This window comes from Arachis hypogaea, chromosome 20 (assembly GCF_003086295.3).
Source record: "Arachis hypogaea cultivar Tifrunner chromosome 20, arahy.Tifrunner.gnm2.J5K5, whole genome shotgun sequence".
NCBI lineage: Eukaryota > Viridiplantae > Streptophyta > Magnoliopsida > Fabales > Fabaceae > Arachis > Arachis hypogaea.
Genome location: NC_092055.1, coordinates 1,351,758 through 1,414,153, shown reverse-complemented (window position 1 = coordinate 1,414,153; position 62,396 = coordinate 1,351,758). Strand labels below are relative to the sequence as shown.

General features: G+C 31.5%; 4 protein-coding genes and 1 long non-coding RNA gene across 7 annotated transcripts; 2 read left to right on the top strand and 3 right to left on the bottom strand.

Annotated features, from left to right (window-relative positions):
- Positions 1–15,444: 15,444 nt before the first annotated feature.
- LOC112782292 (monothiol glutaredoxin-S10-like) lies at positions 15,445–16,758 on the bottom strand. The gene has a single exon (XM_025824635.3). It carries the CDS (start codon positions 16,579–16,581, stop codon positions 16,273–16,275), a length of 309 nt encoding a protein of 102 aa, XP_025680420.1. The 5' UTR covers positions 16,582–16,758; the 3' UTR covers positions 15,445–16,272.
- A 1,391-nt stretch (positions 16,759–18,149) lies between these two features.
- Positions 18,150–20,018, top strand: LOC140182678 (uncharacterized). 2 transcript variants are annotated; one of them, XR_011878697.1, is made up of 3 exons: positions 18,150–18,271; positions 18,497–18,712; positions 19,814–20,018. It is a non-coding gene; the product is annotated as an uncharacterized lncRNA (long non-coding RNA). The 2 variants fall into 2 exon arrangements; XR_011878696.1 differs by lacking the exon at positions 18,150–18,271 and having other exon boundaries at positions 18,475–18,712.
- A 12,898-nt stretch (positions 20,019–32,916) lies between these two features.
- Positions 32,917–34,922, bottom strand: LOC112783379 (F-box/kelch-repeat protein At3g23880). The gene is made up of 2 exons (XM_025826310.3): positions 34,641–34,922; positions 32,917–34,568 (listed from the first exon to the last, which is right to left on the bottom strand). The coding sequence occupies exon 2, from the start codon at positions 34,565–34,567 to the stop codon at positions 33,248–33,250; it is 1,320 nt and encodes a 439-aa protein (XP_025682095.1). The 5' UTR covers position 34,568; positions 34,641–34,922; the 3' UTR covers positions 32,917–33,247.
- Positions 34,923–42,457: 7,535 nt separating this feature from the next.
- On the top strand, positions 42,458–46,811 carry LOC112783434 (arginine-specific demethylase JMJ20). Of its 2 annotated transcripts, none has more exons than XM_025826382.2 (9): positions 42,458–42,880; positions 43,417–43,580; positions 44,266–44,428; positions 44,516–44,633; positions 44,789–44,858; positions 44,947–45,027; positions 45,503–45,559; positions 45,660–45,771; positions 45,912–46,811. In XM_025826382.2, exons 2-9 carry the CDS (start codon positions 43,470–43,472, stop codon positions 46,376–46,378), a joined length of 1,179 nt encoding a protein of 392 aa, XP_025682167.1. In that variant the 5' UTR covers positions 42,458–42,880; positions 43,417–43,469; the 3' UTR covers positions 46,379–46,811. The 2 variants fall into 2 exon arrangements, with proteins under 2 accessions (XP_025682167.1, XP_025682166.1); XM_025826381.3 differs by having other exon boundaries at positions 42,463–42,880; positions 43,422–43,580.
- Positions 46,812–48,830: 2,019 nt separating this feature from the next.
- On the bottom strand, positions 48,831–55,792 carry LOC112783436 (protein neprosin). The gene is made up of 7 exons (XM_025826383.3): positions 55,178–55,792; positions 54,988–55,074; positions 54,420–54,638; positions 53,084–53,248; positions 52,493–52,546; positions 52,217–52,363; positions 48,831–49,768 (listed from the first exon to the last, which is right to left on the bottom strand). The coding sequence occupies exons 1-7, from the start codon at positions 55,487–55,489 to the stop codon at positions 49,391–49,393; spliced, it is 1,362 nt and encodes a 453-aa protein (XP_025682168.1). The 5' UTR covers positions 55,490–55,792; the 3' UTR covers positions 48,831–49,390.
- Positions 55,793–62,396: the final 6,604 nt, after the last annotated feature.

Below are 62,396 nucleotides of genomic sequence, written 5' to 3'. Positions count from 1 at the left end.
GGTAGAGCTGAAGTACAGTATGCTGGAGAACCTGGCATATGCGCTCCTGACCTTCTCCCGCAGGCTACGACAATACTTCCAAGGGCACCAAATAATTGTCAGAACGGACCAAGCGATATGGCAAGTGCTGCAAAAACCTGACCTAGCGGGCATGAGGATGACCTGGGCAATCGAACTATCCCAGTATGATCTACAGTACGAGCCCATACATGCAATCAAGGCCCAAGCAATGGCTGATTTTCTGGTCAAAGTGACGGGAAACCCCTCCAGGACACCGAGCACTTGGTGGAAGCTCCATGTCGATGGAGCCTCCAACCAAACGTTCAGAGGAGCGGGGATGCTCCTGGAAATCCCAACCGGAGTTGTGTATGAGCAATCGGTCAAATTCTAGTTCCTGGTGTCCAATAACCAGGTGGAGTATGAGGCCCTTCTTGGCGGCCTACTCTTGGCAAGGGAAGTCGGGGCCACTAGAGTGGAAATATGCAGTGATTCTCAGGTCGTCACATCACAGATTAATGGAACATATCAAGCCAGGGACTCGCTGCTGCAAAAATACTTGGAGAAGTTTAAAAAGGTAAGCGAGGAGTTTGACGAGGTCACGGTACAGCACGTTCCGAGGGAGAGAAACACACGGGCTGACCTCCTATCAAAACTGGCGAGCACAAAACCAGGAACGGGTAACCGATCCCTCATTCAAGGCTTAGTGAAAGAGCCCTCAGTGACATTGCATATAACACGGGCGGATGACTTCCCCTTATGGATAGACCCGATCACCGACTTTCTGGAAGAAGACAAACTCCCTAATGACGAAAAGGCGGCTAAGGCACTGAGAAGAGAAGCGGCCAAGTTTACAATAATACAAGGCCAGCTGTTTAAGAAAGGGCTCAACCAGCCTCTATTGAAGTGTCTACGCCCCGACCAAATGGACTACGTATTAAGCGAAGTCCATGAGGGATGCTATGGCCACCACATCGGGGGGAAGGCCCTAGCCCGAAAACTCATCAAGACTGGTTACTACTGGCCCTCAATGATGGCAGATTCCAAAGAGTTTGTGAAGAGGTGTAGAAGATGCCAGGAGAGCGCCAACTTTCACAAAGGGTCGGCAGCTGAACTGAGCCTATTGATGGCCTCCCGACCATTCTCTTAATGGGGAGTCGACCTGTTAGGGCCTTTTCCGATTGGACCTGGACAGGTCAAGTACCTAATTGTCGCCATCGACTACTATACCAAGTGGGTAGAGACAGAGACGTTGGCCAGCATATCCTCGGCAAATTGCCGAAAGTTCATGTGAAGACAAGTAATCGCCAGATTCGGAATCCCAGAGGTTGTCATCTTGGACAACGAGACATAGTTTGGCGACAAAAAATTCGGGAAATTTCTCGCCGGGTTGGGCATAAAGCAGAAATTCTCGCCTGTTGAGCACCCCTAAACTAACGGCCAAGTCGAAGCAGCGAACAAGGTCATCCTACAAGGCCTCAAAAACCGACTTGACCAGAAGAAGGGGGCCTGGACAGATGAGCTAGTTTCGGTCCTCTGGTCCTATCGCACAACTCAGCATTCCTCTACCGGGGAGACGCCCTTTCGGCTCACTTACGGGGTTGACGCGATAATACCAGTAGAAATAGGGGAACCGAGTCCACGGCTACTCTTGGGAGGAGTTGAGGAAGCCGTGGAGAAGGACTTAGTGGACGAAACCAGGGAAATGGCCCACTTGTTGGAGACGCGCTAAAACAGAGAATGGCCTTGCGTTACAACGCTAGAGTATTAAAAAGAGATTTTGAGCCAAACGACCTAGTCTTGCGGCGCAACGATGTGGGGCTCCCGACGCCAGGGGAAGGAAAGTTGGCAGCGAATTGGCAAGGACCATACAGGGTAAAGGAAGTGCTCAGCAACGGTGCTTATAAACTGGAACAACTGGATGGCAGGGAAGTCCCCAAAACGTGGAACGCGAGAAACCTAAGAAGATTCTACTCATGGAGGCCGAAGTACACTCGGAGGGCAGAAGGTTTCCCGGTTTAGTAAGACTCGTTGTACTTTATGTTCAGATTATTCCCCGTTGGTTGTTTACACGAATTTACTTTACATTGAGATTATATCCCAGTGATTGTTTACACAAATGGCAATTTATTACTCTAATTGTCCTTTTCTCGTTTTATACCTTATTACGCTGCTCACATTGCTTAAATTGTTTGACCTGGAAAATTAACTGGTCCTATAACAAAACGGTATCCCGGGACTGATCACCCCGGGAACCACTAAAGTCGCAAGCACCACAACAGACGGCCACTTAGAAAAGCCAAATTTAAAGCGATTAAAATGAAAAATCCACCACTCGGCTTTGTTTTTGTCAACATCGTTTCAAAGTCAAAGTTACAAATAAAGACTGCAAAACGGTTACAAAAGTTATAACGGTAGCATGGCAGAAATTGTCTCACAAACTACCAAAACAAGATCCTAAGTACAAAGAGTTCATTTCTTTGGAATATCAACAATTTTGCCATCCTTGATGGTCTTGAAAACGCTAACAGCTGAGGTGTCAAAGTCGGGGGCCAGCAGCTTCACCTGAGCCTTGATCGCCTCTTCGGTTGCCATGATAGCATTCTTACCATGCTTCACGGTCTCTTTATACTTTTTCTTTAGCTCAGCAGTCTCGACCTTGGCTGCAGTTGCCGACGAGAAAGCCTCGTCGCGCTCTTTCTCCAGCTCCTTCACTCGACCCTGAGCAACGCTAAGTTGGCTCTCCAGAGTGAGCTCTCGCTCGGAGGAGGTCTTAACTTTCTCTTCGGAAGCAGCTAACTGAGCCTGCAGCGACTTTACCTCAACTTTGTACTTCTCATTGGCGCTGACGTATGATTGAAGCTTGTTTTTCCAGATTCCGAGCTCCCGCCAAGACGGGCTCTGCCTTCCTCGCTATAGCAGCGGCCCGGAGCAAGGTGCGATACACCCACTTGGCTTGAGAGGCAAGATCCCTGCCAAGGAAGAAGTCCTCTGTGCCAGGTAGGAGCTGGGAATCAATGAAGCTGCTGGCGTCAAAGTTCTTCTCCATCACTGTGAGGACCCCCTCAGGGCTGGAGGACGGTTTCCTTTTCCTCGAATTCTCGACGACGATAACCTCAAGTCCTCCACCCTCCGTTTCAACCTCTGGTCGGGGACTTAGACCAGAGCTGATCCCAGCCACCTCTCCTTGCGTGGGCTGGGACTGGGCGTTGGTACTCAACTTTTTTCTTGTAGTGTTAGGATCTCCAACCCTTTCGATCTCTCAAGCTTGTATCCTCAGCAAAAGTACGAACAAATACCAAATCTAGTCACAAAAGACAATGGTCAGTGGTGACAACAGTGAGTACAACCCAAAGCAACGTTAACGGAAACGACAACGTGAACTAGATTTGGAGTAACACAAGCTAGTGATGCAGAATAAAGGCAGCAGCGATGACAAACAAAATGAACGCAACGATGATGACGCAGAGTAAAAGCACCGACGACACATAATATTGGTGAACAGAGGCGGTGACAACTCAAAAAAGCGGCAAGCAATGAGAGCAGATCTGAGTGAGAAAATGGAAAAAGATGAGCAGCAAGCGGCAATGGGACGTGCATCCATAGTGGCGAGAGCTTGAGTGAGAGGTACTGTGCAGCAGATCAAAGATAGAGAACTAGCAAAAGGGGAGAGGGAACTATGTTAATGATGAAGAAGAAAAGTGGAGTGGCTCAACCATAGATTATAATCTTAATCCGTATTCTCAACTGGGCCGGACCGAGTTACCCGATCTGGACCCTAGCATAATTGAATTATGAGATCAAGTAACTTTTGTTGGTTTTGGGTCTGACCTGATGATTTTAGTTAAGTATGCTCAAAATTAGCCCAAATTAATTAGGTCCAAGTTAGTCTGCATCTTGTGTAGCCCTAACCTCTAATATATGTAACATGCTTTATCACATCAACAATTTAACTTACCATGTCACTTTTCAATTTGTCATGTCATTATTTAACAAAGTATACAAATCAACGTTCTGAAAATTAGTTCGAATCGGCCGGTCGAACTGTGAACCAATAGAAAAAGCAAATTGAGCAGATGTCAAAACCGAGAGTTTGAGAAACTGCCGTTGGACTGTCAATCAAGACCCAGCCAGTTTTCTATTTTTTCTCAAGATAGTGCTGTTTGGTTAGACTTAGAGGAACCCTAACCAACCCTCACTCCAAAATGCACAGCAGCACCCATTCACCTTCAACCTCGAGCCATTCTCCTTCTCCTTCCTCTCATCGAGCTCCTCCTTCACTCCCTCACTTCCGTCTAGCCACTCGCCTACTATCGCAGCCGTCGCAACTTCAAACTTTGAAGCCATCGTTGCAACTTCCTTCCCTTCCATCGTGCAACCACCGTGTGAAGTGTGAAGTGTGAACTTCGAATCACCGTCGCCACTGCAACTGGTCTCGTCTCCTGCCTCCGTCGTGCAGCCACTGTCCCGTCGATGCCAGCTCTGTTCCACTGCGTTAGCCCTTTGGCCGTGCCCTGTCCCCCCTTTCTCAGTCTGTTCTGTTCTAGATTTTAGGTATTAATTTTTTTTGTAACTAGAATTGACTAATTGTTGAATAATTATTGTTAGTTAATTTGTGAACCTTGATATTATTACTGGGTTCAATAATTGTTGAATAATTATTGTTAGTTAATCTATGAACCTTGTTGTTGCTCTCACACCTCTGTGCTCTTGAAAGTATTATTTTTAGGATTCTTAATATGTGGTTTATTGATATTCTGATCTTAATCTGTGATTGTCAATGATGTTCTTGAATTTTGATTATGATATTCTGTGATTCCATTGTCTTTAATTTTATTTTGATTCTGTTTTAGCACTCTATAATTTGACTATGTCAATTTTTTTATTCTGCTTCAATGCAATGTTTTGATTTTTCCTTAATTTTATTATTTTTGTTGTCTGCAGTGATTTTAAGGTGTAGCGGGTTTCACCCATGTGATCATCCTATTAAATTTGAGCTTGTGAGTTTATGCTAGTTTTATAAAAGGGCTTATTTGGTTTATGTTTATTTTGTTGAAATTTTTATGTTTATAAAGATCGAACTTCTTTGTGAAGATTTTATCATAGTATATATTACAGTTTATAAATGGAAATCAAATGAGCTCTAACTCTGTTGTATGCTTATTTCTTTCTGTTTGTTTGATTGAGGTGCTTGACTTATGTATTCTTAGGATAGAGTGAACCTATATCAAGATAAATTAAAATGTTTGCTTGATTTAATGCAAGGTATGTACTTTTTTTTAATAATGTGTTGAATGTGTGGGTTTAAAGAGGTCTTTTAGTGCAAGAATTCCAGTTTGTATTAGCATTGTTCTATCCTTCAATTATTTTGTGCATATGTTTCGAATTGATTTTTTCTCTATTTGTTCAATAAACCAAGTTATATAATCTGTAAGAAAATATAAACAATGAATTTAGCTATCAATAATATTTTGTTGATAAATATATATAAGTAAATTATAATTATATATTAATGTGTTCATTTATATTTTATTTATTATTTTATTATAAAACTATTATTTCGGTTGAACTACGATTAAATCAGTCGAATCAACAAATTAAAAATTAATAATTAGAACGGTTCAATAATCGGTTCAATTTTTAAAACCTTGATACTAACATGAGGGACTAAAACAACTAACATTTTAATTTATTAGACTAAAATCAGAAAATAAATTTTATAAGGACGAAAAAACAAATAATTAAAAAATTATCTAAGCCTTTAACATTTTAATTTTTCTTTAACACACAAGGTATATAAAACTTATGTTTTCTTAACAAAATAATAATAATAATAAAATTTTCTAATCAAATACAATCTATATATTTGGTGTACATGAAAGTAAACTATTTGGGAGCAGAAGATTACTATTTTAAGGTAATATTTTTAACGTAAATTAAACATTTTAGTTACTTTTATTTTTATTTTTGACGTTTACAAAAATATTTAGGAGGATAAATTATTAGATGATGATAGATAGATTATCACTAACCAAAGATAGAGGAAAATTTAAAAATTTTTAAATGAGGTAAGTAGATAAGAACCCAAGTATAAATTAAATGTACTTAGTGTTCTTGTCTGCGAAATAGGTCGGCTCCTAGTGGCAGATGACCATCGATCAGTTACGTTATCAATCATTTCAAAACCGACATTAATGCTCGAAACATAACTGACGAGAAACCCATCATATAAAAGCAAGGTAAGATATTTTCTTTACGGAATTTGAATTATACAATATACTGACTTAAGCATTGAAATGCCTTTGCAAGTACACTCCCCCACTCCACCGCTTATACTCTCATGCCACATCGGAAGGAAAAAGCTCGGATTCAAGGATCGGACATTCAGTCTCCAAGGTGATAGTTCGATAGTCATCTGCCACTAGGAGCCGACCTATTTCGCAGATAGTTGCCATTGAAAGTTTGTAATTTGCTAATAGAGTTGTTTCACTTTTGTTTATATAGTGTGTTTGAAATTGCTTTTGAGGTGTTTGAAAAAGCTTTTGCTTAATTGATTGGAATTTCTGTTTAGAATATTCCTTTTTGTTTGACTGATATGATTGCCGACCATGGGCAGATTGTAATTAGACGGAAGTGTTCGTCGTTTGAATGTATTTGAGATTGACAATAGATAAACTTGTATCTATGCTTTAATGGTAAAATTAATTATCAGAAAGATTGACGAATAGAGTTGGTATACACTTTAGTTGAAAAGATTGAGATAAATTTTATTGCTCATATACAGTAAATTGGTGAACCTTTGGATACAAAGGCGCAGGTAGGCTAGCCTCGTTAAAACTTCTCCAACTACCGCCCCTTTTTCACGATTTGACGAAGACACTTCCTTTTCCGAATTCTTACTTTTAAATCGAGACCTCAGAGATGCAGCTGAAAGCCCAGGGTATTTACTACCTACAAAACAAACACAACATCTGTCAGAAATTCCTAGGAAAATAATATACAAACAAAGAAAACCCCGAACTCACCCAAGTACTATAAGACAGCATCTTTATCTTCTTCCCACTTGAGTAACTCATACATGGAAATCAGATCCTTACGATCAATATTCTCAACCAATAATTCAATCAGGCACACATTTCTCGGAGATATAACCTCGGGACCGAGTATATTTGAGGTTCCGAACACTACCACAACGGAAACCTCTCCGCCAAATCCTCATCAACATAAAAGGAAAAGTCTTTTTCCAGATTCCTAACCTTAAGATACATTTCCTTAAAATCCTTAAAGGAGGGTTTATATAACTTGAATATACCAAATCCAGGGGTACTGTTGAAATTAATCCAACCCCCTTTCCATACACCCTTTGCCTGAAATAGGGAAAAGAACAAATCTACTGATGGCATCTTCTCAAGAAACTCCATCAAAATCTCGAAGGAACGTAAGAACGCCCAGCCATTAGGATGAAACTGAGATGCAGCATAGTTTAACTGTTTCAACACCTAACACTCAAACTCCATAAATGGCAACTTCACTCTCAGTTCTTCTAGAACACAGCTGTGCATGTAGAAATACTCGAATCCCTGCCCCTGGTGATAAACCCTATCATCACTGTTATATGGTAGTAACTCAACTTGCAACCCAAAACCAGCCCTTACAACCTTCGCTGCATTCACCTCCTTAACAGCATCCTCATCACAGAATAGGGACACTCGGAACTTCACATCCTCACTAACCCAGTCATAAGACCAGTCAATCTCACTCTTTTTCTCCTTCTTAAACCCCATTAAGAAAAACAGCAAGCAAACAAGAAGGGGGGAAGAATGAAATAATAAATCAGAAGCAAGAAGACAGAGCATACATAACTCTCTTACTCATTCTGTTCCCAAAGAGGCAAAACCCAAACGTCAAATGTTACCAGGCTATAACTTCATGTTGGAAACCAATAAATCCAATTAATCCCACCACAAACAAACGTTTCAAATGCAGAAACTACTGCCTTAGTCACATCAAACGACACAGCCTACTTTGGAAACACAAGTCTTTAATACTATCATCAATGTTTCTCTCTCCTCAGTAAAAAGTGGACACGACTCCCCACGTCTAAACAATAATTTTTTAATAAAGTATGTTGAACTGGGGGCTCCGTCAGTAACCCGTCTAACCAAGTTATAACACATCAAGAAGCTCAACCTGCTTCATTAAAAACTCTCCTCAGGCTAAGCTTGGGGGCTGTGATATGGCAGTTATCAATACGAGTTATAACTTGGTATCACACGTTATAACTCGGCCAATTAACGTTCCCGTCATAACCGACGTCCAAACGGGTAGCAGTCAGTTACGTTATCAATCATTTCAAAACCGACGTTAATGCTCGAAACATAACTGACGAGAAACCCATCATATAAAAGCAAGGTAAGGTATTTTCTTTGCGGAGTTCGAACAATACAATATACTGACTTAAGCATTGGAGTGCCTTTGCAGGTACACTCCCCCTCTCCACCGCTTATACTCTCACGCCACATCGGAAGGAAAAAGCTCGGATTCAAGGATCGGACATTCAGCCTCCAAAATGATAGTTCAATAGTCATCTGCCACTAGGAGCCGACCTATTTCGCAGACAAGAACACTTAGCAATAGTATATGAATACAACATAGCGCAATAACGCCGTTTTATTTAGATAACCGAATCTAAATCAAACTCAAAATTTGACATATTATGTGTAGCTAGTTCAACCAAAAAATAATATTTTTTTAATTACAAGTGATTACCAATTGTTTTTTTATTTAAATTCTTTAAATTTTGAATTTCACTTTAAAAAATAAAATGTAATTTTTTACTATTTATTTCATAAATAGAACCAAAAAAAATATAAAAAAAAATTATTCAAATGTGAGAGATTAGATTATATTTTATCTTCTAAAGTAAAAATTCAAAATTTAAAAAATTTAAATTTTTTTTAATCTTGATTTAAGTAAACCGAATATTTTTAATTAAATGATCTACATAACACCTGGTGACAATATTATTTTAATTTGCATTTTCTAGTCACTGGTGAAAATAGCCTTACACAGCTACAAAAGTCTTCCAATTTTACCCGATATAAAGTGTACTTTATTTGTGAATGAAATGCATGCATAATTCATTACGAAAAAGTCTCAAGAGTCAATATTTTATTAAAATTTAATTAATATTTAATTATAAAAAATATATAATTTTATATCATTAAATATAATTTTATATCATTCAAAATATTAATAATAATTAATTAATAATTATAAATCACAAAATATACTAATTGCTAGCACTACTAATTCATTAATTCAACTCGTTTAGAACGTGGATTTCTAGATACAAACAAGATCATCAGAATAGAGAGTACAGAGTAAAATGACCCTAATAATGCATATTATATTCTGATTTCTGAGTGTCGACTTATTGATAAGATTGGATTTGATTGTTAACCTTCGACCAATTGAAATGGATAGTGTAATGTTTAAAATAGGATAAAAGAATATATCAATATTTCAACCTAAATGGCGCCATCATCTAGAGGGATTCTCCTCAAGCAGAAATATTAAACGATTAATATTTTTATATTTATTTTATAGATAATACTATATATAATAAAGGAAAAATTCAAGTTGGGTAAAAATAAAAATTATTCATTCTATAATAGAAACAATTATTTTAAAAAAATGAGGTATAATACACATTTTTGTTAAAAATTTAGTTACAATCTTTTCTCGACTCAAATTTTTTATTATGAATGAGAGTTGTGAGCAATTCAATTGTATTGATTATGTTGGTATTTTTTTTTTTATGAGAATGTGTAATCAGAACATCTGATTACTTTATTTGTATGAAGTTTTTTTTTTTTTCAATTGAAAGATTCGATTTTTTATTGTGATTTTTTTTATTTCAAAGTTCAAAAATTCGATAATCTAATTTTTTTATTTTTAAAAATCGGAAGATATTAAAAGATTCGATTTTTACATTTTAAATCAAATAGAATTATATTTGAGATTAATATCTTTATCGTTTATGAACCTAAAAAACATAATTTTTCATTTCAATATAAAAATAATTTGTGTCCTCTCTTCTCTTTACCAATTTTTTTATTTTATATTTACTTTAATATTAATTAATTTTTTATTTTTTATTAAAAATATTAATCTCGTAATATTTCTCTTTTTAAATACGAACGTGGTTTGATCCGGATTTAAATTCTCTAAAGTTTGAATTTCACTTTAGAGAGTAAAATGTGATCTTCTACCCTTGAATAATTTTTCTTTCATATTTATTCTTAGTCTCATCTATAAAATAAATTGTGAGAGATCACACTTGACTTTCTAAAGTGAAATTCAAACTTTAAAGGATCCAAATCCATTTCATCCAATAGCAGTAATAACCATCAAACATGCCACGCTATTATTCCACTTTTATATTTTCCCTTGCGAGAAAAATCCAAAATAACCCCTGATAATTACCTCGAAAGACAACGAGGCCCTTAACAATAAAAAAACCCAACCCGACTTCTGACAATTACTTCGAAAGGACAACGAGGTTCCTGTGTCAAAAACATTAATATTGTTTTTTTTGGCACAAGGGCTAATCAGTCCCAAAAAAAAATATCAAGGACCAAATTAGATATTTTTTTTTCTTAAGGACCTCGTTGTCCTTTCGAAGTAATTGTCGGGGTCGGATGGGTATTCACTCTTTCGCTTGCAAAACGCTATTGATTAATATACCTATATCATGAGTAGTTAGAAGATATATGCATGCATGTTTACTTAAAAGAGTTGAAATTAATTATAATTCGTTACTTGTTTGATGATGTGATAAGTTACTTTTATTTCTAGTATGAGAATCAATGTATCTGTAGCATAAAATATATTCTAGTGTGATGCTCGGCTTCAAGTGAACAGAAAGTAGACATTGAAATAGATCAACCAAATCTCTATCTTCATTCTAAAATAAACACCAATATCTCATTAATTACAGAATATATATATATATATATATATATATATATATATATATATATATATATATATATATATATATATAATTTTTTGTTTTTGATCTTTAATTCCGTAAAATTAAATAATTCTTTTGTCAATATTTTTTTTTAAATTAATAAAATGCACCTACATAGCATGTTAATGAGTTGATTTATCCATTAAATATTAACTAAGATTAAAAAAAAAATTGTTAGAGTTTCGTTATTTTTTAACTAAATTTATTGTGTAAAAACTGAAAAATATTAACAATTTAATTTTTTTACTTATAAAAATTGAATAGAGAATATACATATTAATAAAAATGATATTACTAATAATTATTATTAGTCTTACCTATTTATTATTAGTTATTTCAAAATATTGAAATTTGAATCTTTAATGTTATATATTTGTGAGTAGTTGACATAAATATTTTTATTTGTTGTATCTATTTTAGATAAAATATTGTGTCAATTTTTTTATTATCTATTATATATAAAGTAAAATATACACTTCTTCTAATAATAATGAGTTTATATAAATTATGATGGTTAATTTAAATTGAATACACCTAAAGTTAACATAATCTTAATAATATAATATCTTAATAATTTTTCTAAACAACAATAAAATAATTAAAAAATACATTATTTATTCAATTTTTATAAAAAAAATTAAAAATTACTAATATTTTTTAATTCTTGCACCGTAAATTTAACTAATCTATATAAAAAAAAAAGATAACAAAAAATAAATAAAAATCTTAAACGGCACGTGACAATTACTTCTAAAAGACAACAAAATTTCTAATAAAAAAAATCTGTTAATCTTAATTGATACTTGACGGACAAATTAATAAGTTTAACGTATTACGTAGACATATTTTATTAATCCAAAAAAAATATTAATAAAAGAATTAATTAATCTCACATAAATAAAATTCAAAAATCTAAATAATTATTTTTTAGAATAATTGTGAAGGACTGTTTAGAATTTTTTAATTTCTCTAATAAAAATCTCTAATCTTCTACCTATTATACGCATCATGCATCAACGGGCATCCACATTTTATGAAGTTGCCGCCAAAATTAAATAACACACGTTCGTTATTTCACATATTTTGATTGTCTTGACGCTTGGAAGGATCCTCTCTTATCTTCTTTATTCAGCCCCCGTTGCCATGGCTGTGATATCCTCCAAATCAATGAAGCCAGCTAAAGAAGTTGTTCGCCTAATTACACATTCCACATGACTCATCATCATTTTCATCTCGTCAAATCCTCGTCATTAATTAGGAATATGAAGGGGAGTTCGGAGTGTTTTAATAAATTTGAAATTTAGTCTTGTCCATAGTTTAAGTTTGGTTTTGAATGATCTAATTTGTAAAAGAGCGCAACTGTGTCAATTACTACAACATTTTGGGTCTATGGCTACGGTTTTTTACCGTAATAAAAAAAAAAGAAGCTATGATCACATTTTTTAAAAGAAGGGTCGGTTTTTTAAAAAAGAGTAGCCTAAAAGGGTTTATGGTCACAGTTTTAGGGGTGACCTAAAAAAATTTATGGTCACGATTTTTTACAGTGACAAAAAAGGGTCTATAATCACGATTTTTTAAAAAAGGGTGACCTAAAAGGGTCTATAGTCAAATTGGGTTGGTGTAATAAATAATTTATTAATTTGTTTAAATTAGATTGAAGATTTAAATTTTATTTTGTGTATATAGTAAGAAATTGGTTAGCTGACAAATATTTTTATCTGAGACGGGAAGATCAACGTGAAAAACATATATATATTTATATAAAAATCTAAGGGTCAATACTTTTATTAAAATTTAGTCAGTACTTAATTAGTAAAAGAAAAATGAATAATTTTACACCATTAGATATAATTTCATATTATTAAATTATTAAAAATACTAATAATAATTAATTAATGATTATAAATCACAAAATCTACTGACCCCTAACACTCTCTACACACATATATATATAGCGCAAGAACCTTTCCAAAGTTAATATTCTCTTCTTTCCTTCTTTCTAATTTTTATCAAAGTTAAACTAAAGTTGTGAGAACCGGATCAATTATCAAATCCGTCGAGTGACTGGTTTAATGGTTTAATAGTTCAATTGAAATTAAACCGTAGTTAAACTGGTTTAATTAAATATAGAGTAAAATTATAAAAAATGTAGAATACAAAATAAAATTTTGTGGTCATTCCATCTAAATTCAGAATGACAGAAATTCAGATTCCAGACAAATATATCAATTCATATAATTCATATAGCATTCAACATAATTAAATTCAACAATTCATCAGTTAATTCACCAAAACTCAATATAGCAGAATTCAATACAGCAAAATTAAGCTTTTATAGCAAAATTCAAAATTCAAAATTCTAGAATTGAATTTACATCAAATTTATTCAAAATTACAGAACCTTTAATCCATATAATTAACAAAATAAAGAAAAATTTGAAAAGCAGAACAAGAACTCAGAAAAAAAATTGAAAAATTCTGCATCTGCCATCTGAAGCTCTAAACTGAAATCTGCCCTAAATTTCTCACTAAATAAAAAATCAATTGAAAATAAAAACCAAAAAACCCATGAACTCAATAACATCAGCAAGTCAGCAACCCAATTCATACAGATAAACAAAATTCAACAAGTCAGCAACCCAAACCAAATAAACAAAATTCATTGAAAAACAAATATGTTATGTTAGAGACTTAGAGTACTCACCGCGGAAGAGCACGGCCAGAGGACGACGACCAGATGCCCGATGACTACCAGATGATGCGACGACCAGGATGACAAGCCGACGATCAGACAACGCCTCGTCCGTGACGGTGACGCTTCGATCCGGCATTTGTTAGAGGTGGCGGTGGTGTTTGTTGGAGCCTTGGAGGTGATTGTCTTCAAAGAGGAAATTAGGCTTATGACTTAGGACTCTTCGAAGAGGAGAAAGTGGTTCATTCAGAGTTAGCAGCGTTCAATTTCATTTCAGCCCCTTTTTTTTTTTTTAAGGCGTCAAAATGACGTCGTTTTGGTGGCTAGGTGGAAAAACCGAAGCTTAGTAAAATTCGACCGGTTCGGTGGTTAACCACCGGTTCGACCAATTTTTTAACTGATTTTTTGCAGGACGATCTTGCTGGTGGACCGGACCAATCAGATAATCGGTTCCGAATTAACCCGGTTGAACTGGCCAATCCGATCTGGTTTTCAGAACCTTGAGTTAAACACATATTGGCTATTATAAAAAAAAATCTCATAAATATAATATTTCAAATAATTTGTTGTTAATTTAATTTTTTTTTTAAAAATTATATATATTAAAATATGGTATTAAAATTTTTATAATCTAAAAGTATAAAATTTAATTTTTGTTGATAAAAAAATTCTATATAAAACAAATAAAAGAGCAAAAGAAAAAAGGATATATATAAAAAGAAAAAGTTTAGGACCAACATTTTTATTAAAATTTGGCTAGTACTTAACCATTAAAAGAAAAATGAGTAATCATACATCATTAAATGTCATCTCACACTATTAAAAATACTGATGTGACTAATTGATGACTACACATCACAAATTCTGTTGGTTTCTAACACTTCTCATATAAAAATTTACGTAAATTTCAAAAAAATTCTTATGTGAAAGAATACGTTAAAAATATATGTATTTATATATTTTTTTTATGTGCTTAAATTTTTTTGAAAGAATAGCATCATAACAAACATAGTTATTTGTGAATTAAGTATTATTTAACTGTAACATAGAATTATATATGACGTAATAATAAAAATATGTAAAAACCTGCCCATCCCCACCTCAAGCACACTGGAAGGGCCAGACAAGATATATAGTGTTGATCGAACAGCACTACTCAAATAAAAAGAATATTTTGTATTCGATGGGAAATTTTATCCAACTTAGCTTGTATGTGCATATATATATATATATATATATATACGTCAATCAAGGAACATATCCCTATCTTTGAAATGAAAAAGACATCGGCACACATATACATTGCATCATGCATCTCATCCTTCTGCCACGTGTACTCCTCCCCGGCTTGACCATTTGTCAAAATTTATTCCAAAATTAATAATGCGTATGCATGGATGCTCACCTACGTAGCTCCTCATAATATCATATATAGCTTCCTACACTCCATAGTTTCATTGCAGTTAACCTTATTTTATTTATTTCCCTATTTCTTTTCATTTTCTTTTTATATTCCAATCACATTAGTAGCAATGCTATGATACTACCTTTTTATTTCTGTAATTATTTGACCGTATAAAATTGCATTTATACAAAGTTGTGTCGTCCATACCATGTGCATGACAATAATTAACGCACTGCATTTAATTAGAGCTAAATATATAAAGGGAAAAAGTATAATAAATTGGAGTTTGATAAACAATAATATGCTTCGGAATTAAACAAAAGGTTCACTCCATGATGAGATTAATTATAGTAAGTGATATACATCGCACCAAATTAAAAAAAAAGTTATACAAGATATAGGTCATATTGGAAAACGCTCTTCGGAGATTATATATATTTTGGTGAAATGCAGATTCCAAAATTAAAGCCGCGCCAGGGTATCAAATAAACAAGAGAAAAACATAAATAGGTCCCTGACCTTTTGTTAGGTAGACATTTTTGTTTCTGACCATTGAAAAATACTTTTAAGTACTTGACCTTTAAAAAACTTGGATGAATCAGTCCCTCCGTTCAAATACCTCCGTCAGGACTGATCCGTCCAAATTTTGTAAATGTCAGGGACTTAAAAGTATTTTTTAATGGTCAAAAACAAAAATATCTGCCGGACAAAAGGTCAGTAACCTATTTATCTTTTCTCTATAAACAAAAAAAAAAAAGAGGGGTGGAGGGATAGGGGCGGGGAAGGGGTTCGGTTATAGTGCAACTAAATTATCTTCTGATAAGGCCGTGTTTGAATGTTTGCAACTTTGAATTGTATTGCACTAGTGAATACTGACTAGTTTTAGTTTAAATAAATTACTATTTGTACCCATGAAAGATATAGACGCCGACAAATGTACTCATATAAGAATAAAACGACAATGGTAACTATGGAGGATGGCTTAAGTGTGCCAAAAGTACCTAACAGACCAACGTCTGGGTACTCTTGACACACAAAGGCCATCTTTTGTAGTTATAATTGTTATTTTATTCTTATATGGATACATTTGTCAGCGTCTCTATCTTTCATGAATACAAATGGTAATTTATTCTTAGTTTTCTAGAGCCATAGAGCACCGGCATCTCTGAGCATTCTCTTGAGTGAGCCATTGAGGTGAAGGGTCATGACGGTGTTGGCTGAACCCACAAACTTGCCTCCGATAAACACTGCCGGGACTGAAGGGTTGCACCCTAGCCTCACCAGAGCCCACTCCATTTCCTTACCCCTTGAATCCTCGTCTAGCTCGCAAATTGCCGGTCCAACCCCTTGCTCGTAGAACAACCTCTTTATCGCATGGCTCATCCCACACGAACTCTTGCTGAATATAACCACTGCCTTTTGTGATGCCAATTTTGCTATGCGATCCATTTATTGCTTCTCTTTTTGAGAATTAAACTTCTACTTTTGCTTGGTTCGGCTTGGTACTAGAGTACCACTTACTTATATTAGAGGTTATAATGACGATGATTAATAGGAGAGAAATTAATAAGATATCTGAAAAGAAGGGAGCATTATTAGATCAAGGAAGTTTTGGTGTGGATTTAGTTTGTGATGTCATTGAAGGTTTAAGGGCTTGGTGTATTTATATATGGTGGGAGCGAGTGAGGGACATGCATAAATTACAGAGGAATGTTAGGAGATCAGTAACTTTTGTGATTTGTAGTTATCAAATAGTCATGTTTTAATAGTGTGAGATTAGTGTGAGATTTCATCTAATGGTTCACTTTTCTTTGCTGGTTATATGCTGACCAGAATTTAACAAAGTTGCTGGTTCCTAAACTTTTCCTAAATTATGATCTATTTGGTATTCAAAATGCAGATAGGAATAATGAAAGAAAATGGTAGGAATTTTATTATAATTATTTTGATCAAAAGTATAGTACACACTTTATTCAGTATTAATTAATTAATAAGATGATAAATGCATATAAAAAAAAGAAAAAGTACAGAGAATTAATTTCTAGTTAGTTAACATTAATTAATTTTATTTTAAAATTTATAATTTAAAATTTAGAATTAATAATATGTGGTTTAAGATTTAAAATTTTAAATAGATAAAATTATTTTTAAAAATTAATTAATATTGACTTAAAAAAATTATTTCTCTAGTCTTACTCTAAATGAATTGAGAATAAAATATATTAAACTACAAATAAAATTAAATACTTACTTAAATTCAATTCTATTCGTACTTCTAATATATTATAATATATATATATATATATATATATATATATATATATATATATATATATATATATATATATAGTTAAAAATTTTATACATGTATGATGAATTTAGTGGAAATTAAATGTACATCTTTTTTTCTTTTATAATTTCATCAAATCGTTGAACCAATCAATTTAATTTTAATAAGAATTTGATATCGATTGATAATTATACTATTTATAATTTTAATATAAATTTAATCTTATATTTTCTACTTTGTTAGTACATTTATAAAATATAAAATAATTAAAATTATTTTTTTTAAGTTATTTTTGTTGTTGATAGAATCGAATGAAAAATTTTAAGATGCAAATTTGATTAGAGTTGAGAAATTTATAACTTACCAATAAAATATAACTAAAATTTAGAAAAAAAATAAATTTACAAATAAAATTAGAATGAATTACCTAAATTTTAAATGTAAACTAAACCCTTTGCATGAATAGTTTTTTAGAATTAAAAGATGAGGTTATTCTTTACTAAGAGTTGATGCTCACAAATACCCATTGATTTGATGGGAACTTGTGTGGTGCCAGTTGGTAACTGGCCCAGCTACTTGTGCGGGAAAGAATAACGAATTAGATGAGCCAAACAACGGTGAGAGTGGGGACCACGTACGGTAACTAGAGAGAGGGGGAGGGGATGTGAAGGAATGTTGAAGTAATAATACTTTTAAGCGAACGAAAATGCCCCTGGATTGATTGCGTGGGTGTGAATGTCATGGTGCGTAAAGAATGTCAACTTTGGATAGAGGAATAGATAACGCGTGGGTTGAGGGTCGAAGAGAGTGACTCAAGGATGACACTAACAGGGAGTTGCTTCTAGGGGTGTAAGTTATCGAACCGAATTGAAATTTATCGCAAAATCGAACCAAAATTTATAACAATTAAATAAAAAATAAAAAAAATTGATTTTTTATTTTTTTAATTAAACCGATCGGTTCGGTTCGGTTTTCGATTGACTCAATAAAAACTAAACCGAACCGAACCGAATAATGGGCTCAGAAATACTCGTTTTACAAGATTGCCCTCTAACCTAATAACCAAATCCCCAGAGAGCTGCCGCCGTCCTTCAAAGTTCAATCGCAAGTCGTCCATCGTGACCGTGAAGGACGTCGTCGATCTCCATCGCACCATCTCTAACCGCAGTTTTCACGCCGCGTCATCGATCTTCGTCTGATTCGTTCTTCTCCGTCGCCGAGCAGCAGTCTCCGTCGCCGAACAAACCCTTAGTCCGAGCCCTCTCCTGCAACTCAATGTTTTCGTCTGAGGTTAGTAACTTAGTTTTTTCACAATTTGTTGCAATTTGTGTGATGTTTTTGTTGTTGGTCTGTTCTTGTTGCTCTAATAAAAATTCATTGTCACAAGGTTGTTCATGCATGTCTATTGGTACTTGGTAGAAATTTGGCAACAAAATCCAATCTTTGTGATAAGATTTGCCACTCACATACATACATACATGATACATGATGAAAAAATTTTCATTCTACTGCCAAAAGTACGCGTTGCATTTTCTATACATGTTTTTATTTTATTTTATTTTGTTTCGTATCTTATGGTGAATGAATGTGTTTTTTGGCATCTTCAAAGCTGATCTCACAAATAATTTTATTTATGCCAAAAATATTATATGCCAAAAAGTCTTGAAATGTATTAAAATAAAGAGCAAGTTAGAGATAATTTATGCCAAAAATATTACATGCCAAAAAGAATATTTAAGAATCCATTGAGATGAAGTTTGAAATGGAAAGAGTGCAAATGATAAATATTTCCTGTAAAAGTTTAGGAAGAATTTATCTTTTTAGTTGTGTTTATCCTTTTTCTTTCGTAAGAAAAATAATATATTAGGAACACATAAAACAACTATAAATTATTAAGTTGTTCGATAAAAATATTCTTTAAATTTATTAATAATAAAAAGAATTTTGTTAACTTAGGAACACATTTTATGCATACTATATTAGGAACACTCACAAATATTTTTTATATTCACTATAAGATTAATCATTATATACTATTCCCAACTTTATTGTTAAGCAACCAAATAGTATTTCCGTTATGATTGTTTTTATAGCCTTTGATTGTTTTTATCTTTATATATTGCTGTTGCTTTAATAACCTAGTATGTTGTTGTTGCTGTTGCTTTATTTTGATTTTATTACTGTGTTTTGAACTTAGTATGTTTCATAATTTGTTGCTGTTGCATAAATGCTGAAAAGTGGCTTTTTGAACAAGTTTAAATGCTGATTTTTCAATAAAATTGCTGTATTTGTTGTTCATTGTTATGTATTCATAGTTTATGTTTATAATTTATAATCTATATTATGTTTATGTTTATAATCTATATTGATTTTTTTGTTTTGTATTTGTAGAAATTGCATCAACCGGAGAAGATGATGATGAGTCTAGTGTGGATTCAAATTAAGCATGGTAGCTGTTTTGGTTTTTATTTGGTTTAAAGTGGCTGTTTCAGTTTTTAAAGTGTGTTTATTTTTAGTTTTTGCTAGACATTTTTAATTGTCTTTTGTTTTATGTTTAATTGTTGGGACAAGTTGAATTTGTATTGAATTTAGATGTCATATACTCTTGTTATTCTAGTTTATTGACGGTTTTAAACTTCATTTTATGATGATTTAATTCTGATTATTAGGTTTAAAAAAACCGAAAAAAAGACCGAACCAAACCGCTGTTGGTTCGATTCGGTTCGGTTTGGTTGTCTAGAAAATAACAAACCAAACGGTTGGCATTGTTGTAAAACCGAACAGGTCGGTTTGGTTGGTTTTTGGTCCAAAATCGAACCAAACCGAACCGATTACACCCTAGTTGCTTCCATTTGCATCACTAAAACTATAGTTGTCAGACCGGTAATTGAACTAGGGTCATTGGGTTATTAATTCAACTGCTGGGTCACTAGTTGAATCGATTGACTCGGTTCTATATAAATAAAAAATAAAAATAGTCAAAAATTTAAAATTAAAATTTAAAATATATATTTTCACTAATATTTTAAAAATATCTAACTATTCTAAAATAATATGAAACAGAAACAATAAGTATTTTGTTAATTTTACTCTATTATAAACATTTTTATTTTATTTTTATATTAAAATAACTATTATTTTCAAATTTTAATAATTTATTAATTAATTTATATCTATTATACAATTATATACTACAAGTATTTATTAAAAAATAATATTAATAGATATTATATAATTATAAAAAAAAATAAGTGAATTTATAATTAAAAATAAATTAAATAGAAGTAAATTATTTGATAATATATATATATATATATATATATATATATATTATAATTTGCATATATAACATTAAGAAGCACAATAGTTCAATGGAAAAGAAGAATACCTTTTTTCTTGAATAAAGAGGTTCAGTTCACTTTGAGTTTGATCGGTTTATTTCAGTTTATTTTTTTATGCGGTCCAACTATTGGACTGAACCAATATTGGATCCAGTTTACCGGTTTTCTAATCGAATCGATCGATTCGGTCCAATTTTAATAACTATGACTAAAACTATTGGAGGTGAATATATGTTAGATCTTTTGATGGATTTTTTATGAGAATTTTATTTAATGGAATTGTTCTAAATGTTTATAGAAAATTTTTGATTTATTATATTTTAGGGTAATTTACTTAAATAAATTAAATGGAGGAAGAATTTACCCAATTACACATTTCTGAATACCAAGACGCAAATGCATTTTTTCATAATTCTATAGAAACTGCTACTGGCAGTAGCAGTTTAAGGAAGAACATAAACCGCTACTAACAGTCGTAGTTTACGTGTATTGGTGGCATAATAGAAACCGCTATAGTCAGCAGCGATTTATGTAAAAAGAGGTGTAGGCATAAACCACTACAGGCATAGGTTTAGGTGTAATGTAGTGTAACACCCTAACTATCAAAATATCACACTTCCGCCTGTGCCACTCTGATAGATCGGGTATTACGACGACTCTTAAAATATTTAATATTGAAATATGAGCCTGTATAAAACTTAAACCGAATTTTTCAAAAGATCGTTTAAAACAAAACATAAATCCATACTTACAACCATATACATACATATACATAGTATTATTTTACAAGCTTTACATAAAACAAAATCCTGTCTCTCTTACAAATGTGTAAAGATAAAGGCGAGGGAAAAACATAATATCTAAAACAATACAATACATCATATAAATAAAAACGAAATAAACTCTTCATGACTTCTTCGCCTATATCTTGAAAAGGAAATACTTGTAGGGGAGTGAGAACATCGTCCTCGAAAGGATTCTTACTATAAGGTTACAGAATTACTATAATAAGATACGTAAAATAGAGACTATTTTCAGGGTACAGTGATCGATAACCGCCTTATGTATCTTTTCAAAACCAAAGATTTATATTCAAAAATCTGAAATCCATTTTAAAAGAGAAAACTGTTAATTCTTCAAAAATTCTAAACCTTTTTAAAAGTTTTTTCCTAGACAGCATGAATGACCAAGCTGTTCTAGGCATAGGTTTATTAAGTTTATGCTGAAACAGTTTAGTTTTTCATACTTTTCTAAACAAAAAACACAAACCGAACACGGCCTTCGACCCATCTCATAATCAACCACGGCCCTAGGCCCAAGCAACTCAATCAACAACCAATTCACCACAATCCAACCAATTTTCAGTCACAAACACAAGTAAAAAGGTTCAAACACAATCAAGCAGTTACATCAAATAGAGCAATTAGCAATTAAACATAATTATTCACATAGGCAAACCAATTACAATATGCACACCTAAACAATGTCATATAAATGCATATGATGCATGTCTGTCCTACTGGCCATGAGCTCACACGTCGGTTATGTTGCCATCCCCGACTCGGATAAGCGGAATTAAACCACCATCCTTATCTGTAGGTTCCAAAAACAAGCTGGATTAAACTACCATCCTTGTTCGAAACACGCAAGCGGGATTTGCCAAACAATTTATCAATATGTGAGCGGGATAAAATCACCATCCTCATTGCAAGCGGGATAAAACCACCATCCCTGCATAACGGTTTACGCACTGAGCAAGCGGGATTATACCACAATCCTTGCCAGGCCAAAAAACCTCATCATATTCTCAGTAATATCCACAGTCAATCAAACTCAAAATCTTATTTCAATAATCATTCTTGGCTCACTTACTTTCAAATCACAAACGTATTCATTTTACATCTTGTCAAGAACCACTTTTCCCAAGTAAATTTTCTTTTCAAAACTTCCAAGCAACTTCAAAACCAAGCCAAATTTAAAATCTCTTCTGAAAGACTCAAAATCATTCATTTTCAAACCATTTGCTCCATCACTTTGAAATCAAAAGTTATTAATTAAAATCCACAGCAAGGTCTCAAGACTTTAGGGAAGAATAACCTACCTCTTTTCTTAAATTCTTTAGAAATCCTCGAAATCATAGTTACTTAAATTAAAATCAATTAAAATGGAGATTTAAAATCAAAACCAAGGCATGTAAGCCAAAAGTTCCGAACCAATTTCAAAACCAAAATTATTTAAACCCAAAAGTCAATTCATTTCATTCTTAAATCAGAAACCTTCCCAAAGGCTCGAAATTGTTTAGTCGACATTTTAGAGAATATTTCAAATGCAATACAAATTTAATTAAAGTTCAATTTCTTTTAAAATCCGCTAAAACCCTTCCAAAGGTACTTCTTTAACTAAACTTCAAAACATAGATCCTTTCATATTTAAATCAATCTTAAAACATAAACTTTTCTTAAACAGATTAAACTCGAAACACCCATCTTAATAAATCAAGAATCAAATAATAAAACCTCTCAAATCCAATCATTTTTCAAATCACATTTTAAAACAAAATCTTAATTTCATAAAAATTCGACAGCATCTCCCCTAAAACTTGGACCTTGCCACCCTTTTCGGGTCCCAACCAAACCATTTCGCAACCCCTTCCGCGGTTCAAAACCAAATCAGTTTAAAATCAGACTAATTCCAAAAATTCATATCATTCTCATATTTCAAAAAACAAACTCAAACCTAACAGGAATACCATAATGGGTAACGTTCTACAGTATTTGCAATGTCTCGGTTCAGCCCACTCAAGAAACGTGTCATAATAGCCTCAGACTCCTCCTTAATGTTTGCTTGGATTAACAGCATCTCCATCTCCTTATGATACTCATTTATAGACTTAGAACCTTGGTATAACCGTTGGAGCCGTTGATGTAGCTCCCTGTAGTAGTAAGAAGGGACAAACCGTTATCGCATGACCTTCTTCATCTTCTCCCAAGACAGAATTGGTGGTTTTCCATTCCGCCTCCTCTGTTTGTCCAGCTCGGCCCACCAGACAAGGGCATAATCCGAGAATTCTACAGCCGCTAATCTTACCTTTTTTACATCAGAGTAGTTATGACACCGAAATAAGAGCTCCACCTTTCGTTCCCATTCCAGGTACGCCTCAAGGTCACTTCTGCCTTTAAATTCTGGGATGCGCATCTTGATAGCATTAAGGTTACTATCAACATCTGCCGGTTGTCTATGATGCCGGGATCTAGATGAAGTCTCCTCTTCAGACTTCGTAGAATCATTATGAACAGATTCTCGTGACCGTGCTTTTCTCCTAGGGGAAAAAGAGTTAATTTAGGAATCCATGTCATCAAGACGTTGTTGAATCCCTGTAAGGATGCTAGTAAGTGCGTCGATGCGGAAAGTTAGTTGTGGATCGGGGTTCCCTTCAGTGTTAGCCATCAATGAACCTGTAAAAGAAAATACCTTACAGCACTCTTCTCAGATGTATCACTCGGAGTAGGACACTCATGTTTCACTCAATACGTGGCTTTTATCCTCTGATGAGCTCACCACTCTTGCCTTTTTTCACTCTTGGATTGCTTTAACAAGTTACACTTCGGAAGATGAGGAATTGAGACACCAAACTAAGATAATCTGAATGATAGAGACGTTCAACTTGACAAGAAGACAATTAAAGTATGTGACAAAGGAAACAAGAAGTGATACTAGGATGACAAAAACTAGCAAAATTGAATCCTAATTGGAACCCAAGGAAAATTTGAATGGATAAAACAAAGGAAAAAGAAAATTTTTTTTTTTTGGTTAACGGGAATAAACAGGAATTGCAGTAATAGAATTTAAGGAAGAATTTTTCGTTTTTTTAATCTAAAGTAAATTTGCAGAAATTGAAGAGAAAAATAAAGAGACTAAAAAAAATTCTGGAACGTGCAGATAAATAAGAATTTACCTACAACTACCAGATGATAATGAATAGCTCGGGACTTAGGGGTTTTATCACAATAGATAAGGTTTATTCAGTAAAAGGGGATAAGAAAAGAATGATATCAAAAAGAGGAATTTATTGGCATAAAGAGACACAGCAAAAACATAAAAGATAAATAATGTTTTTCTACTAGACCTCTAAGATACCTGTTCGTAGCAACCTAGGTCACTGGAAAGGATTCCCTACTAGACCTTCAAAGAACTTGTCCTTGACAACCTAGATCAGAGGGATGAAAATTGAATCACTCAATCTTCTCCATGCAACAAGCGTAGCAAATCACTCACCTCACTTAATCACACTAAAAAAACGTGCACAAAGCACTAAGAAAATTTTATTCATCAAAGTTATATAAATTGTCTCACCAAAGGTGTTTAAATAGGTACCTAACAACTAATTAAAAGATAAGATAAGATAACTTAATTTAAATCTCCTAAAGATAAGATAACTAATTTAAATCAGATTTGATCTTATTGGATTAGATAAGATTTGATTTAAATTTTAAAATCCTAAAGATATGATAACTAATTTAAATCAGATTTGATCTTATTAGATTAGATCAAATTTGATTTAAATTTAAAAACCCTAAAAATACTACTAAGCATAGCAGATTTAAAACAAGTCTTCTAACAAACTTTTGACCACATAACAAACTAAAACAAAAGTCTAGAATTTCAAAATTTAAAGATAAATTATGCCTCCACTAAATTCGAAAAGCATTATTGGGCTTCTTGTTGTCCTAACTTATCCCAATGGGCCTTGCCCATTCTTCCTTGGTTAGAACTTGATGTAACTCGCAGCTGAGGCCTAGCTCAACTAGTTAAACCATATGCCTCTTAATATGCTGCACCCGGGTTCAAACCTTGGTGAGTGCACCAAGTGTTGAATATGAACCCTTAAGTGTTGTGTGGGTGAGTGTGTGAGTGAGTGTGTAGTGTGGGTGTGTTGTGATACCTATAATTGGGGGTTGTCCAATCTACTTGACAAAAAAAAAAAACTTGATGTAACTCCATATGCATAAGCGCTGCCAGGTCCCAAACCTCTCCTTGAGTTTCTTTGCACGTGCTCTAGTGATGTGGTCTTCTGAAAGTGTGAAATTTTCATTCTACCCTTTTGTCTTAGATTACCCCTATTGTCTTTCCGAACATGTATCAATTCTTATTTTTGAGGAAATGTTAACTTTATTTTATGTTTATGTTCTTCTCGTTTTTTTCTCTAGATCTCATTTCAAATTTTTCTCCAATTTTTTTCTTGTTTTTGTTTTGTGATTTTATTTTCCTGGTTTTCTCTTCTCTGGATCTCATCTCCAATTTTTGTCTTGTTCTTATTTGTGTTTTTGTTTTTTCTTTTTTTTTTTGTGTTTTTTTTTTCTCTGGATCTCATTTTCAATTTTTTTTCAATTTTTTCTTGTTTTTAATTTGTATTTTTATTTTATAGTTTTCTCTATTCTGGATCTCATCTCTAAATTTTCTCCTATTTTTTCTTGGTTTTGATTTGTGTTTTTATTTTTAGAATTTTTTATAAATCTGATCGTCTGTATCTTTTTCCTAAATGACAAGTGAATATGTTATTGAAGATGTGCTCGAACTAGGGGCTGGTGAGAAAGAGTCACCTCCCAGTGAAAGAGCCTCACATTGAATTGCGTCACTAGTCACTTATATTCGTTATAAGAATATAAGCCTGAGAACAAGAAATTTTATAAATCATTATAGTCATTATTACTAATTTATAGTAAGAATTTCTACACAAATAATAATAATAATAATAATTAATTAACTAATTGACATTATTATTGTATTTAATATTCAACTCCTGATGTAATTTGCAGTTAAAAGGAAGAAAGTTTAGAATATAAGAGTTAACAAATTAAATTATTAACCATCCAATTTTTTTAATAACAATGTTATCAAGGCATTAAAAAAATAACAATGTAATCTTTCACAAAAAAAAAAAAAAAAACATTATCAAAGCATTAAATTTTTTGTGTTGGTCTCAATATAAGAGGACACAGAACAAAAAAATTTAGTTGCAGTGGAATAACGTGCATAATGATTAACCAGATAAAATTCTCAAAAGAAAACGATAATGGGACAACTAATTTTAGAAAAACATCGAAAATCTCATCTGATTAGCCATTATGCACGTTAACTTTTTTGTTCTGTGTCCCTGATATTGAGACTGACACAAAAAATTTAATGTCTTGATAATATTGTTATTTTTGTTTGTGAAGAATAACATTGTTATTTTTTTTAATGTCTTGATAACATTGTTATTAAAAAAGTTAAATGGTTGATAGTTTAATTTGTTAATTTTTTTTTTTTTTACCGAATATATGAAGACTCGAACTCGCAACCTCTTAATTAAGTATGGGGAGACTATGTCATTTGAGCTATTACTTCTTAGCTTAATTTGTTCACTCTTGTATTCTGAATTTTTCTCTTTTTAACTGCAAATTGAATCAGGAGTTGAATATTGGATCCAATAATAATGTCAATTAGTTGATTGATTATTATTATTATTATTATTATTATTATTATTATTATTATTATTATTTGTGTAAGAAAATTTTTACTATAAGTTAGTAATAATGACTATAATGATTTGTAAAATTTTTTGTTCCTCAAGCTTATATTATAGGTCATAAAATCTTATAATGAACATAAGTGATTAGTGCCGCAATTCAATATGAGAGTCCCGGTTCTCTAATTGATTAAGGCCGAGATTAACTTTTTGTGGTACACTCACTTTTGTAGCCCAATACCAGTAATATCCTTAAATTTATTTTAAAAGCTATTGTTGTTTAATGCAATGGGCTTGGATTCAAAGTGAATGGGTATTGACTAACCGTCTTGTACATGCAGCAATTCATTGGCCAACGGCAGACTCTTAAATAGAGCTCAAATCTACGACGGATTAGTCCTTAACCTGTCGGGTTGGAGGATATCGTTTGGGTAAAAAAAATAAATAAATAAAAGTTCTCCTTAAAATATAGAAAGCAACCTATGCTATGGGGTATTAATATTATCGTACAATAATAATTTAGTATAATGATGGTAGGTTTAAACCATATATAATAATATAATATAAATAATATTATACATCTAGATTTTTTTATAAACTAATTTAACTAAGTTAAACAATAAAATTTAAAATAATATTATTTATAATGAAAAAACAAAAAAGACCTAAGTTACATTACAATTGTAAGTTTTAATTATACTACCATAATCATGACTTCTCAGTTCTCAACTTATTAACTATTTTTCAGACCCTGTTAATTTGACTTCATTAGTTCATTAACATAATACTCTCCGTGCGCACCTTTCCTCCTCTTTTACCATAATGCCATCGTTCCATGTAGATCCTATTTTTCATTTTTATTTTTTTATTCATATAAGTATGATTCATACCTAATGCCCTTTCCTTATGCTATCTCATTCTACTCTTTTTCTTTTTTTTGGTAACTCATTCTACTCTATAAAACACATTACGGTTTTTTTCCGTTCTTTGGGCCTCAGCGAACCATTAGTTTCATGAGAGATTCTTTGGGTCCTTGAAAAGAACCTATTTTAAAACTAGTTAGTTGGGACTTGGGAGCCACCAAAAATGGATTTTGAGGCCGGAAACAAAAGAATGCTAATTCTCAATCAAATTCTTGGTAGCCTTTTTGCTTATATTTATTTTTAATGTTAGCCCACATCTTTATTCCAAATCAATTCATTATCATTTTTATCCATAAAAATTGAAAATGCTGATATATCTACCTATAGAAGATAAAAATTACCATTTGTACCCATAAAAAATTGATTTCGCAAGCAAAATTACTCAAACCCTAAATAATTACATAAAATCCCAAAACTTTCAGCGGGACGACTTCTTCAACAATATGTTGTTGACAATTATGTGAAAATAGAAGTTAAGATGGTTCGATAAAGATAACAGAAACTTTGAGCTGAATTATATCAAGGGTTACAAGATGCTTTGCACACAAGAGAGACTAATGCTGAAAAATATTTTTCGATTTAATAGCTACAGATTGATCATTACGTGTTCTCGAAGTTAAAATTTCAAACTAATAATACTTTTCTCTATGATTGGTTTTAGAAAATGTTGGCAGAAAAACGATATTACCATTGTCGTTCGTGGGCAGTCGTCGAGACATGACCCAACGGTACGAGGATGGAATGACTATTGTTCTTAAAGAAGGCAAACTGGATATTTTTCTCACTATGACATGCAATCCACCATGGTCAGAAATAACTTCGGAACTCAGCCCTACTCAAACTCCACAGGATCATCCAGATCTAACAATTAGGATTTTTAGAGTCAAATTCGAACAATTAAAGGATGATGTTATTACCAAGGGTGTATTGGAAAAGGTGAAAAGTTATATTTATGTAACTAAATTTTAAAAAAGAGGATTGCCACAAGCACATATGTTGCTAATCTTAGAAAAGAATGACAAATTGAGTGATCCTGATCAATATGATAGTTTGGTCCGAGTGGAAATACCATGTAAACAAGCAAAACCACACTTACATGAGGCAATGCTAAGGCATATGGTTCATGGTCCTGCAGAACACTTAATCAATCTTCACCATGCATGAAAAATAGTCAATGTAAACGCAACTTTCCAAAAGGATTCGTAATAGAGACAAGACGAAGTGATGACTCATATCCTCAATATAGGAGGAGATTTAATGCTCCAATCCCTATAAACCAAAATGTTATATAAATAAAGTTATGTTAATTTTAAAATGATGAAAAAAATACTTATCTAACAAATTTGAAGGGTGAATAATATATTAACACTAATACTAAAATATGATATAAATAAAGTCATGTCAATATTAAAATAAAAAATAATAATAATCTAATAAATTTAAAAAGTAAATAATATATTAAAAAATAAAATTAATTACTTAAAAACAATAAAAAACGGCTTAGCCGTTAGTAAAAAATAATAATATTACCGAAATAGGAATGATAATATTTATTTCTATTTTAGTAACAAAATAAGATCTACTTGCGAATTCTTATTTATCTTAGATATTTCGGGCAGCTAAATGGCATAGTATCCCATACTCAAAGGTCGCGGATTCGAATTTCCTATCTTTAATAAAAAAAAAAAAAAATTGCCCGTTGCCCGAGCAAGTTGCATTGGCAAGTGGTGGATAATTGCCTCATTACTTTGCCCTAGAAACAGCATTTGAGTCTCTCTATAAAATAGCATTTGTGTTCTTCTGCTTTTCTTTTCTCTTCTCTGGATCTCATCTTCAATTTTTCTTTTTCTTGTTTTTGATTTGTATTTTTTGTTTTTCTGTTTTCTCTATCTCGATCTCATCTCCCATTTTTTCTTGTTTTTTAGGAACTGTTAACTTTATATTTTGTGATTTTGTTTTGATTTGTGTTTGTGTTCTCCTCGTTTTCTCTTCTTCTCTGGGTCTCATCTCCAAATTTTCTACATTTTTGTTGTTTTTTATTTGTGTTTTTGCTTTTCTGGTTTTCTCGTCTCTCGATCTCATCTCCCATTGTTCCTGTTTTTGAGGAACTGTTAACTTTATTTTGTGTTTGTGATCTTTTGATTTTCTCTTCTCTGATCTCATCTCGAATCTTTCTCCAATTTTTTCTTGTTTTTTGATTTGTGTTTTTGTTCATCTCGTTTTCTCTTCTTTGATCTCATTTCCAAATTTTCTCCAAATTTTTTTCTTTGTTTTTGATTTGTATTTTTGTTTTTCTAGTTTTCTCTTTTCTGTATCTCATCTCTAATTTTTTTTCTTGTTTTTTATTTTTGTTTTTGTTTTTCTGGTTTTTTTCTTCTCTTGGTATCATCTCCCATTGTTCTTGTTTTTTAGATTAATTTTATTTTGTGTATGTGTTCTTTTGGTTTTCTCTTCTCTAGATTTAATCTCGAATTTTTCTCAAATTCTTTTCTCGTTTTTTATATGTGTTTTTGTTTTTATGGTTTTCTCTTTTCTGGATCTCATCTCCAAATTATTTTCAATTTTTTTTCTTATTTTTTATTTGTGTTTTTGTTTTTCTCGTTTTTTCTTCTCTGGATTAGGTGCTGCTGAAAAGTCCCTACTGGGAGTTCCACTCTCTCAGTGGTAACAGCACATCTTTTTCCGAGAATGAAAAAAACAGAGAGAAAGGATTCCATTTGTAATTTCCGAAAAGAGAAGAACACGACGAAGAAAGTTGGAAGGATCGTTGGAAGGATCGATTGATCTCTCGGGTGTGGAGGAGTCCCACATTGCTGAGTTACTTAATTAAAAATAGATATAAATTGCCCGACGTCAAGATTCCCATTGGAGAAATTTCTATTGGAAAAATTCCTCCAGCAATTTATATATTGTTTTTAATTAAGTAGCTCAGCCATGTGGAGCTCCCCCACACCCGATAGATTAAATCAACCCTTCCATCATGTAATTTATTTTTAGTAGTTTATTCATGTATTATCTCGTCCATCAATTTATGTATTTTTAGTAATAATTTTATTTTGTTTTTTTAGAGGTGAGACTAAGAAGCTGCTCCATTATGTAATTTCATTTCTAACAGCAGGATTGCCCTCCAATTTTAGAGGATATCCTGGATGACTGATGTCTCCAAGATTGGTTGTCCGATCATCCTCCTCCTTCGAGGATCTCATTTGGTTAGCCATTATTCATATTGTTCCACCGCATTATTCCACTGCTGTAACTCAACTTTCCTGATCTGTGTCCCCTCGTATCGAGGCTGACACACAGGATTTAATCCTTGAACATTGTTATTTATTTTAATGCCTTATAACATTGTAATTAGAAAAGTTGGATCTCTTGTATTCTGAACTTCCTCTTATTAACTGCATTTTAAAAACTATTAATGGGCTTGGATTCAAAGTGAATGGGTATTGAGACTAACGTATAATAAAAGTTCTCCTTGAAATATAGAAAGCAACCGGTATTAACTTCATCGTACAATAAAAGTTTAAACCATATGTAATAATATAATATAAATAATATTATACATCCAAATTTTTTTATAAACTAATTTAACTAAGTTAAATAATAAAATTTAAAATAATATTATTTATAATAAAAAAAAAGACTTAAGTTACATTACAATTGTAAGTTTTAATTACACTACTTCATAATCATGACTTATCAACTTATTAACTAATTTTCAAACCCTGTTAATTTGACTTCATTAGTTCATTAACAATTAACATAATACTCTCCGCCCAACTTTCCTCCTCTTTTACCATAATGTCCTCGTTCCATGTAGATCATATTTTTCATTTTTATTTTTTTATTAGTATAATTCATACCTAATGCCCTTTCCTTATGCTATCTCATTCTACTCTATAAAACACAATCTTCTTTAATTATTTTTTTTATTGTTCACGGTATCTCCTAATCCGATAGGTTAAGAACTAATCCGTCGCAAATCTGAGCTCTATTTAAGGGTCTGTTGCTGATCAATAGGTTATTGTATACACAAGGCGAGATTCGAACTTCTGGCACTTGAGCCTCAGCGAACCATTAGTTTTATGAGAAACTCTTTGGGTCCTTGAAAAAAACCTATTTCAAAATTGGTTAGTTGGGAGCCACCAAAAGCGGGTTTTGAGGCCGGATACAAAAGAATGCTAATTCTCAATCAAACTCTTTGGTAGCCTTTTTGCTTATATCTATTTTTTAGTGTTATCCCACATCTTTATTCCAAATCAATTCATTCTTTATAGTGAAATAATGATGGGCCAAGAGTTTTGGATCCTTTTATACGGAAGAATATATCATAGGAAGAGTTTCAGGTATATCGGAAATACCGATGTTCCAGTTGTTTTAACCCTTGATCTGAATTATAAAAAATATATATAATATATATTAATTAAAATCAACCGTTAAAACAACTGGAACACTGGTATTCATGATAACTTTTCCTAGATCATAAGTTGTCAAAACTTTCAACTTTCTACACTTTGAAAGAACGCCTGATTTCTCAATTTCCATATTGTGAAGGTTATCTAACTAAAAAAAAAAGTTTTACTTAAAAGGTTTAGTTTAAGTACATCCAAAAAATAAAAAAGTGATTGTTAGGTATACTATAATCAAAGCAAAGTGTATGGGATAGAACTTTTAAAACAGCCAAAAAGAGCAGACAACATACTCAAGCAGCAACAGCATCACTAAGATCAACAATTGCCTAAGAAGAGGCATCCTTTATGAAATGGTCTAAAAGCTAATGTGGTTGCCTCCTTTTAGAATCAGAATTGCTGCTATAGCCAACCACAAGAGATTAGAACAATCCTGCAAAGGGAGGCATTCTGGCAGCAAAGGAGGCAAACTGAGAACAGCTGGGGACTTATCTATTCTGTGTGGTGTTAATTACTACTTAACAACATATTCTAACTAAATCGAAGCCAGAGTCTATCAGTCTATAAAAAAAAAATACAAAAAAACAAGGAACCACATTAATGATAATAAAGTTATGGATTCAAGAGACAGGGTAGGAAATTCTTCACCAAATGAATAGGCCTGGCTTAAATAACCGCATTTGAGATGAGCAAGTTGGAAGACCAAAGTGCGAGGGTGAAACTAAGCTTTCATGATAGATGTGAAAGTCCCTTCCGCCTGCACCCCGAGACAAAGGAGGGAGTTTGGTCATGCCATCATCGGAGCTGTCAATATTAGGAAAATCTATGCTGCCATCATTTAAGTTACATAAAACAAACTTGCCATTAGGAGAAATCACCAGTAGAACGTTATTTTTCAACATGTACATAGGCTCTAATGCACAATTTAAAGGAGGATTAAGGAGTAGTGGGTGGTGGGGGATTATGGCCAATTTAGTCCAGGATTCAGGAACTCCATACTCCATCATGATCCAGAGAGTCCAATGAGTTTTCTTAGTCTCATAACAAACAGCAAGACAACCCCTCAAGATACCCAGTCGGGGTAACACTCTGAGAGCATCATCTGAATCCCTACTGGGAAGGGAAATCTGACTATAAGTCTCTTTCACCAAGTCAAGGGAAAGAACTGCGACAAAACTAGTAAGACAGCTGCAAAGAAGCCAATTAAGGGTGCCAGTGCCACTTACAAAAAGCCCTACCAAATTTGACAGAATAGCCTTCTTACCGGGGTCACATAGTCTATGTGGGAAATCCTGAATTGTTCTCCAGGTACATTTTGGGCCGAATGTGAAAATTCTGGTGACAGGTCCACCTGATTTCTTTTCCTCAACGAGGAAATTGAGGAAAAGCTTATACTTGTCGTTCACATGATCATAACCGAATCCACAGACGAAGAAGATACCACCAATTTCAAGTGGCTGAGATGTGAATCCGGTGCAGGGGTTCCACAGCATGGCACGCTCCTCATCGTGCAAGCACAGCAATCCATTACAAGAGCCAATCATGCGAAGGTGGCGTCGTCCCTCATAGGCAACTACTTTGGTGGGTTCATGGGGACGGTTCTCGAACACAGATCGGATGGAGAAAACTCCGATTGCGGGGTATGAGAGCCTGTAGCTATAATAGGCAATACGCGGGTGGGTCAAGGCTGGATCCACCGCCATTGAACGTCGAAGGTGGTCCTTGGCAAATTGGGAACTGGAAATTAGGGTTCTGAATGAACTGCAGACGCTGTTCCTTAATCGAACAAGAGACCTTGCCGGAATCCTCAGCAGGATTTCCGCTATGAGCTCGTCCAGAAGGATAGGCGGTGGTTTTGTGGTGGTACAGCAGAGCAGTTCCGGCCACTCCTCGGTGGTTGTGACAGCCTTGTCCTTCCTCGCAACACTATCATCATCATCATCAAGAATGGGATCCCCCTTCATTCTTTACAACAGCAGGAATAAGAAATCAAAAACAATATAATTCTAACAATTCTGCTCTCAACATAAAACATACATTGAGATGAGATAGAGGAGGAGGAAGACGGCGGTCAGCAGGGAACGAGGGAAGGAGGCACGGGGCCGCCGCAACTTCTTCGATGAAATTTTGGTACTCCCGAATCCGGATCTATCCAATGTTATTTCAATTCAATTAAGTATCTTTTAAAAATAGTTTTATTACAATAATTTAAAAAAATTAAAACATGTTACGATAAGAAAAACAATGAATGATTATGGGTGGCTAACATTTTTCATACTCAAGTTCATTATTACCAAAGTCTTTGTATTTAATAACAGTGGAATAAGGTGGCCTCTTTACATGTATAAATAGAGGCTAAACCTCAGTACGTGATACAACACAAGTAAGTAATAATAAAATCACTTCTCTCTTTATGTTGCAATCAAATACTCTTCTCTTTATATTTTTAGTACAATTCTTTCTTTTCTTTTATTTTATTAGTATTCTAAATTCTCTTTTCTATTACTCTTTACATATAATATTAATAGCAATATCAATTATCTTTATTATATTGAGATAATAACAATAAACATATGCAATTCTCTCTCTCTCTCTTTATTTTTAATACTTCTTTCTATCTTTGTATATATATATACATTACAACATATAATATTATTATATATATATAAATTATTATTGAGCTAATTATTTTAATACTAGAGTCTTCTATTTATACATCTCTATTATATATATATATATATATATATATATATATATATATATATATATATATATCTTTTATTTCACAACACGTTATCAGCACGAGACTCTGATCAAATTTTTAGGAAGACTCAGGTAACAAATTTTCATTATGTCGAAGCTCTCTCATCTTGAATTCAATGCTCTTGATATATCTAGAAACAATTATTTATCATGGATACTAGATGCTGAAATCTATCTTGATTCAATGGATCTTGGAGATACCATTAAGGCTGAAAATAATGCATCCCAGAAGGATAAAGCTAAAGCCATGATTTTTCTCCGTCGTCATCTTGACGAAGGATTGAAAAATGAATAATCTTACATTAAAAGATCCTGCAGATCTTTGGAAAGATCTTGAAGAAAGGTATAATCATCAGAAAACGGTGATACTTCCTCAGGCCCGATATGAATGGACGCATTTGCGTTTACAAGATTTTAAATCTATAAATGAATATAATTCTGCAATGTTTCGAATCACCTCACGAATGAAATTGTGTGGGGAAAAAATAATTGATCATGATATGTTGGAGAAAACTTTCTCAACCTTCCATGCCTCGACATATAATATTATTATATATATATATAAATTATTATTGAGCTAATTATTTTAATACTAGAGTCTTCTATTTATACATCTCTATTATATATATATATATATATATATATATATATATATCTTTTATTTCACAACACGTTATCAGCACGAGACTCTGATCAAATTTTTAGGAAGACTCAGGTAACAAATTTTCATTATGTCAAAGCTCTCTCATCTTGAATTCAATGCTCTTGATATATCTAGAAACAATTATTTATCATGGATACTAGATGCTGAAATCTATCTTGATTCAATGGATCTTGGAGATACCATTAAGGCTGAAAATAATGCATCCCAGAAGGATAAAGCTAAAGCCATGATTTTTCTCCGTCGTCATCTTGACGAAGGATTGAAAAATGAATAATCTTACATTAAAAGATCCTGCAGATCTTTGGAAAGATCTTGAAGAAAGGTATAATCATCAGAAAACGGTGATACTTCCTCAGGCCCGATATGAATGGACGCATTTGCGTTTACAAGATTTTAAATCTATAAATGAATATAATTCTGCAATGTTTCGAATCACCTCACGAATGAAATTGTGTGGGGAAAAAATAATTGATCATGATATGTTGGAGAAAACTTTCTCAACCTTCCATGCCTCGAATGTGCTCCTGCAGCAGCAGTATCGAGAGAAAGGGTTTAAGAAATATTCTGAGTTAATTTCTTGCCTTCTTGTTGCCGAACGCAACAATGAGTTGTATTGAAAAATCATGAAGCGCGCCCAGCTGGCGCCGCCCCATTTCCTGAAGTAAATGCGGCAAATCGTTACCCCAGAAGAGGTAAATGGCAAGCTTTTAATAACAAGAAAAATTATGGAAGAAAAAAGAATTATGTTCAAAAGAGAGGATCTCACCAGAAGTGGGACAAAGAAAGGAATATCGGGCAGAATAAATCAACCGAGGAGAAGTGTTTCCGCTGTGGTGGAAAGGGCCATTGGTCACGTACCTGTCGTACCCCAAGGCACCTAGTCGATCTTTACCAGGCATCTTTGAAAAAGAACGACAAAGGAAAGGAAACAAATTTTGTTTCAAATGATGCTGAGAACTCCACCACTCATTATGATGTATCTGATTTCTTTGAGGACCCTGAAGGAAATATTGGTCATTTGATCAATGATGGAATAGTTTAATATGTGGGATTGTGAAGTATATATGTAAATAAATAATGTAAAGAAATTATTGTTAAGTTTTATTTTCTATGTATTTAAGTTTCAAATGTGATGTACATAAATAATGAAATATTAATATGAATTTTGAAATTATTAAATGTGTCAAATTTTAAAATAAAATTTTAGTATATGACATTATTTTATGTACAGTGTTTCTTAGAAAAATAATTCTGATCAAGTATTCAATTTAACTGTGCATACTACTCATTTTATTATTATTTGTTTTTGAAGAATGGCAAGGATATGTAATGAAGATGTATGCCTTGCGGATAGTGCAAGTTCGCACACTATTCTCAAAAGTGATATATATTTTACCCATCTTGTGCCAAAAGAGGAATATGTTAACACTATTATTAGCTCAGGCAATGTGATAGAAGGCTCCGGAAGAGCTATAATTTTGTTTCCTGGAGGAACAAAATTTATAATAAATAATGCACTATTATCTACCAAGTCTCTGAGGAACTTGTTGAGTTTCAAAGATATTCGCCGAAATGGATATCATGTTGAGACGATGAATGAGGAAAATCATGAGTATTTATGTATCACAACTCATGATTCAAATAAGAAAGTTATATTAGAAAAATTACCCTCACTTTCATCTGGGTTGTATTATACCAAGATTAGTGCAATTGAATCACATGCCACTGTAAACCAGAAGTTTATTAGCCCAAATGAATTCATAACTTGGCACGACCGATTGGGTCATCCGGAAACAACCATGATGAGAAGAATTATTGAAAATTCTCATGGACATTCACTAAAGAACCAGAAGATTCTTAAAACTAGTGAATTTTGTTGTGCTGCATGTTCACAAGGAAAGTTAATTTTAAGGCCATCACCAGTAAAGATTGGATTTAAGTCTCCTGAATTCCTGGAAAGGATTCAAGGTGATATATGTGGACCTATTCATCCACCATGTGGATCTTTTAGATATTTTATGGTCCTAATAGACGCATCTTCGAGATGGTCACATGTGTGCTTATTATCTTCTCGCAACCTGGCGTTTGCGAGATTATTGGCTCAAATTATTCGATTAAAAGCACAATTTCCAGAAAATCCAATCAAAGCAATTCGTCTTGATAATGCTGGTGAATTTACTTCCCAAGCTTTTGATGCTTATTGTATGGCTAATGGAATAAGTGTTGAACATCCAGTAGCTTATGTTCACACGCAAAATGGGTTAGCAGAATCACTTATTAAGCGCCTCCAATTAATTGCTAGACCCTTACTTATGAGAACAAATCTCCCAACCTCGGTTTGGGGGCATGCTATTTTACATGCTGCAGCACTTATTCGTTTGAGGCCAACGAGTTATCATCAATTCTCTCCTATGCAATTAGCTTTTGGCCAGCAGCCAAATGTTTCCCATTTAAGAATATTTGGGTGTGCGATATATGTTCCTATTGCACCACCTAATCGCACCAAAATGGGACCCCAAAGAAAATTGGAAATATATGTTGGATATGATTCTCCCTCTATAGTGAGGTATCTTGAGATACAAACTGGAGATGTATTTAAAGCCCGATTTGCGGATTGTCATTTTGATGAATCAAAATTTCCAACATTAGGGGGAGAGAATAAGCTTCCTGAAAAGGAGCTTAACTGGAATGCATCATCATTAATGCATTTAGATCCTTGATCAGGGCAATGTGAACTGGAAGTTCAAAAGATTATACATTTGCAAAGAATAGCAAATGAATTGCCTGATGCATTTTCCGATACAAAGAGGATAACCAAATCTTACATACCAGCGAAAAATGCCTCAATTCGAATTGACGTCCCAGTAGGACAAGTAGCCACTGAAGCAAATTCACGCCAGAAGCGTGGCAGGGCGGAAAATGCCCCAATTCGAATTGATGTCCCAGTAGGGCAAATAGCCACGAAAGCAAATACACACCAGAAGCGTGGCAGGCCTGTCGGTTCCAAAGACAAAAATCCTCAAAAGAGAAAAGAGGTAAATAATATTCCTGTTAAAAAAGACATAGTAAAGACACCTGCACTTGTCCAAAATTTTGATATAACGCCAGAAGACGTTCAGGTACCTGAAAATTGTGAAAATGACGAGATCTCGATAAATTATGTCTTTACAGGAGAGAAATGGGACCGAAATAAGACAATTGTCAATGAAATATTTGCATATAATGTGGCATTAAATATCATGCATGAAAGTAAGGATATTGAGTCAAGATCAGTTGAAGAATGTCGACAAAGAAATGATTGGCCAAAATGGGAAGCAGCCATGAAGGCTGAATTAGACTCACTTGCAAAACGTGAAGTCTTTGGACCTGTAGTCCGTACACCTGAAGATGTAAAATCTGTTGGATATAAGTGGGTATTTGTGAGAAAACGAAATGAGAAAAATGAAGTTGTGCGCTATAAAGCCCGACTTGTGGCACAAGGTTTTTCACAAAGGGCCGGTATAGATTATGAAGAAACGTATTCCCCTGTAGTGGATGCGATAATATTGCGTTATTTGGTCAGTTTATCTGCATATCATAAACTGCATATGCATTTAATGGATGTGGTAACAGCCTACTTATACGGCTCATTAGATCGAGATATCTATATGAAAGTCCCTGAAGAACTAAAGATATCTAAACCATCCAATGAATATTCGCAAGGGTTATACTCAGTCAAATTGCAAAGATCTTTATATGGTCTAAAGCAATCTGGACGAATGTGGTATAATCGTCTTACTGAGTATCTGGCCAAAAACGGATTCAAGAATGATGATATCTGTCCATGTGTTTTTATAAAGAAATCTGCATCTGGATTCGTTATAATTGCTGTGTACGTTGATGATTTAAATATCATTGGGACTCTTGAAGAGATTCCAACAATTATAAAAACTCTAAAAGAAGACTTTGAGATGAAAGATATTGGAAAGACTAAGTTTTGTCTCGGCCTGCAGATCGAGCATATAAAAGGTGGGATCTTTATTCATCAAACAACATACACAGAAAAAATCTTGAAAAGATTTTATATGGATAAGTCACATCCATTAAGTATCCCAATGATCGTAAGATCTTTGGATGTGAAAAAGGATCCATTCCGTCCTAAAGAAGAAAATGAAGATATCCTTAGTCCTGAAGTACCATATCTTAGTGCCATTGGAGCGCTAATGTATCTTGCTAATAATACGCGACCTGACATATCATTCGCGGTGAATTTACTAGCAAGGTATAGTTCCTCTCCAACCAGAAGACATTGGAGTGGAATCAAACAAATTTTTCGATATCTTCATGGAACGGTTGATATGGGATTGTTTTATCCCTATGGATCCAAGTCACAACTAGTTGGCTATGCAGATGCTGGATACTTGTCTGATCCACATAAAAGGAGATCTCAAACAGGATATCTGTTTACATATGGTGGAACAGCTATATCATGAAGGTCCACGAAACAGACGATAGCAGCAACCTCCTCTAATCATGTTGAAATACTGGCGATTCATGAAGCTAGTCGCGAGTGTTTTTGGCTGAGAAGTTTAATTCAATATATTCTGTCATCATGTGGACTAATTGATCATAAGATAGCTCCAACTGTCCTGTTTGAAGATAATACAGCATGCATTGCTCAACTTAAGGGTGGATACATCAAGGGTGATAGAACAAAGCATATTTCTCCCAAATTCTTCTTCACTCATGATCTTCAAAATCAAGGGACAATTGATGTCCAACAGATCCGCTCAAGTGACAATCTGGCAGATTTATTTACAAAGTCACTCCCAAAATCCTCCTTTGAAAGATTAGTACATGAGATTGGGATGCGCCGATTTCGAGACATTAAATGATGTCGGCAAGAGGGGGAGATTGTACTCTTTTTCCCTTGGTCAGGTTTTTTTTCCCATTGGGTTTTTCTTGACAAGGTTTTTAATGAGGCAGTCCCCATCACAAAGGATATTGTACTCTTTTTTCTTCACTAAAGTTTTTTCCCATTGGATTTTCTTTAGTAAGGTTTTAACGAGGCATAATCCTAAATGGTCATTCAAGGGGGAGTGTTACGATAAGAACAACAATGAATGACCATGGGTGGCTAACATTTTCCATACTGAAGTTCATTATTACCAAAGCCTTTGTATTTAATAACAGTGGAATAAGGTGGCCTCTTTACTTGTATAAATAGAGGCTAAACCTCAGTACGTGATACAACACAAGCAAGTAATAATAAAATCACTTCTCTCTTTATGTTGCAATCAAATACTCTTCTCTTTATATTTCTACTACAATTCTTTCTCTTCTTTTATTTTATTAGTATTCTAAATTATCTTTTCTATTACTCTTTACATATAATATTAATAGCAATATTAATCATCTTTATTATATTGAGATAATAACAATAAACATATGCAATTCTCTCTCTCTTTATTTTTAATACTTCTTTCTATCTTTGTATATATATATACATTACAACATATAATATTATTATATATATATAAATTATTATTGAGCTAATTATTTTAATATTAGAATCTTCTATTTATACATCTCTATTATATATATATCTTTTATTTCACAACAAAACAAACATATCTAAAAATTATGAATAGATTTAGTATTTTTTTAAAATTAAATACACATACAAAATTTATTTAAAATTAAATGCTATTTGTTTATTGGAGTTGGCAAAAGACTTCAATAGATTTATTTATTTTGAATATAAAATGTGGAAAATTTGTCACTCTCCTTTTGAAAAAAAAATAGAATAATTTTAAAGTTCAAGTACACTATGAGAATTATATTGCTTATACTAAGTGCTTCTTCGACGTCATCACTAAATCAATAAAAAAATATATTTTTTAATAAAAAATATATTTTTTAATAAAAAATATATTTTTTATTTTTTTAGTCTATTTAGTAAATTTTTAATAATAAAAATTAAAAAATTAAAAAAACATTTTTTTAAAAAGTTATATTTTATATTTTTTTTAAAAGTTTTTTTAAAAAAAAAGATATTTTTTCACATAATAAATGAACAAAAAAAATACTTTTATCTTATTTTACTCAAACATAATTAATAAATAAAAAATTTTTTTACATAAGATATCTAAACATAAAATCACTTTAACTTTTATAAAAGATCTTTTAAAAAAAAAATTTTTGAGAATGACGCCCAAACAAAACCTAATTATATATATTCACTGAATTTTAATATATTTTAAATATTACAATTTCTTCTTTATAAAAATCAGAAGTCTTTAACAAAAAATATTGAATATCTTTGACATTAAGGATTTAAAAATTTTCTTTCTAAATTAACTTATAACTTATTTTTCTCTATTAAAATTAACTTTACATAAAATATAATATAATTTTCCATAAGATCTCATTACTTTTGATTTTTACCAAGAAAAAAAACTCTTACTCTTCCTATCAGGCTAGGCCTGTTTTTAAATTTTCATGGCCCAATTTTCTGAAACCAGACTAAAAAAAAAAATCATCTTCTTCTCCGAAAATTGACCTAAAAATAAAAATAAAATTTTTAGTTTACCAGCTGAAAGAAGCAGGTTGTGAAATTGATATTTGATTGTGTGAATTGAATTGTTTGATAGGGAAGATGAACATAAAAAAGGGTGAGATTGAGAAGGTGAATTGGAAGAATTTGAGTTACAGTGAATTTGTGGAGAGATTCATGCAAAAAAACCAACCTTTGTTGCTCAATGGATTCTCGGAACATCACAATTGGAGAGCTTCAGTTGATTGGGTCACCCCTCTTGGCCACCCCAATTTTCAATTTTTCTCCACAAATTTTGGGGATTCCAAAGTTCAGGTACATTATCCATTGCTTCTCTTGTTCAGTGCAATGTTATCAAATTCAAACCCTTGAGCTAATATTAGGTGCCCAATTTTATTTATTTTTTACTTTAAAGTTGATTCAAGTTTTATCTAAGTGTGTGGAGTTTAGGTGAACTCTTGAATTTGATTACCTTGATTATTAAATGATTAGTTGATTGTAATTGGGTAGCAAGAGGAGTTTGTGTTGGTACTTTGGAATATGTAATGTTGTTCTTTCTTTTTTGTGTTTTTTGGGAATTTTAGTTTTTGTTGGATGTAATATATTAAGGACTAAGGATGATTGTAATAAAAATGGAATGAATTTGATTCCTAAAAGTAAAAATGGTGAATGGCTATATAATCTTTTGTGCTTTGTTTTGTTGTTTGAGATTTGATTTCTTAGATATGGTTGATTATTGATTAGTTATTATGGATGATTATAATCAAATGGTCTGAATTGGATTTCTTAAAGTGGAAAAAAAAGGGTTGGTGAATAGCAATAATGAGTCAATTTGTTTGTGCTTGTCAAAGGGAAGGTTGCAGATTGTGACACAAGAGAGTTCACCGATCAGAAAAGGGAGGAGATGCTGGTTTCGGATTTTATAGGACGTTGCCTTCAAGATGTTGAAGGTTCTGCAGTCCAATCTAGCAATAGTCACTCTGTACCGTATTTGAAGGATTGGCATTTTGTAAAGGTATGCCCTATGGAGCTGGAGCCTAGTCTATGTTTCTGATATGCACAGGTCATCATTTAAGTTTCACCGTGTGGGTTTTGGTCCCTCCTCAAAAATTTAGAGATAAACTTTGTATAATAACCTGAATTGGAATTCAGAAATACATGCTTGAGTCTTTTTATCTCACCCTATTTTTAAGGGGACACCAAACACTCCATAAAAGTTAGTATTTTATGTTGTCTCATTCTCAATCATGGCATCCTTCATATATCAATATTAGACTCTGATTAGTGAATGAAATAAGGAAGCCTTTCAGCAGGGTTTGTCATGCATTGTTTATCATTCTCGTTCACTTTGTATCTTTTCATTAAGGCTCTGGTGCAATTAAATAGGATTGCCACCGTTGCTTTCCTTGAATTGTAGTCAATAAAGTTTTTGGCTGTTTGTTTTACTATTTATTTATAGTGCAACCTTCCTATATATCAAGTTGCGAATCTGTGTTCTGTGACCTAGTAGCTTCTTTATATAATAAACACACAGCATTAGCAAGAACAAACAGAAGTTAACAGGTGACTATTTGTCTTATTGGCATGGAGAATCCTCTCCTTACATCAGATTCAGAGGCTCAGAGCTTTTATGTGTTATATATTCTTGCTTTTGTAGATGACATTTTCCTCACTGGTTTTGTCTTTTCTCTCTCTGGCAGGAGTATCCAGAATATGTAGCATATAAAACTCCAATGTTCTTTTGTGATGATTGGCTTAACCTGTATCTTGACAACTACAGAATGCATACTGATTCTGACACATACCAAGAAAATAACGAAATATGTTGCTCTGACTATCGTTTTGTATACATGGGAGTTAAAGGTTCGATTGGTCTAGTAGCAACTAATGTCAGATGATTATGTACTAATCTTACCACTATTAACCTCTAGCTTTTTATTCTTCTCGCAGGATCTTGGACTCCTCTTCATGCCGATGTTTTCCGGTCATATAGCTGGTCGGCAAATGTTTGTGGAAAAAAGAGATGGCTTTTTCTAGATCCTTCCCAACATCATCTTGTATTTGACAGGTATGAATGCATTTCTTTTGCCAAATACAAACTAATGATGTTGTTTCAGAAGACAGTGATCCCAATGAGACAACGCTTGGTTGTTGTTTCAAAATACTTTATGAATTGTTTTGTACATAGTTGTCAGAGCTAAGTTGCTTTCAACTTTTATTTAGGAATATGAAAAATTGTGTATATAATATCTTTGATGAAGTATCTGACTCAAAATTTCCTGGTTTCAAAAAGGTAAATTTTAGCTCTCCATCTTGTCGTAAATCCTATTTATTCCGAGAAACTTCTGCATTAGCCTTCAGCAATTTGCCCATGTATGCAGGCTATCTGGTTAGAATGCATGCAAGAAGCAGGTGAAATTATATTTGTTCCCAGTGGATGGTACCATCAAGTTCATAATTTGGTATGCCCTAGCTTCTTATGTTTATCGATGTTATACACTTATACCCTCTTGCTTTTGAAATCGTTTCCTACAATCCCTTTAAAGTTGGAATTTTTTATGGACCAAATAAAGTAATGCTTCTGTTGGGATCACTTAGCTCACATTGTTTACTCCCCTGTTTAAAAAGATGTCGATTGCATTACATGGTAGAGGCAGCGATATAGCTAGCTTCTGAAAGATGGAGTTTTGAAGCATATTATGGTTTCTTTTTAGCTTTTTTTTTTCTCAGTTTTTTCAATTTTCAAAGTTTGTGAAGAAAAATGCAAAAAGAATATAATCATGTTTTCTTAACAAAATCCTAATACCAAAATCACTGAACATGAAAGCAGAAACAAAATATGCCTTAGATTTTTATTCTAAACAAGAATCATCAGATGAACCTATCAAGGATATTTTAGATGATGTAATCATTCAATGGTATTTCTTAACATTTCAGGAGGATACAATATCTATAAACCACAACTGGTTCAATGCGTATAACCTTTCATGGGTGGTAAGTTGAGCAATGTGATCAACTACATGTGTGGGAATCAAATTTAAAGAGAAATATATAATTGACTAAATTTGCATCATAATTTTCTGTACTATTATAGTGGAATTTACTTTTGAGGGACTACAATGAGGCCATCGAATACATAGAAGACATCAAGGATGTATGTGAGGATTTCGAAGGTCTTTGCCAGCGCAATCTTGCTGCTAACACGGGTATTAATGGCATAATCAGTTATCATTCAAAGATTGATTTATTTCATTGAAAAAGAAATTTCTGATAATTCAATTAACGGATAAAGGGATATATATTTTATGATTAATAGTAGTGGTGTTGTTATTATTATTTGAAACAGGGATGAACTTTTATGACTTCTTTGCTTTCATATCACGCTTCACCTTGGCCAACATTGTCTTGCTTTGTTATATAAATGGAAGACATGGAAATATCACTCAAATCTCATCAACAATAGCTCGGCATTTATTGATGAATCTTGGATCCATAAGGAAGGTTGCATCGGAGATGAAAGACAGGCATGCTCTAAAAGGAAATCAGGATCGCGCTGTGGACATTATAGAAACACTTGAAGATCCTAGGTTTTGCAAACTGTGCATGGATATTGGAAGAACATATGCAATGATACATGAAGAGTCTCATTTGTCCTTTGATTTCGAGAGCGCTTCGGCTGGTGAAATAGCGGATCTCACTGTTTTGAAAGCATACACTTCATCTCAGTTCTACACACCTGAAGATCTTGTTGAATTTATAGACAATGCTGTTGCAGAACATGGTGACTGTTACATCAACTCATCTGCAATATGACCATGCTCAATGCGTTCCAAAGTTCATATTTGATAAGTAATACCATGTTCGATTTTCCGTTTAGAAAGCTGCAAACCATGGTTGGGCAAAAGCTACACTCTTCTCGGAGTTCTCACTACTGTTGCGAGGACTCCTTTGATCAACGATCTATAAGAACTTCTGTAAGCACTCGTTGAGCCTATCGGCATCACTAGCCTCTTTCTACATGAGTACATGCCATGGTTTTGAAGTTCTAAACGAAAAACGATGTTACGGCTGCACATGAAGTAGGATCCAGCAACTGCATTCTTACAATTTTTAACTGACCCTTTTGGAACTTGTCCATGTTTGAGTAATCTATACTCATTACTGTGTTTAACTGATCCTCCATCTTGCTTATTCCGCATTTCATGCTACATTTAAATTCTTAATAGTTTTTGTTTGTCTTCATGAGTTACCCTGCTTTCTTATGTGGTCCATGTTTCAGAAACCAATGCTTCCTTGATGTCAAGCTCTCAATGTTTCTGTAATGAGAGAGAGAAAAAGAGTTGTTTGGTGAAGTCCTAGAAAACTAGGGAGTTGAAGCCTATTATGTGTTTCCTTGAAGTAGTGTGATTTTGAAGGAAGGTTAGTAAGATTCTCACCTCAAGATCTCATAGGGATACCTACACATTTGGTGTTTTGTTATTAATTATTAAAATATTTGCACTGTAGCATCAAAGATACGAATTTAATTTTGATGCACTATCAGTGTAAAGTAATTTTATACGTGCATCCAATTACATAATGCCACATCAGTAAAAAATAACTACCTTTTACATTAATCGCGCGAATGGTCATACAAAAGAACAGATGTAACTGTACGACTGTGTAAAACGCTTTACATTGTCTATATATTAAAATTAAACTCTAAAGAGATACACATAAAATTTGCTTGAATTAGTAATTTTCTGTTATTGAGATTTGAGAGGAACAACTTTTAGGGTTAAAAGCTGAAACATTTGAATTGAACTGAAGTAGACTAGCACTTTTTATTTTATATATGCACTTGTCTTTTTTGAAAATGAGGGCATGGTAGGGGACCTTCATGTGTCACTCACACATGAAACATAGAAGTGTCAATTCTTAGCTCTTGGGTAAATAAACCCTAGTCAATTTCTTTCTTTTTTGTCTGGTGTGAATCATCTAAGAATAGTAAATAAAATGATGCATTGCTGACATTGACTCTCACCTTTTGTTGTGTGTTACTTCTAGTCTACTACTACTGGTTTAGATTGAGAATGATGCTTCTTTAGTTAATATTTAAAATATATTGTTAAAATTAAAGTTAAATTTTTCAAAGTTTTAATAACACTTGGTTATTTTTATTTTTTAAATTAAAAAATAATATTAAATAATAAAAAATGTTCTTTTGTTTTAGCAACACTTTAAAAAATGTTGCTAAAATTTTATAGTTAGGATAGTCACCGTATCTATAGGCACTATATATATGTCTCTAAGGTAGCGTTTGTTTTGAGGTACTGAGACTGAGAGACTGAAACTCAGTATCATGTTTATTGGTTCAGAGACTAGTACTAAAATTTCTGTCTCTGTCTTCAAAATTTCAGTATTTCGGTACCTCCAAAAAGTGGGGACACAGGGGACTAAAATTTTTAGAGATGGAGACTGATATTTTAATAACATTTTATACCTAAAATACTCTTATTTCAATTAATTAATTCCAATTTTACCTTTTGTGCAAATTAAATTAGAGTTTCATTCTTGTTTCAATTTTTGTCTCCAATTTTACACCAAACAGAATATTGAGATTTATTTCAATCTCTATCTCTTAGTCTCTGTCTCTCAGTCTCAATCTTTACGTCTCTGTCTCTCCACCAAACGCTACTTAATGGACTTGACATTGTTATAATTTGTTAAACACGTCCTTAAAATTATCATCAAGCCAAAGTTCAGAACATGACAAAATTATTATTATTATTATTATTATTATTATTATTATTATTATTATTATTATGAAATGTTTTTCCCAATATCCTAATACATAGCATGATGCCTTCATATTTGTTCATTGGAAAGCACAATATGGGATTGAAAACAATTGTTGCAATTAATTGGTCTTGGTTCACTGACCTAAAAAAATTATTTTAAATTTTCTTTCCCATTGCAACATTCGTAGTAGTAGTTTCTATGACACATTAAAATATTCCTTTCAGTTTTTCAACTCTTATAGAGGGATGCAATTTGAAAAATAATAATAGAATATAGCATAGAAGGTTCAATAGCCAAGTCTTTGATATTTTCATAATACTTGTTTGTTGATCCTCCACATGATTTTCAGCTGTTAGATACATAAAAAATTTGCATTGGTTTTTTTATATGGAAAATTCATAATGTTAGTCAAATTCAATTTCATCATTCACTATGTTTAAGATAAGATCTCTTTAAACAAAGAAATAGTAACAGCTAGGAAGAATTGGAAAAATCAAACTTGAACTGTCACTAATTAAATTGTTAGTCAAGAATACAAACAAAACAAATTACTCTATAGATTATCACTAAAGCATGTGAAGCATGCCATGAAAAAAGTAAAACCCTAGAAAGTGAGACAAAAAGAAAAAAAAAGAAACAAACACACACACATAGAGAAACCATCAAAAATAATTTTACACTATCAATTAATCTACAGAATTTGCAACAAACCATTATAATTTGATAGTGTAAAGTTATTTTATCATATAAGCCTACGTTTAGCGACGGTCTCAAAGCGATAATACAGAAGCATTGTGAAATACGCATATTTAAGAAAAGAACAAATTTTCTCTAGGAAGAAAAACTCATATACAGTTGTCTTCGTGTGAGATTGATACTAAATTTTCATTTGACGATTTTCAATTATCGACTTTACATGAAGACAACTGTATATGAGTCTCCATCTTTTTCTCTATCTTTACTGTTTCAACGTCTACGTATTATGTCACAGGACAGTTACCAAATGCGATGTGAATGCATATAAATTCGACATTTGTATATGTTTTAAGGACATCGGACATTTCGTCCGGGACCTCCATAGTAAAAGTAATGTCCCCAAACATTGTTGCTTCCTTGCCTAATGTCATAGCAATTAGAATGATCTGCTAATTGGTGAATGTTTGAGAGAGGTAGCAAGTTGTTGTCCCAATCAACAATTTGCAAGTTCCTAAAATATGCTGCTTTTCTAAAACCTTCACCAGCAAAGTGGCCACTCCCCATCTGAGTTCCAGTGTGGTAACCCCTTGAACGAGAGTTCACAATTTCTCCACCAAATTGAACCATGCTTGCATGGCTTCTTAAGTGGCTAAACATGGTTGCTGGCCAGTAACCAACTAATAATCCTGAACCAAATTCCAGCCACCAGTGTCCATGTCTTGGATCCTACACACACACACAGAGGGTTATTTAATTTAAACATGTTAATTGTACACCAAAAGTCAGTCACTAATCGGTTACAGCATATAGAAATACGTATTTAGAATCTCATAAATTTTAGAGAAAACAACAAATAGCTCTTTTGACCTTTTATCTCAGACAAATAAGTGATCAACTAATTGAAAATACAAAAACATCACCCACTTTCTAAAACGTGAGACATCTAAATAGAAATACTAATTTGGAATCTCATAAATTTTAGAGAAAACGACAAATAGGTCTTTGACCTTTTATCTCAGACAAATAAGTGATCAACTAATTGAAAATACAAAAATATCTCCCACTTTCTAAAATGTGAGACATCTAATCCTTCTGGAGGACTTATTTGTCCTTATATATTTTGAACAGAGGAACTTAAATGTCTCGTATTTAAAAAATAAAAAATATTTTTGTATTTTTAATTAGTCAGAGAATTATGTGTCTTCGAATTATAAAGTTAGGGACGTTTTTTATTATATTACTATATACAAGTTTGATTATTTTCCTTTTGCAGAATTGATTTTATGATTGATTATTTAGTTGGAGAAATGTGTGAATTAATACATAAATATACTTGCTGATTTAGCGATTGATTTTTAGTATATTTTAAAAATTTGTATACTTCATTTAGTACTAATAGAAACAAAAATAGGATAATGCAAAATTATTAATTACTTGTTCTCTTCCCTTTTGCCTATTGTGATATTTTATTTAGATAGATTAATTTAATGATTTGTATTGCTTGCATTGTTTCTATACTTCATGAGTTGCCATGAATTCTATTAACAATGTTCAATTTGTTTTTCCTTTCTTGGTAAAACGTCTTACTTTAAGATGGTTGTTTGTCATTATTGATAAAACAATACTTAATTTTGTTAAGTTATATTTATAATAATTTTCATAATTACTAAGTAAAGAAATTGCTAAATACTTATTATTAATTTATTTATTTATTGTGAGCCGTAAAAAGAATATAGTTTTTTTTTTTTTTTCTAAAATTAAGAATGAGACTCGAACCCGCAACCTTTAAATAAATATGGAGAGATTATGTCATTTGAACTATAGCTATTTGACAATAAAAAGAATATAGTTGATCCAAAATATATTAATTAAAATAATATTAATGAAACATAAGGATAGTAAAAAGTAGAAATGATGAGAAAAAGAAGAATTATTGGTCAAGTTTTATAGCTTTTTTTGGGAAGCCAGTTACAGCAAAGACCATAAGAAAAGCAAAGAAAAGCATGAACTATTGCTTTAATAAAGAAAACTAAAAAAGCAAAAGACATGGATGGTCGACCCCATTAAGGTTACAAAAGGAATCTTCCATTTCAATAACATATAGAAATATGCAAAAAGTTAGGGAAAATAAAAGTAGTAAATAGATTATCAAAAATATTTAATAAAAAAATTAGTCAAAAATAATTTAAAATTATCTTATTTAATATTTATTAATTATTATTAAAATTAATTAATATTAAATAAAATAAATTTATATTTTTTTATTATGTATTTACAAGTTAGGGAAAATAAAAGTAGTAAATAGATTATCGAAAATATTTAATAAAAAAAATTAATCAAAAATAAAAACAGTCTAAATTTATCTTATTTAATATTTATTAATTATTGTTAAAATTAATGAATACTAAATAAAATAAATATATATTTTTTTATTATGTATTTACAATTTTTTTCTTAGTTTCTAATATATATCACTTGATAATGGTGACGGTCATTGTTTAAGGTTTAAACTTTTTGTCAGAACATGGTATGTGTATATTATTTAAAAAATACTAACATTTTTAAAAGGGCCAATAACTCTTTTCTCCTTAATTGCTGTTGGATTGAATCAAAATTTTGAATTCAAGCATATATAAAATCAATCTTCGACATGCATTAAAGTTTTGTGGGTCAAACTAAAATTAAAGTTTGTTTACTTTTAATATTTTACTAGTATAACATCTAGATATTAAAAATTAATTAAGTAATGTTATTACTTGAACATTTAAAAAACACAAGATCTAATGATAGAAAATAGAGTTAATTATTCTGTTAGTTCTTATTGATTGATCAAATTTGTAATTAAATTTATATATATATATATTTTTTCAATTAAATTCATATACCAATTTTTTTTAATTTTAATTTAGTCTTTAGTTACAGTAGACGTTAAAAAAAATTCTGAATTCAACACAAGTAAACATTTTTTAACGTCTATTGTGACTAAGGACTAAATTAAAATAAAAAAAATTGGTATAAAGATCTAATTAAAAATTTGATAAAATTATAAAAATTAACAGAATAATTAAACTTAAAAAATAATAGTCTAATATTGAAATGTTCAAAATATATTTTTTAAATTAATTATTGACATATCTAAAGTAATTAAGAATTTAACCAAGAAATTATGCTCACCTTCCAAACCATTAGGCCAATATCAAATTGTTTGCTATTATATGTAGATCTTGGTGAGATTGCTGCACCTATTGCTATCCTATTGTTAGTTTGGATAAATCCAGAACACAGCAAATTGTAGCACCCAGTTGCTTGATATGCATCTGTCTACATTTTTATTATAATTATTATTATGTGAGATAATAAAGAGAAGAAAATTATTGGGGGTTTGAAAAAATAAATAATAAATAAATTGGAAGATAAAAATAAAAAAATTGGCTTAGCAATAATACTTACTGTCCAATAAGTGAAGAACCTAGGGTTGCTGTCTCCATATAATTCTGGACTTACCTGAAAGTGTTATTATAGTTGTTTCAGCCATAATAATCCATAATAAATAATAATTCTGAATTTGTCGTTAAATTACTCATTTCAAAAGTTTAAACGGATAGAATCTTTTTTGAATTTGTTTAATTTTTCATATTTTTTTCTTTTTTCTTTTTATTTACTTTATGTTATTTTTTTTTCATTTTGAAGTTCTCAGTAATCGAACTCTAAATCTTTCAGACATAGAGTTTTAATACTGTATCATAAAATCACTCATCCCAAAAGCTTAAGTCGATATGAGTAAATAATATGAATGACTATATCTCTATTACACTTATTAGATTATGAAGAAGATTAATATACATTTTTATAAATAAAAAGATATCACGTAAAAAAATATATTGAAATAGTCGTCCAATAAATGACAGCTGTTCTTTTAGATGATCATTTAGGTAGTCGATATAAAATTTTACTAATAAGACATTACGGATTTAACGTATGTGTAAAATTTTTTTATATTAATAATGTATCAAAATTAAATTTATTGAAATAAATGTGTACCTGCCAACCAGCTTCTATAGTATTAAGATCAAAACCAAAGGAGCCAGCAATAACCCAAATCTGTGACAAACTGAATTCATATTGATCTGTAACTCTTGGTGTCCATACATTTATGTTTGCTTTTGCTCCATAATATTGATCTCCATTCACAAAAACAACTGCATGCTGCATTCAAATTAACATATGCATAAATAACAATTATTCTATCTTACCTTTTTTTATATATAAAAAAGATTGAATTGTATTTATAAAAATATATAATATTTAGTATTTATGTATTTTATAAAATATGACACTGTCACATTTATAAATATTATATTAATCTAGTCAGTTTAGACATGATAAATAAAACATAAAGAAGATTAGTGTAATTTATTTTTTTCTTGAGTTCTTATTAAAAAAATTTAATTTTAATATACTGACAGTGTAAAATATTTAATCGCATTTATTTTTTTTATGTAGTCAATAAAAAATATAATTATTTTTACTGATACGACTATATACAATTAAACGCATTATATCAGAATTAAATTCATCTAATAAATATGTAACCAATATAGATGCAAAGAGAGGATCTTCATTTTGGTGATGATTTTGATATGGCTTTAAGGTGCATATAAGAGGACAACCTTTTAATAGTGGTGTCCCTTCATTGTCTCTCATATTGATGATAAATACGGAAAAAGTAGTGCTATTCTTTTCTTGCTGGCAATGAAAATAAAATAAACTAAAATAAATTAAAATAATAATAATAATAATAATAATAATAATAATAATAATAATAATAATAATAATAATAATAATAATAATGAAAGAAAAATGCAAAGGGTTTAAATTTGATTGAGAACACTTATGGGTAAGTTTGGCTAAACTTTTTAAATAAGTTTTTTTGAAAAAGAAGTTTAAAATATACGAACTTTTATTAATAATAACTTTTAAATAAGTTATTTTGTGTTTGAAAAGTTATTATAGAAGTCCTTGTTTTAAAGTTATGCATTAAATATGAGTGATAAAATAGCTTTTGAAAATAGGAGAAATCACATTTTTTTAACTTCTTCAAAAGCTCTTAAATAATTTTTTGAAAAGTTAAAAATTTATCTAAAAAATTGTACCAAACACTATTAATGTAACTTTTTATAAGTCAAAAGCTAAAAAAATAGTTTTTTATATGGCAAAAATGTAAGTTTACAGATTTTTCCTTTAATAGAATGAAAAAGAGATTAATAAAAGTAGAACCCACATTTTAAATAATAATAAAATAATAAAAAATAACTATAAAAAAAATTATATTCTCTCTATACCACTACAATCTGATAATAAGGTTCGAATAACTAACCTCGTGGCCGTTACCGGTTGAGTCTCTCCTTACATGTCTTGGTTTCCTTCCAAATCTTCTAATGGAACTTGCTCTTAGAACATCTTCCTCTTTTGTTCTTCTAATTGGAATAGTTCCATTAGGGCATTCTTCACCAGAATCACTCCATAGTTGAAAGCTTTTCATTTCCATTTTCTCATTGTTCTTGTTCTTGTATCTCTTTGACCTCTCCGGCGGATCCTAAAAAAAAGACGAAGTCAAATCTCAAGTCGAGTTTGACGTTGACTACATGAATTAAACAACGACATAATATATTACTGAAAGAATTTCAAATACTTTCAGAATATCAGTGTTTTAATAATTTTAACTGTTGATCTTAATTATAAAAAATATATATTAATTAAAATCAACAGTTAAAATTACTAGAATACGAACACTGAAGTTCCAAGAATATTTAAAAATTTTCTTATATTATTGCTGAACCTTAAATCATGAAGGGAACAGGAATAGAATTTTCCATAATCATGAGAATGTAAGAACTATAAAATCAAATCAAATCAAAGCATGGAAATCAAGATGATGACATTACCAATGGTCTCTGACCTCTAAGGTTAGGATGGTCAAAAGCTGGTTGTTGATGAGACAAAACACAATCAATCAAATCACCATCTGGACTCTACAACACAAAAAAACAAAACCAACTTTGGTCAAAACCAAAACCCAAAAAACCAAACCAAAAACATGTTATAAGAAAAAGAAAAAAAAAAAAAGACAAGTACCTGAATTGTTTTGAGAGCAGGTTTATTGATCTTGGCCAAGTGTGCTCTAATCCTTCTCAGCTTGAGTAACTCAAGATTTGATCTTAGAGTTTGGTTATTAGACTTCAAGTTCAACAATGGTTGGTGAACATTGCACAATGCTGGAGTAACAATGATAAGAAGCAAAGAATGTAGAAGTAGTAGATTTTGTAGTCTAATGTTTTGGTATTGAGAATGAGAATGAGAATGATGATTGTGTTGTCTTGTTCTTGTTCTTGTGTTGAATTGTTTCTGATGATGATGATTATTGCAATGTGAATATACCTTCTTCATGTCTCTATTATTATTCACAAGAACAGAGCAGAGAACAGAACAGAACAGAGAAGTGAAGTGAAGTACTAAACAGAACAGAACAGAGACAAAGGTGTTTGATATTTTTTTATGAGTTTCTTCTTCTCTTCTCACACCCTTTTTTTTTATAAATATAATTATGAAAATGAATAAAGAATAAACAACTTCTTCTTCAACTGGTCCTCATTGCTTCCCTTCTTCAGAGAGAGAGAGAGAGAGAGAGAAGGGTTGTATTGATTTTGTGCTTCCCACACACACCATGGAAGATTTAGGAACCATACATATAATACTTATTATAGGTGGGGTTGCATTACACCTTCCAAACTTCAATTTTTTTTATTTTTTATTTTAATTATTTTGTTGAAGTATATTTTTTTTTCACTAATTAATCTTAGCTTAATTGATATTAACTCGGTCAACCTTTGTCGGATATAGGTTGATTGGATCACTTTTTTTTTTTTTAACCAAAGATATGAGACTCGAATCCGCAACCTCTTAATTGAGTATGGGGAGACTATGTCATTTGAGCTATTACTCGTTGGTTTTGAAATTTGGATCACTTAGTAAACAAAATTATCTAATATACATGTATTCTCTCTTTATATAGAAAATCATATAAAATGATAAATAGAAAAAAAATAGAATGATAATTTATTTATTTATTTTTATTTTTTGAGTTTTAATGCAACCAGTAAGATTATTTATACATCAAACACTCTTGGTAATTATATAAAAATATAGTTATTATTAGTTAATTATGTATTTAAATTCTTTTTAATCAACAAAAAATACGTATTAGTTGTTAATAAAATACTAGTGTCAAAATAATATCTATTATAAAAAAAATGGATTAAGTTAATAATATTTTATCAGCCAAACTTAAATAGTACAATCACTTTCTCTATTATATTAGTTTAGATAGATGATTAAACTTCAAAAGTATAATAATTGAGAAAAATAAACCCTTCTACTTATTAAAGTAAAAAGCTCAATTAATTCAGTAATTTTTTTTTATAAATCATAGTGTACTAAACAAATAAATATAATCGTTGTGATTAAGCTTACAATTTAATTTGCATTTACCTCTTATATATTTTTATTTGAGTTTAATTTATTTATTATATATATTTTTAATGAGGACAGTGTCAGTAAGAGGATGCAGCGGCCTCCGTATGGCCGGCAAAAAATTCAGTGATGCGAGGTGAGAATCGAAAAAGATGACGGTGAGTTTTGGACGTATATTGAAGATTACGCTAAGATTAGAAATAACCGTACATAGTGTGAATGGATTTAAATACTAATCTTAATTTTTAAATTTTAAAATTTGAAATTAAATAATTAATTAATAATCTAATTTTTAATTTTAATTTTTTTTAATTCATTGTACACAATTAATATTGTTCCCAATACTTTCTCTATATGTATTCCAAAAGTAATTTTGTCCAAAATAGTAAAGTAGACATTTATTATGAGGAAGACTTAACCAAAGATATGAGTAGTTATTTTCACTTTCATTCCACCTTCAAATATATGAATATGACTCACATTTTGTGTTGTTGGGTACATAACATAATGATGTAGCACTCTCATCTGCATAAATCAGCTTTAACTCAAATTATTAATTGCTAGGATTTGGCCCAAGAAAAAAATGACACCAAAGGAAGATAGCACGAAATCGTTTATGGGCCATGCCTAATCATTTTTCTTCAATTATGTCATTATGATTTTATGACAGTGGAGGGAGCCTATATAATATATATAGTTTATTAATTTTCTATTAATTTTTACATATTCATTAAAGTTTTTTTTCAAAAATATTTGATAACAAAAAATTACTCAAAAATAATTAGAATTTGTCTTATTTAATATTCATTAATTATTGATAAAATTAAAAAATACTAAATAAGATAAGTTTAAGTTTTTTTTATCTCCTTAACATTTTTTTTCATTTTCAATCGATTTATCTTATTTTTTTATATATTTTTTTAAGAAAAAAATAAAAAATATAAAAGTAATTATAATTAAGTTATTTTGAAAAGAATATAAATATTTATAATAAAGTGAGACTTAAATAAATTTTTTATCGTAATAAAATATTTATTTTTCTTTAATTATTAGTTTGTTTAGTTAAATATTGACTAACACCCGATAAAATAAGATTTCATTAAGTAATTTTTTTTCCGTCTTCTCGAGTAATCTCTCGTTAATAATGTTGGTTTTGTTTACATTTTTTTATGATGTTAGAGAAATAAAAATAAATAAATTTATTTTATTTAGTATTTATTAATTTTAGTAATAATTAATAAATATTAAATAAGATTAATTTTAATTATTTTTAGTTATTTTTTTTATTATCAAATATTTTTGTTTTCTATTATTATTATGTGAAAAATAAGATTTATATAAGGTAGTTGGGACCAACAACTTAGGATATAAGATATGAATATTCACTATAAATACTATGTCCAAATTTACCAAAGTGATGAGCTTTGATTAACCAATGTGAATGTGTCAAAGTCCTCTTAATATTATGCCGACAATTTGTAGATGGTGTTGTTAATGGCAACCATAACTTATCTCCCATGCTATGAAAAATGGAAGCAAAACAAGATAGAGAAATCTAGAATATCATTAGTATTGTTTTGAGTAGCATGGTTTTTTTTTTTTTTTTTTAGCCACACCACCTTTTTCCCTTTTTCTTGGGTGGTGATATTGCATTTTTTTTAAAGTATATTTTTTCATCATTAACATTTATGTTTAGTTTCAATCTTATTAACAATAATATTTTTATACAATTATTGTTCTAATTTTTCTTTCAGTATTTTAATTATATTTAAAAGTTTTATTTTTAATCTGGTCTCTAATATTTTAAACATATTTTAATTTTAATCTTAATATTATTTATTATGAAATCTATTCATAATCTATTCCAAAATAAAGTCAGGCTCATTAAGGATAAAGGCTTATTACAAATGACTTCCTCCACTTATTACGAATGATTTCTAGTTTTAATTATCTAAATAAGTAACTGTCTTTCTGAATCTCTCATATTATTTCTATCTCTCCTAAAAGATAGACCTTAATAAACTCCCAAAATAAATAGAACAACTATTCATTAATAAAAATAGAACTACTCAAAAAAATATAGTTATCTATTCCACTATAAATACACTGACACTTCTCAGATATATTCACATCCCAATCTACTAAAAACCTGCCTAAAACCCCTTGTTCATCCCACTTCCTCACGAGAAATTCGGACGGCAACATCTCGACACCTGTACAAGTCGAATGCTGCCTCAGGAGGAATCTAAACCTCACGTTAAGACCCAAAACAGCATTTCAAATAACGTTCGAAACAGAATTCATAATAGATTAAAAAAGAATGAAAGACTAATGGAATAATAAAGCGTAAGTAACATTACCATTTTTTCATAATATATATTAGTTCATCATAGTTCTTTTTAGAAACTTATTAGTTGATACTTATATTTATTTTTAAAGACTTATAATGCATTACAAATTTTTTTTAGAAATCTAGCTTCTCTTACTTAAAAAATATTCTATAAGAAGTACGAAAATAAAATAGAATATGTTTTTTAGTTATTGACTTCTCTTAGTCAATTATAGGTTGACTCTTAGACACTTCCTTTTCAATACTAGCGATAGTTTGACATTTTTCGCAAGTGATGAACTGTACTCTTAGAAGAAAGTTGATAACCAATGCTCAAAATTTTGTTCTAAAAAATATACATTGGAATAAAATTCTAACCTAAGGATTTAATAAAAGTCATGTCTTTAAAAAGATATTTAATGAAAAAAAAAGTGACATCTTTGTTTTTTCAAAAAATGATCGAACCATAAAAAAGTGTTAAAAGGATAAGGTTGCATAATAAGAGGAAAGCACGTTGCCACATTAACCTTTGTACTTTACTATAATTAAACAATTTAATCACCATACTTTTAGCTCATAATCAATTCCACAAATGGATTAAGAAAGATATTCTTCCATATCTAACATGAACATAATTATATATTAAAATTTTGTTGTATATAATCAAATTGGGTTGATCAAATAGTTAGTTCATTAGTTCGTTTAAGTAAGTATTATGAATTCGAATCTTATTTTATACATATAGTGATTTATTAACTAACGACAGCTCCAATCATGTCGCGACAAAATACCGTGAGAAATAAAAAGAAAAAATCTCTTGTATATGAAGCAGTACAAAATTCAAAATATGGTCCCTTGCACTAGTTATCTTTTTTTAGGGTTGTACCTATCAAATAATTAATATTGATTATGATGCTATACCTATTGAGTAATTAGTTTACTTTAATGAAATATTAGTATTCTTTACTATTTCTCTCTTCTTTTCACAAACACCCACTAACTCTGTCACCAATTATATAAATTAATTCGCAATATCAAGCCTATATGAATATATATTATTCAATAAAGAAATTAAATTAGTTTCCTCTTCAAATCATTCCATGACTTTTAATATTACCACTCATGAACCCTAAAAATTTATATTACTACTATCAATTGATGAGTTTGTCATTTCATCTCTTTTCTTATTCAGTTCAATATTTTCATTAATTGAAACAATATTATTCGACGGTTCATTATTTTTGTCAAACTTAATAATTTTTTAAGGATTAAATTATGTTTGTTTCTTTTAAAATTATTTTTATCAGTAATAAATTTTAGGGATAAGTATTGTCTTGGTTCCTAACGTTGAGGATCAGAATCGAAATTGTCTCCAATGTAATTTTTTATTTAGAATCATCTTTAATGTTTTTTTTTTCGTATTGAAATCGTCCTTTTAACATTTTCCAGACAAAAATACCCTCCACCACCAAAAATAACAACATCAATGAAATCAACACAAATTTAACAAATCAAGGAATCAGAAATTCAACAAATCAACACAAATTCAACAACCAAATCAACACACAACAACAAATAAAATCAGAAAATAACAAATCAAAATCAAAATTAAAAGTAGAAGTAGAAGAAGCAGAAACAAAAACTCAAGCAAAAGCTCAAGCAGAAGCAGAAAACAAAGGCCAAAGCAAGGAGCAAAAGTCGAAGCAAGAAGAAGAAGCAGATGCAGAAGCCGAAGCAGAAGAAGAAGCAGATTCAGAAGAAGAAGCAGATGCAGAAACTGAAGCAGAACCACCGACGCTTCCTCGACGGCAGCTCGTGGGTGAATCGGCGGTGACGGCTCAGCAGCGTGGTCTCCCGATGACGACGCGACGGCAGTGGCGAGCCCTAGCAACGCCGGCGCATCTCCTTTCCCTCTTCTTTTCTCCCCCGTCGTAGCCCCTCTCTCATTTCTTCTTTCTTTCGACGACGGCAGCTCCAAGCTCCGACGGCGCCGTCCCCCTCCCCCCTTCCCCCCTTCTTCTTCCTTTTCCCTTTTCCCTTTTCCCTTTTTCCTTTCCCTCCCCTCCCCCCTTTGTGTACCCTTTTCCTCCCCGCCCACTGCACCCTTTTCTTTTATTTTTTTTAAATTTTATAATTTTTTATTAAAGTAGGAGTAGTTTAGGAATAAAATAAAAATTTTATTAAAAGTGACGATTTTAATACGAAAAAAAATTAAAGATAATTTTAAATAAAAAATTTATGTTGGAAACGGTTTTAATTTTGACTCTCAACGTTAGAAACCAAAATAATACTTATCCTTAAATTTTACGACTAACCTTTATTCTATCAATAATTCAAAATTCAAGTCCAATTTAGATAAATTAAAATTTAAAAGACCTAAATTAAAACACAATCCAAATCTTATGGACCATTTTGAATTTCAGTGCCAAAACACACCAGTGTCTTTGGTTGGATAATAAGGAGGAGAAAAAACACACCCCTACTAGTTTCTCTATATTGAATAGTATGTTTATCTAGGTTCCAAAATGACCAAAAAAATGAGAAGAATAATTAGGAAAGAGTAAGGTGAAATGTGGGGTTGAAAAAATGATGACAACGGACACTCAACTCTTTTAAAAGTAGTGACTTTAGCTTTGATTGTTCCCATTACATTTCTTCTTGTTTTTCTCAAAACTGGCCCAAACATATTTATTTACATTTAATGCAATATTTATGCCTTTCATTAATAAATCATCAACCCAACCCAATTTACATAGCTTAAAATACGCGTTTCCATGTACCAATTTAGCACTCTAATAAATACTCATCTTTCACAGTTTCAACTTCCACCTACTAGCACTTTTCTCTATTGTATATGTACCTATGCTATGTAATAATATATCTCCTATTTTGGTGATAAAAAGTAAAAACAACTACCAAGCATGAAAGGTAAATTAAATCACCATATGACTTCATTGTACCATCCATTTGACTATGCTTTATTTTTTAAATTATTTATCATTAATACATATTTATTATATTACATATAATCTAATATGATTATAAAAAAAATACTTCATATATATTAAAAATAAAAAAACCAAATTAGTCAATATATATTATATTTGTATATTTATAGAGTGAATACTTCACCCGACCATTGACAATTACTTCTAAAGGACAACGAGGCCCACAAGAAAAAAAAACACTCAATCCGTCTCCCTGATTTTTTTTTTGACTGATTAGCTCATGTGAAAAAAAAATCACATTGATTTTTTTTTGCACAAGAGCATCGTTGTCCTTTTGAGGTAATTATCAGAAGTCGGATGTGAATCTTTTTTTTTACAACAGCCTCGTTGTCTTTCGAAATAATCGTTAGGGGTTATTTTGGATTTTTTTCTATATTTATATATATATATTAATTTACATATTTTTTTAACTAAATAAAGATACCAAAATGTCAAATATGTCATGATAAAATAATTAAATGTTGTGTAATAAATAAATAACCAAACT

What these genes read in the sequence shown, in the direction of transcription:
- LOC112782292 (XM_025824635.3), bottom strand. Translation starts at nt 16,581, where the DNA reads ATGGATCGCATAGCAAAATTGGCATCACAAAAGGCAGTGGTTATATTC.
- LOC112783379 (XM_025826310.3), bottom strand. Translation starts at nt 34,567, where the DNA reads ATGAAGGGGGATCCCATTCTTGATGATGATGATGATAGTGTTGCGAGG.
- LOC112783434 (XM_025826381.3), top strand. Translation starts at nt 42,668, where the DNA reads ATGAACATAAAAAAGGGTGAGATTGAGAAGGTGAATTGGAAGAATTTG. An exon ending in AGGATTGGCATTTTGTAAAG is followed by an intron (nt 43,581 to 44,265) that starts GTATGCCCTATG and finishes TCTCTCTGGCAG; the next exon opens with GAGTATCCAGAATATGTAGC. An exon ending in CATCATCTTGTATTTGACAG is followed by an intron (nt 44,634 to 44,788) that starts GTATGAATGCAT and finishes ACTTTTATTTAG; the next exon opens with GAATATGAAAAATTGTGTAT.
- LOC112783436 (XM_025826383.3), bottom strand. Translation starts at nt 55,489, where the DNA reads ATGAAGAAGGTATATTCACATTGCAATAATCATCATCATCAGAAACAA. An exon ending in CTGCTCTCAAAACAATTCAG is followed by an intron (nt 55,075 to 55,177) that starts GTACTTGTCTTT and finishes TTTGTGTTGTAG; the next exon opens with AGTCCAGATGGTGATTTGAT. An exon ending in CAACCGGTAACGGCCACGAG is followed by an intron (nt 53,249 to 54,419) that starts GTTAGTTATTCG and finishes ATTTGAATGCAG; the next exon opens with CATGCAGTTGTTTTTGTGAA.